General features: G+C 34.3%; 3 protein-coding genes across 3 annotated transcripts; 1 reads left to right on the plus strand and 2 right to left on the minus strand.

Annotated features, from left to right (window-relative positions):
• Window positions 1–14,422: 14,422 nt before the first annotated feature.
• LOTGIDRAFT_228276 (hypothetical protein) lies at window positions 14,423–23,296 on the plus strand (the record flags this gene model as incomplete). Its single annotated transcript, XM_009053281.1, has 9 exons — window positions 14,423–14,682; window positions 16,631–16,743; window positions 17,346–17,399; window positions 18,997–19,064; window positions 20,232–20,380; window positions 21,304–21,481; window positions 22,042–22,100; window positions 22,700–22,858; window positions 23,102–23,296. The coding sequence occupies exons 1-9, from the start codon at window positions 14,608–14,610 to the stop codon at window positions 23,294–23,296; spliced, it is 1,050 nt and encodes a 349-aa protein (XP_009051529.1). The 5' UTR covers window positions 14,423–14,607.
• Window positions 23,297–31,477: 8,181 nt separating this feature from the next.
• On the minus strand, window positions 31,478–38,278 carry LOTGIDRAFT_228277 (hypothetical protein; the record flags this gene model as incomplete). The annotated part of the gene is made up of 10 exons (XM_009053282.1): window positions 31,478–31,725; window positions 32,440–32,540; window positions 35,197–35,281; window positions 35,670–35,702; window positions 36,061–36,135; window positions 36,378–36,465; window positions 36,894–37,045; window positions 37,506–37,607; window positions 37,901–38,191; window positions 38,227–38,278. 10 exons carry the CDS (start codon window positions 38,276–38,278, stop codon window positions 31,520–31,522), a joined length of 1,185 nt encoding a protein of 394 aa, XP_009051530.1. The 3' UTR covers window positions 31,478–31,519.
• A 953-nt stretch (window positions 38,279–39,231) lies between these two features.
• Window positions 39,232–57,137, minus strand: LOTGIDRAFT_228278 (hypothetical protein; the record flags this gene model as incomplete). The annotated part of the gene is made up of 25 exons (XM_009053283.1): window positions 39,232–39,449; window positions 39,698–39,988; window positions 40,241–40,322; window positions 40,756–40,803; window positions 41,125–41,290; window positions 41,529–41,699; window positions 42,032–42,137; window positions 42,773–42,811; window positions 42,921–43,023; window positions 43,368–43,583; window positions 43,933–44,155; window positions 44,445–44,630; window positions 44,798–44,866; window positions 45,400–45,557; window positions 46,024–46,170; window positions 46,670–46,739; window positions 47,448–47,620; window positions 48,028–48,146; window positions 48,422–48,494; window positions 48,728–48,912; window positions 51,774–52,010; window positions 52,404–52,586; window positions 52,881–53,025; window positions 53,379–53,545; window positions 56,801–57,137. 25 exons carry the CDS (start codon window positions 57,135–57,137, stop codon window positions 39,232–39,234), a joined length of 3,912 nt encoding a protein of 1,303 aa, XP_009051531.1.
• Window positions 57,138–72,089: the final 14,952 nt, after the last annotated feature.

The raw sequence follows: 72,089 nt of genomic DNA on the forward strand, positions 1-72,089 counted from the left end.
GTCATTGTAGATATAGATGTAAATATATTTAGATTGTCGTAATTGTAGATATAGATATAAATATATTTACATTGTCGTCATTGTAGATATAGATATAAATATATTTAGATAGTTGTCATTGTAGATATGATATAAATATATTTAGATTGTCGTCATTGTAGATATAGATGTAAATATATTTAGATAGTTGTCATTGTAGATATAGATGTAAATATATTTAGATGGTTGTCATTGTAGATATAGATGTAAATATATTTAGATAGTTGTCATTGTAGATATAGATGTAAATATATTTAGATAGTCGTCATTGTAGATATAGATATAAATATATTTAGATTGTCGTCATTGTAGATATAGATGTAAATATATTTAGATAGTCGTCATTGTAGATATAGATGTAAATATATTTAGATAGTTGTCATTGTAGATATAGATGTAAATATATTTAGATAGTCGTCATTGTAGATATAGATGTAAATATATTTAGATAGTCGTCATTGTAGATATAGATGTAAATATATTTAGACTATTATCTTTGTAGATATATTTATACCTTTGTATATATTTCTGAATAAATATTAATTAATTTAAAGTCTGTGTTACAGTTTTTAACTACAGAGAAGATAATCTGTGAGGCATCACACTATAACAAAATCATGTACCCAGTTTTTTTTTAAAATTTGTCATAAGATAAGCGGCATCTATGAGGAAAAATATCAACCCATCCATCATTACAAATTGCAATGCCAGACCAAACCCTTTCTGCCATTTGTTTCTTTCCATTTCGAGCCACATGATGTCACCATCACAAAATCTATTTGGGCTAAATGGAAAATGTCATATCATCATTTGCCCAATTATCTAATTGTCGAACTGTTCATAGAGCTATTAGTGCCCTGACAATTTAAATATCAGAAACTGGTCTTTGAAAACAAAGTCAATGAAAACAAAACGTCCGCAAGATATGTGTTCAAATTGATAATAATATGTATCATTGGATAACCAAGAGTCACAATATAGTATTAAATTCCGAAGTAGAAAAAGTCTCTAAAATTTAAAGACTATTATATTACTATCACTTAAATACAGGAAATAAAAGAGTCTCGCCTAAGAAAATATAACGGAATTAACCATTCGTTCATTCTTATTCAGCTTTACAGATACTACAGAGGATTACCGAATGAGCATGTATAAAATATATCGGAAGCATGTAATATTATACCCGGAACCAGAAAAATGTATAAAACCGGATACAGGATACATAAAATCATAATAAATGCGGAACTGAAATTCCTACGTGTATGAATTGTAAATATGTTATAAATTGGGGATATGAAGGAGGGCGAATTATTACTGCTCTCCCCCACTTATGCACGTGACCATTACCTACGCGAGTTATCTCATCTTGTCTTCTTGCACGAACCTTTCATGGCAGCTTGACGCTTGCAATCACCGTAAAAAACCAAGCCAACGCCTTGGTAGTATTTCAAACTGTTTATCCATGCCATCAACTTTGTTGTTTCTTTGTTTATGTGTTATGTGTAATTTTAATTAAGGGGGGTCGGAGCTAACTTTTATTATCTATGATAGAGTTATGTGTAGCTTATGTGTAAATGTAATATTTTAGCTTTATTAAAGTCGTTTTCCCATTCAGTAATTGTTATCTGTTTTGCATCCCATGTTATGTGTTTACTAAACATAATAAAAGAATGCCATTTGAAATTAACAAAAGTTTGATAATGTTTATTGATTCAACACTCGATCAGTAGACGGTTTTGCTCAATTACATCCAAGTCATACATATCTACAGTGACTGGTTTCGAGTTAGTTGACATGTACAAGTATTCAAATAAAAACATGTTTGTCAGGAGAATATACGAATCTGAGACTCTGAGAACAAAAAGTGAATAAATGAATTAATACTTTGTAAATACGAAGAAAGTAGGGTAACATGATTGTTTTGCTTGAGAAATGTAAAACTTGTCAACAGAAATTAGCCTTGTATTTATTTAGGATGCATGTTACACGGATGTACGTGCCTACATGCGCAACGGTCAGATTAGAGGGTCAAAAGATGTCCAGTTAGGTCAAGGGAAGAAGGTCAAGAAAGGCAGTTGGTCAGTGGGTTGATATCTGCAATGTGAATTTATGATTGTTGTTTCTCATTTTGACCCGTTTGACCAATCATACCTTAGTCTCAGAAAAGATTTTTTTTAGCTACGGTAATCAGTAATAGTGTCCAAGGCTCACCGTCGACATTTGAACCTCCAAATTCATGTGTGTCTAGAATTATCCGCGTTTGAAAGTTAAAAACGAAGTGTTGAGACTCTATCATAGAAATGGCATCTATAGAAATAGTTTGTGGTATTTTGGAAGGAATTTTTGTGTATTTCTAATACTTCTGAAGACAATTTACATAATTATATTCAAGACCCAAACCAACCACCTTTAACACAACATTATTTAGAAATTAGAATTCACCACATCAAAACGCTGATAGAAAAGCAGTTCGTCGAAATAAAATTTCATTTAATTTCCAGAAACAAAATAATTAATTAATAAAAACGCTACAGACGGTACACAGAATATAAAGCTTTTGTATAAGAAAACTGAACACCATGTAATTTCTAGGGGAAACACTCACTTTAAACAGAAAACCTAATCAGTTTATGCTTGAATTAAGTGAGCACTTGAGATCTCATAGAGTGATTATATTATTCTTTAGCCCATATGAATACGTTCCTTTTCATTAGAGTGTCTCTTGTACAAATAGGGTTATCTACCGTTGTTCTGAAAGAGGTGATTGGGTACTCACTTACCTCTTATCAACTACTTACAAAAGTATATGTACACTGAATAGAATGATTTATTTTCATGCAATTTGTGATTGGGTCAAGTATCCGCACTTACTTGTGAGTTCAGAAAGAAAATAAACACTGGTCATTTAAAGTGGACATTGATGGTGGTCATTTTACACTCATAGCTAGATGGACAATCATTAAAGTCCGAACGTTCAACAATTCACATGATATCTATTGTTATGATACGTAATTATATTTTGCTTTAAATAGTACATATATATTGTTATTGCTAATTCTGGTGCATAATTCATAAAAGTGATTCTGCTCATGTTCAAAATTGTTCTAAAATTGTCGTAAACCTTTTTTTGCCAGTAAGATATGTTGCAACAGTAGGCGATCTAATGGCAACCGTCTATAGGCGAACTCATGGCAAGAATCCAAAGGCGAACGCAATGCAACCATCTATAGGCTGATTCCAACCAGAGCAACTCCGGGTGAGCCCCCCATTTCCAAACCCCATATGTAATGGCCAGTGTTGGGTCATTCGCGAAAAAAAAACACTTCTGGATTTTTTTATCAGAAGATGCCAAGCAGTACAATACAATCGCAATTTGATTGAATAAAAGGGCAATGATTTCACAGTTGACTTCTATAACTATCTCTAGAGAGCTTATTACCCTAACCCCTCTCTACCCTTTCATCCCTGATTATGAATTCTCTTCCAACGCTTAATAGTTCGGCAGTAACCCAATGACCATATGACCTATATTTCAACTTTCTCGACATATTGTTGAGAGTGAATATAAAGATTGTTTCCTTTTATCTGTCATAATATCATCCGGCGTACATCATATTTAATTATTGCCGTAAACCTGTACCAATATGTTGGGTAAATATTAAAGTGGACTGTGGAACACTTGACCGCATTCTTTGGGAACATGCCATCGTCAAGGTGGTTGTTTCAAGTAACCCTTGTCCATAACCACAAGTTTAAAGGTATATATGCGTCTGATATTCGATAAACTGAATATTCTGTTGACGCTCGACGCTCTTTCCGTGTTGGATAACCACCGTCAGTTCATCTATACATGTAGTTCAATGAAAAAATGGATGTGATCTTCAAAAGTGAAGATGGTAAAAGTTTTCTTAGTTATGAAAGGTTCAGATAGTCTGATTTCAATTTGTGGGGTGCTACAAGTAGCGAAAATTGACTTGACCCCAGATGTTTATATGAATGCCCATATATCCATTCAAAATAGTCGTTGTTATATCGTCTATAGTTGCATCATTCCGATTCCTTGTTTGACTGCTGCGGGAACAATAAATCTAGAAAAAAAACGGCTCGATAGTGACATCATAACCTGATTTTGCCGGAACATACAACCTAAGAATGTCCCCGATAGACATACTAAATTAGAAAACCTCTTTTAAATCCCTTAATGCATTTGCAAGAACTATCGATTTGGAAAATGTTCCCTCTGCAATTTGATTGTAGTTTTGAGAATTTGTGAAATAGGAGAAACTAACTAGTGACTAAATTCGCTTCCGTAATCTTTCTTTTTCATTCATTCATTCATTCAAAATACTAAAAAGCGAGATACAATTAGTTCGGCGGCTATCTTCATGTCTAGAGGTTCTAAGTGTACATATGGTCACTATAATGTCCACTCAGTTTGACCACTGGTCAAGTATTGTTTATTTATACTACCAATTGATACAAGGGGGGATATCTTCAAGGAAATAATTAAAATGTGAAATGCGATACATCATATTATTTCTACTGAACTGTTTCGTTGTCCGCAAAAGCCTTGAAGTAAATCGTCCTTTGCGCTTGAATCTTTGATATAACCTTAGATTTTTATGTAGTTATTCTCAAAGAGTTGCACAATATGGGGTCCTGTATTTGAATTTAAGCATTTAACCTTCATGATATTCAATATAGAGGGTTTTCCAGCCTTCTTCTTCGAATCGGGAATACCCATAGCTTTTATTAGGCGTGTACCATTCCCGTTTCCTTCTGACCTCTGTTATTTCACCAATGTATTGAATCATGAATAATTAATACAGATAAAGGCTTTATCTAAAGAAAGGCTTCCGCCCTACCGCCCCTATCGCAACTAAAATAAAAAATGAGACTATTATAATTTTATTCCATAATATTGACGTCAATAATAATTCCGCCAAATTCATTAGTTTCTTTTTGTAGTATGACAATCTGCTATCCTTAACTTTAACAATACTCATTTTAGTGCATTTACGGTAGGTGCGGTAGCTATTTTGAAACCCACCCAATAAAGATGATGAAAGAATTGTATCTTGATGCCAGTATACTTTACTATTCTAGCCCTATGATTAATGAATAAAGGTTAGGAAAATGGGAATTAATTGTCCTGAAAGATAGGGGAAATGGATAATAAACTGTACAGGATTTTTATTTTGAAAGAAATGCGGGTGACCATAATCACTGGTCATTGGTTTCTAAATTACTATGATAATGATATCTTTAAAGGGACGTGTTCGTCTAAATACTCATTTTACCAACTTACTATCAAGGTTTTTGAGCAAATATAGATAGCTTGTCAGGCAAGGTAATATACGCCCACTGGTAGCTTTGATTTTAAGACGTAAAACTCCATTCATTTTTGGTTTTAAATAAAAATATTTGGTAGTATAGTAACAATTACCAGTATGATATATTCAACCTTCAGAAATACACTTCTTTTGAACTTTTTGAGGCGATACTGAATAATATTACCAAGTTTCATCAAAATCTGTCAAGAATTGAGCCTTCTAGAGTGTTACAGACCTAAACTTGAACGTATTTTTAAGAACAAGGGCAATAACTCATACTAAATATTTTTCGATTTTTCTGATTTTCGATAGGATTCATCCTTGGGTGATAACAAACACTCACACCAAATGTCAAAATCCATCAAGAATTGTGTCCCCTATAGTGTTTACGAGCTAAAAATTGAACGCTTTTTAAAGAACAGGGGCAATAACTCATGCTAAATATTTTTCGATTCTTCTGATTTTCAATCGGGTGCATCCATGGGTGATTACGAACACTCACACCAAGTTTTGTCAAACTCCGTCAAGTTTACGAGCAATTGTGGACGGACGGACCGACGGACGGACATGGGTGACGGCAATATACGCCCCCCATTTCATGTGGGCGTATAAAAAGCAATACTTAATGGCGTGGTAAATGCGCTCTTAAATACAAAAGGGTCCTGGGAAACTGTCCAAAATGAATAGTATTTCTGTCCCATAATTTGTTATAATTTTTTTCTAATTTGTCCGGAGAATTTTCTAAATCATTATGCTTTTGTTAACGTTGCTTACCAGAATAACACGAATTGTGACACTAAAAGAGTATACAATAAATTTAGGTTTTTAATTTAAAAGTGAAATATCGTATTCTGTATTCGTCGTGTGGGGTCTAATATTTGAAGGTCAGTAGAAAGGTCATAAGGGAACTCTCTGATTATTGTCTGCAAGATTTATAGTTATGGTGAAATTAAATTGTTACATTGTATGTCAAAATTGGCGGTATGGATATTTTTAATAATTTTCCCTGACTATAATTGATAACGTGTTAAAGTGGCTGAGTGTATCGAGCTGATCAAGTCTGGATTTTGGTTGGCTAAATTAATAAATTGGTTGCGATTTACCATTGTCTCATTCGACTTTTGTCCATCATTGTCGGTAAACATATTGATTGAAGAGGAGGGATTAGTGCCATTTTCCTCCTCAACCACCCCGCCCTGAAACACGCTTGTGAATACCACTTCATCTATGCTATAAAAATCACACGAGGATTTTACTCTTTAATTAATGAGGCATAAAACTTATCTAACATAATTTCAAGTTTTGTAAAAATGCAAAGCGAAAATGATAAAAATTATATTTATTCACTTTAACTATAATCAGGCGTGGCCGAGTGTGTTAATGGAGTGTCTCTGTGAACCGTGAAATTAACACCATTGTGTGTGATGTATCTTCTAATAATTGGTAAAAATTCTGAAAATTGTTAAACAACGGGGCGTGCCAGTTAGATCTTCACTTTAAGATATGTAAAAATATTGCCATCATAAATTAGTTTAATGTAGGTATAGTTTACAATTTCGCAGTGCAAAAAGTTTGTGACTCTATAGATAAAGTCAGTGCAGAGGCGGTGCCAGGTCCGAGAGGGGGCGAGGGGGCGAGATATCTGAGATTGACCGAATCTTAAACCTAGTTATGAGATTTTTGTCCGAAAAACATGCTTTCGGGGCTGCGAGGGGAGGGGGGGTCGGCGGGAGAGGGGAGGGGGGCTGCCCCCTCTACTCCTCTTTGGCTCCGCCACTGAGTCAGTGTTTCCTAATTCCTAATTAAGAACACAGTAAAATTTTACACACTTTCATTTAATTTTGTCCGAAATCCTGAGGGTTCGGGTGTAATTGGAAATTTTAATCCGTATCCAAGTCGAAGAAACCACAATGGAAAAATGAACTGGCAGGCTAGTCCGTGGAACGAGAATATTATTGAGACCTCGTATCATATATATTGGCGTAAGATATCCTCGACATTAAGAATTCAAATAAGAGTGAGCCCTTCATTTCATTTTGGACACTATGTTTCCTATCTTCTTCCAGTTGCAATAAATAAGAACGTAAATCTATTTGTTCCATTGCACTTCACCTTACAGTCAACATAATATACTCCTTATACTTAAGACCCCATACCGAGTCTCTACCTCGAAATTTGCAAGATTACTGGTGAATGTTATAATCCTTCGTTAGTGAGCCTTCAAGATGTCACCCTCTTCACTTCAAGACATGACCCCTGTCGGGAAGTACGACCCTTCTCCCTTTTCTTCATCACCATTCTATATCCACGTGCTAATTGACCTACCCGTTACATTTAGACCTATATAACTATCTTATCACAAAATGACAGTCCTAAGTGGCTAACCTGCAGTGTTTTAGAAAGGATAAACATCAAAAGTATGATCCCTATAAAAGTCTTAAGGAACCGTACTACTCCACTTCACTCAACCTCTTGACCTGCCCATTACATCTTCTTCGATTAATGTATTATGACACTTAGATATATTTCATACAGGGTTTAAGAAAGTGAATGCTTGGGGCATGTGGAAAAATATATATAATACATCTCTATTCTACTCTACAAATATTCCAGGTCCACTGATAATGTTTATTGAGTATATTTATTTCACACCAAATGCCACTCTGCGAATGGGTTTGTTAACTTTGTATCAGAGAATCAGAGAGTTCACACAGTGGCGGAGCCAGCCTTTCGAATCTGGAGGTACAAATCGCGGACAGACTGCCTCAATAAGATATATTGTACTATATACTATGAAATTGGTCGGTCAAATTGCATAAAGCAATGATTATGAAATGGACTAAATAAAATCACGTGAGAAACACAATCAAGCATATTCAATAATAACACTCACGCCTTATACTAAACTAAAGAGAGGGTGCTTTCGCGTATTGCTATTTATGTTTGATGTACCGAGCATTTTAGCTTCATGAAATGTCACTCGAAATTCCAATCCCGGGACCAGACTATGCTATACCAACCAGTAGATCAACTGCCATATGGACTGGTTGAACCAAGTCCACGGCTGCAGAACGTTGGGTTATTTTAATAGGGGGTTCAAGGAAATTTTACGAAATAAATGGCTTAAATCCTACATTTATTTATGTATTTTGAAAGAGTATTCTTTCAATATTAAATTGTATATTAATCATATATTTTTTTTATATAAAAATTGCATTTTGGGGTTTGGCCCTGCCCCCTTTCTGGAGACGCCTCTGTCACCAATTCATCTAAAAACATGTTATAAGACCATGCGTTTGTGTAAATATAAAATTTAACATTAAGATCTTAATATGAATATCATATGACTTTGTTCTCTTTTACTTGATAAGTAGTGGGAATATCATAAGGTCTGATACTCAAAAACAGCTCGACTTTCAAGTTTAGGAAATTCCACTTTTTTCTATAACTACTTTATTGTTACACAAGCTACTATTTGGAAATCCCAATAATTCATTAAAATAAGGTGTTACCAGATCATGTGGTAATACAAAATACAATATAGTAGTATCATTCAGTAATATAGCTCGCGTGCAATTTAAGTTGAGTAAATATACTGCACTGTTACTAAAGGTCGTGATAATTACAATGCCACATTATGTATATTATGTTACTGCACAAAATATGAATGACAGAAATTATTCAATATGTATTATACAATTTTTCAAATTACACCTCAAATGCAGCGATTACTTAAAAATCTATCCTAATTACATCTACAATACCCTGAGGTTTCAATATCGAAATGAAATAGAATGAAGTTTTATTTCAAATTTTTCAGCACCAATTTTAGCCATTTGTTTCAGGATAGCGCTAATGGCTTACCCTTTTTCGATTTCCATTGTGTCATATGAACTCCGATATGATATTAGTATCATAATTTTATACAGCTGCGGATATAAACCTATTTTTAACAATTATGTCAATTTTCTCAAATTAAAAGAATTTCATCAGATGTTCGAATGTTAGTTTATTTCTGATGCTGATTTAATTTCTCAATTGAATGATACATAAAAATAAGGATTTGATAGAAATTAACAAATCGGGAAATCCACTCTGACGGATTGTCTCGTGACAATATTTTAATAAATGCCAAAACTATAAATATAAGACAGCGTTTGGTCCTATTTACTTCAAGAAAAAACACTTAAACGAGTCTTGATTCAACATTGTATTGAAACATTAACAGTAAGTTTTTTTTTCACTGTGTAGCTCTGTATACTGACTTGCCTCACTTTATTTGTGCATATTTTATGTGAAATAGACATAAATTAAATAAGATTAAAGTAAGCATAAGGATGAACATTATGACTGTCTTTTGTGATACTCATCTGAATGAGTGAATGTTAATAAATTTAAGACGACCGTTAATGTAAAGTAATTTGCAGACGAACTCTGCGTCAGATTATCATTTTTAGCAGCGACTTCGATAGCTATAACCTAGTTTAGAGTAAGCATAAGGATGAACATTATGACTATCTTTTGTGATACTCATCTGAATGAGTGAATGTTAATAAATTTAAGACGACCGTTAATGTAAAGTAATTTGCAGACGAACTCTGTGTCAGATTATCATTTTTAGCAGCGACTTCGATAGCTATAACCTAGTTGGTTATGAAATTATTTGAGAATTATATCTCTTTAATCATCTTAAAGATACATGACGATATGGAAGCAACACAAACCAATAAGCCATTTTATCCATTACTCCAATAAACAGATTATTCTTATGGTTTTGATCTTGGCAGATTTGAGCCACCATAAACCATAATCATGACTGATATTGGCCTCCATAGACAATAGAGATGATAAGATGTCCGTGATTTAATGTGGTTGTTCTGCTCGAGAGGATCAAGCAACTCTTTCAACTTATCTGGAAGTAGGATCAGTAGCGAGTAATGACCCCAGCTTATCAAGTGTAGAATTTGACGCGAGTCAAACTTATCAATCAAATTCAATATTGGCTGTAGACTTCCGACTTATTTCCGGTATCATATCAAATAACATTCCACTGATAGTATTGTTTGATTCTCTGTCAGAATGAATTATAATAGTTGTCTCGACACCAGTGTATCAAAGAGACGGAGATAGATAAGATTAAGGCAAGTAGCGTAGAAAACGAAGTAGCCTCGAATCGATGTTGAAAAAAATTCGAACAAAAAAGTGGTATTTTTGGGGTTTTTTTTCGGTTAGATGTTTCTGCCACATTAAAATTTCTACCCTTTGCGCGTAGCGAGGATTTCATTGTCTGGGAAGCATCCGAGCGCCCCAGCTTTCTTTTGCAGATTTTTAGAGGGTGAGCCATGGTGGGGTCCTGGAAAAATTCTAACGTAGGAAGCTGGACGTAAAACTTAATATTGTTAACTGTGAGAAGATTAAAGTTTTCATTTTTAATACTAATATTATATGCAGTCATTCGGTAATAATTCACAATCTCAATTTGAAGACTATGCGACTGAGTACTAATTGTCCTATAATTGGATGAAAGCTGACTAGGAAGAAGCCGTAATTTAGATCTCGATGGAAATATTGTAGGTTTTTTCTAAAGTATTTAGCTTCTTAGTGGTTCAGATCGGAAAGGTAACCGGCAAGTGGACCTATTAAGCTCTGGCTTGTTTGAGAAACCGTTGTGTATTATGTTCGTAATAACAATGTTCTATTGAAAAAAGATGCGAGAAAAAGCGTCAAGTCGTTTGGATGGTTCAACGAATTATGATATCGAAAAATTTCATTTCATTTCATTGTTGCATCAAGATCTAACAAGACAGCTTTGTCTGTTTTTGAATGAATAATATGAAGACAAGGCTATCCTGTTGGTACAAATTACAGATTTAAAAATTTGTCTAGAATCAGTCTAACGCCATTATCCTTTGAGACTATAACAGTGCCATGTTGGTTATGTATTGTAAACATAGGAATAAAATTCAGATGGAAGTCGCCAGGCGTCTGACAAGCTCGTTATCATATTCTACCAAATAAATATTAATAAACACTGAAATAATTACGCATTTCTTTTAATTAATCTTTATTATGAATTATCCCCCTTGTTTATTTACCTTATCAGACGACACTCTGTTGATTTACAATATTTGAATCTGCATTTTAGACCAATCAGCGCCTCTCAACACTCTGTCTGCAGGAGTACTATTATTTTAATCTGGGATTAAAATCCCCTGGGTTTAATCCTCGTTGATTTGAATTAACCTAATGAACTCTGATTTGTTGATAGACTGTGAAAAATAAATAAAATTTTATTGTAAATAAACACGAAAGCTGCGAATGAATTTCAATTCTTCTCATCAGCTAATCCAAATTTCATTGTTCTTTATTCATCCTAAATAATACTCGATTTGAAATTCCTTTTCTCTCGTTCATCATTTTCACGCAGGGATTTCCAACATCACGTGACATAATTCACTAATGTCGTCTGCTCGACTGTACGCCTATATTTCATTAACATGGTGAATTGTCCTTGTAAACAGTCGTGAAGTTAAAGGAGGTCATCTAAGTTATGGTTAGCCTATATAATATCGAACATTAAATGGCGTGTCTTTAAGATACTTCAATTAGTAAACAATCGCAGACGAGACTACAGCTCAACAAATTAGAGGCCAGTTATAGGGGCAAGAAACAGGAGTGGATAATCAACGGTGTACAGATTTGTCCCTTGGATGTTCGTAAATAGTTATCATAGTAATCTCAACGTCCAAGTGTGTTCAGTTGTATACAAAAACTGACTTCAAAATACAAGAACATCCTTTTAAACTTCCGTGTTACCGAGTAAATTTGTTCTAGTAGAAATTCAGAAGAATGGCATCTTCGGAGGAAAATAAATGTTTTTTAAAACCTGTCAAACCTTCTGAAAAGGTGAGTGAATCTTTTCTTAAAATTTAGACCGCATGGGAATTATAAGTCCCTTCATGTATAGTTTAACCACGCACATCGTGTAGAAGTTATAGTAATCATAATCGCTATTAGAATTCGACAAAAAGCTCCAAAGCCAATGTAAGATATGAATCAATTACATTCAAGATGCACTGGTGCAACACACTTGAAACGTATATACTTCAATATGTTCATTTAATTTTTTATGGGAAGAAATGTTTCACCTGTTTTCTCTATGTGTGTTGGCACCATGTAGATTTATACTTAACAAGTGTATCATGCTGCCAAGGTGCAAAAACAATGCTATATTCCGCCTATTGGCCTAGAAGACTAGGTACTTTTCTGCACCAGATTTCCAGCTGATGTCAATAACCAGTAACTATGCAGTATATAATGGTATAAAGACGTGGTATTTTTATCTGCATTTTTCAAAATGATAAACAGAATATGTGGCGGTTATTATCAAATTTCTGTCTGACCCGTTAGATTGTTATCACACTTTTCACACAGTTCTACAATTATCAGAATTATTTAAAGGTGCACATATAATTAAATTTGTAATAGTAATACGGCCATTAACTAAATGATAACGGTAATGGAATCATACCATCCCGAGGGTAACATAATTTTGATGCAAATGTAATTGTTTTGGTTGAAAGTCAATATTTATGAGCAGACAAGTGCTTTTGAAAATACAAATAATAATACAGATAAGAATACAAAATAAAGGGTAAGTCCAATTTTTTCAAGATGGGAAGAAGTTCTGGTGCCAGTTTTTTTGGTCTGCTGTGACACCCTTTCATACAGTGGATACCAAATAACCTGCTTGAAATTAGCTTTCATCTGTGATATGTTTTGTCAATTACATTCAGAGACGATACAAAGATTTCTGTAGCGATGCCCAATATTGTGATATGTTTTGTTCACTCTTTGCCTAGTCTCAAGATTTAAGCTACATGGTACAATGTCTACCAGTTCTTTAAAGGTTGATTTTTTAGAAGTTACTGTTTTAGAAAATAATTTACGAATTTTCGCGGTTGGGCACATACAATCTGAATCGACCAACAACAAGGTAACGATACCAAACAGATACTGTAACACCTTTTAGTTTATCTTTGATGGAATCAAGACGCTTTCTGTCTTTATGATAAGTTACAGGTCTGCTATAGAATCACTTACAGGAACATTTCTGCCTGCAATGATAAGTTACAGTTTACCCATGTAACACGACTTCATATTTCGAAACCTTGAACGTAACAAAAAATTGTGTGGAATATGACATGTGCTAAAAGAAAGGTCTGTGTTCTTTATGCGTGTTCTTTGTCAGTTTCACTCCATTAAATTGCAATTTACCGTTAGTTTTCTTTTAATTTCCATTTGTTCACTTCTTATCCCATAGATTTAAAACATTTGCTAGTCCTGTCTGTATATTCTGTTATCTGGCAATTTCTGTTTACATAATTGAATTTTAAAGGAACATCTCCTATAGCGCTCTCCTAACTTTCCTGTCAAAGTTGGTTAAGGTATTTCATATTGTGGTACAACTTGGAATACTTTTGAATAGAATAAAGCACAGAACCGAGATGCATTTTGATCAGAGCTAAAATATTGGCAGTTTTCGGGTGGGAGGTGCTTGTAATAAAATTTTTGAATATTATAATTAAGTCGTTCTATTCAGGCTATACATGAACAATATTGCATGAAAAAAAAATTCTCAAATAGAAAGGATTTATAGGAGGAAGGGGAATATAACAATCGATCAGGAACCTGAAAGGAGTATAAGAAACGGAAAAGTTAAAAAAAAAAAACCCCGCTCTAAGGATTTGTGAATAAGAATTCGCGCTGATGGCTTTAATAGGCATCTTGGCATCAACTTTAACCTGCATTAGTCCATCTGTACAATACTGTATGTATCTAAAGATCAGCTGATTAAGGCCAGGTTCTAGACAGGAGCCAGATTTCATTGCTTATCTTCTTACAGGTTTCTAGTTGGCTATTATAAGGTGGTTTCTATGAGAGAGAGATAGAAACTTGTGTTTTTATTCACTTTAGTTTATTATTGCTCCTGACTTGATATAAAATAAAGACCACAGACAGTGTCGGGGTTTTATAAACCTGTACGTCGAGATACAGACGTGTTTTTATATCTAACACAGCAGTATTGTTTTGGATTTCTTTGAGTTGAAAAGTTTATGAGTTATTATTCGGATTTTATAGTAAACTCATTAGTTTCGACTTGAATTAAAAGTTGATTGAAGTTTGCAAAACGCCTTGTTAGCATTCTGTTTTATAAGAAATTGTTTATTAGTGCATGTATGTGGTATTCAATCCGTCTGTTGACAATTGGATTTATTTAAAAGCTGTAGTTTTTGTTTGCACAAGAAATGTGAGTATTATAATTATTCTTTTCTCTTTTGAAAGTTCGCCTGTCTTTTCAATCAAGTTAAAAAAAATCTTTCTCGGGTTAATATGTCAAACCCCATTTCATTTTATTTTCCCTGAGTGAATGCACAACTTCATGTATGTTTTATCTGAATATAATTATTGTACTTGTTCTAAAGATTCATTTCAAGTAATAAGTTAACGAAAGTTGCCCAAATCATTTGAGTAATATGGCAGAGAATGACAAAGAATGTTCACCTTGATCCTATAGTAGATAATGGTCTTTCCAGATTCTGAAGTGTGAACTGATCAATTTTGGATAGATTACTTGGAATTTCATGCTATTTAACAACTGAACATGATCTTTTCGTCACGTTCGTCACACCATATTATCACACAATTAGCAGCCTGTCAGGTCCGTCACTTATCTAAAGATGTTTACATAATGTTCAATAAGATATGAACACGACGATTGTCAGTTTTATCATGTAAAAATTATTATTTTTGTACCAAAACTACATCATATGTTCTCTTTAAAGTTTGAAACTTAAGCCAATCTTCAAGGTTATGTTGATCGACTCTTTGCCTGGTTTTAGGATTAAGTTTGACAATTTTTATATGGTGTTAAGCTACAGACATCATATTGTTATTGTGAATTTGTCAATATGAAATTTGATAGGGTTAAAATATTTTGGTTAATGTTTTTAGCCTCTTTCAAATTGTTGAATAGATATTTCAGAAAGATAAACATCAGCTTGTATCAAATGTATGTTATTGGGACACACTATCGAGAGCAGCATATGCTATAATTTTTTTGTCGTTGTGTTTTCCCCCCCAGGGAATTTGGTATTGTATATATTTCAAGGACAGCCTTAGCTGTTTTACATTTCATAATGTGTCCTTGCATTAAAGGACACGGTTCGCAGTTCGGGGATTGAACTGGATCTTGAGTATATGTAAATAATCTTCCGTACTAGAAGTACTAGAACTGCACGAAAATCACATAATCCCTTCAAATATACCTCGAATTTCACTTTCTATTTCTCTGCATTTTCTATATATATCAAGAAAAGATGAGTCGTCATTTTAAATTTCAAACGCAGATAATTTTTAACACACATTGATTCGAAGGCTCAAATTTCGACGGTGAGATGTGAACACTATTACTGTTTCTGTTTCGAAGACTAAGGCGAACTGTCGAACTGATGGTAAATCTGTCCCATTAAAGGGATACAGTTGTCGAGATTCAAATATCAGAGTTCGTTTACCCATTTGCTTAAGATACGGAAAGTGGACCGTAATAAGCCGGAAAAGTGGGCCGTAATAAGCCGATCCAATTCCTACTTGACTGTTAGACTGATAGAAATTTTACCATCATAAGTCCCGTTTAGTTAGTAATATTTCAGCAAACGAATTTATTTACAGAAGTCCGTATTATTGATACACTACTCGAATTCTTCCTCTTACACACTCATGTGACCGCAGACAAATTCCAGTATCAGGTTGTAGGGCAACACGCTCTGGTGGTATTGCATTCCTGACGATCTTTTTTTTAATTCCAATTCCTGCTTCAAGTTACCCCATTATGTTATTTTATGCATTGCTTATATGTTCAAGGATATTCTAATCTCGATTCAAAACCGAAATGGGGATGATTGTGCATACACATGAGCTCCAGAAAAGATCGATCGTATATTTCTATCATGCCCCCGAATTGACCAATTTCATATAAATTATTTCACTTCAAATAACTAGAGGACTCTTCTACAAAACATAACAAAAAAAACTTTTAGAAATATTATATCTTATTGGTCAATAAAACTAGATGTGAAATAGATTTCAGTATTTGACCAATCAGATGACTAGAATACTAGAAATCATTGTAAATTAAGATATTGAGGAACCGATTGTATTTTCGCACTGTTTTTCAGATTATAAATCTTTCATTTCAGAAAGTTAAAACTGAAGAAGAAGATATGGCGGTTTGTTTCTTTTTCCTGAAGAGAAGAATCCATTATCTACCAATTTTAACAGCATTTTTTATAATCGGCTCGCTCTTTATAACGTGAGTATATTGATGAAAATATTCAGGAAATCAAGGGTTTGTATATATAATGAACGATTTTGATTGGTTAGCACAAAGTATGCCTTCGCACTCGAGTTTAAGAAAATTTTCACTGGATCATGATTAGCTTCGAGTCAAGCAACCCACATCACCTATATCAACATTATGATAAGATTGCATTTATCCATTATAATAGTCCTATAGGAATTGTGGCTTTGCTCGACAAACATTGTCTTTGACTATAAGAAGACGCTTTGACCATAATAATCAAATTAATTAGCACTACTGGAAGGTTGAACTAATGATACCCTTTAACACGCCGCAGCAATTTTCAAATCTTCTATTCGATCCTGTCGAAACGATACTTTCTTTACTCCTGCCCCACTCTACACTCTGTTTGGTAATTTGTTAAAAGAGCATATTGCACTTCCTAACCCGAATTTAGTATCCTAAAGAAAAGTGACTTATTTGTATAAAGAAGAGGTTGAAGTGCCATTATATCAGTGTGAGTAGATGGTAAGTGAATTAAATCTTTGTTTATGAAGACTAATATTATATTACATAAGTAATTATTGTTTCATATACTATACTATATATTGTAGATATGGCGTGTCAGTCAGTCAAGGTCATGTGGAGCCAGATTTTCCTTATATCAGGTGAGACTTGTACTTTAATATTACTATTGCCCATATTGTGGCTTTATTTCTGCCATTTTGATCTCACTTCCTCGGCTCGCTTTGCACCTTTTTGCATGTAACTGTGCCAGGTAGGGCTGCTGCAAGAGTTAATCAAGACTGGTGCTGACATCTTTGAGGAAGTATTTCAGACTATTTTCACAATTTTCAGTGGTTTACGAATCCTCTTAAAAGCACGATAGCTTTCTATTGACAATTGCTCAACTCTACTCATCTAAATTATGTCTACAGCCCACATCACGATGATAAACATAAAATGCGTCGTTAGGCATATTAGAATTTCATGTGCTGTTGCCATTCTATCACGTCGTAATTAAAAGAACAGTATCATATTTCGCCGTCATATTTCCTCAAATATGAGATCAAACCACCATACTGTCAATTCGATTTCCTATGCGAAGCACGAGGGATTTCAGATGTCAATTGCAATAAATTTTGCCCAGAATCACCTCTCAACTCTATTGACGTTTACCTACAGTACATCCCGGTGTTCGACATATAATGCATCGTAAGGCATCCTCCAACAAAAATCTGAAGAATCAGCAGTTTTTTAGTTCATGAATTTTTATAACATTTTTATGTTGAACATCAATAGTTCGCAGATTTTTTACAAGCCTCAGGCACATGTTAGGCATAAAATATGGAACATATGAATTCCAGAAGCATATGTTAGATGAATTGAGAGAGTAATTACAGGGAAATATATCATGTTACTTATATATCAATATTGTTATATCTTAACTACATCCTTTTACATAGGTCGTTTACAGTACTCCATCCGTTTATTCGTTCTTTTGTTCTTTTTTTCGTTCATTTTCTAAGTTCATTTACTTCTAATTCATACATTTTCCTTTATTCCAAGTCGTTTCATTCAATGACTCTGTTAATTCATGTTTTGTATTAATCATTTTGTTTCCTTTGGTTTGTCATTTATTTCATGGAATGTAGGTCAACGGGATGTATCTTTTTTACGATCCTGATTTCCATGTTGTAGGATGGAGGGCAGGCACGGAAAGGGTGCAGTCCTTCGGGTGCGATGGAAAAATTATTAAAGGCCCCGCAGACTGTACATTTTAAGGTGCTTTAAAGATGGGTTCCCTTATTTCCATTTATGAAAATGAAAATGCTAATACTTATATGAATAGAAAGTATAGGTGTTCTGGTGACTTGGAAAAATACCAGTTTGTCGCACATGTCCATAATGAATTCATAATTAACTAAATTATAAGAGAATTACCAGCTGAATTCCAATGAGTGACCTATTTGGAAAGGTCAAAAAGTCTTTTTTTCTTTATCCAGACTGTACATAAATTACATACATAATGATATGATAAATGCGTGATCATTCATTAGAAACACCAATTGATCAAATAGTTTGCATGATTTGACACCAAAAATATGAGGAAAACCATCTTTAATAGTTCTAAACCGATGGACTTATGCCGCTGGCTGGACAGAATTTACCTCATTACAGACTGTATTACGTCCCATGTTCACTAGCCATATTAGGCGCCGAATTGTAAAAAAAACTATTTTATTTCAATTCATCTATTTACAGTTATACTGCTATCAAGGTACCAGAAAGATGTATATTTGCTCAGTTGATAAATATTGGTTCTACATTGTGTAAGTATATACATACTACTATTATTGTTGTATAACACTTATTGTGTACACATGACACCATTACTTCCATCCTCTTTTATACAGATACAATGTCAGTGGAATTCAGCTATGAATTTTGAAATTTCCTTCCCAATATATAAAACAGAACCTGAAACATGATGTTATTCAGAGTTTTCTGCCACGCTGTCTTCAGAACAATTTCAGACAACGTCCCTACTAAAGTTTGCTGAATGCTATTAGTTTTTCAATATGCCAATTCAAAAAATCAAAGTATCATAGCAGAATGCAGAATTTCGGACGAGTTCAACTCTCTGTGTTGATCTTTAAACTCGGATCTTACTAACACCTGCTCATAAGAACCGGTTTGTAAAATGAATTGTAATTTTGATAAACAACGCAATAGAAAGTTTACATGTTGTTTTCTGTTATTACAACCTCGTTTGACCCGAACTCCATTTTTTATCCTTAATCATGAATTAAAGTTGAAATGTTTACAGCATGTTTAAATAAATCTAACGAGTTTTTTGGCAGAGAAAATCCGGGTTAGATAAATCTTGAGTAAAAATAGGTTAAAACATTAGAACCCGCTGTGTTATCTAAGAAGAGTCTCAACATAAATTTAATTATTCTTTAAAATGAAACTTTGTCAAGAGATTAATGCTTTAAAATATACATGGTTCTTTGACTGATAAAATGTAATCCTGGAATATTCCCAGAAAAACAGGAACCATTCTAATGCAAAAATTCTTTATATGTACATCATATGCGTGATTGTGTTTTTGGCAATCGGTAAAGTTGCTGTGCAGCATTTCAAACAAATAGGATACTTTAATTTAGCATAAATCTATTTAAGATATGTTGCATTGCCCCCACATAAAATTTAGGATACATAGATTATTTTGTTTTAGAATATAATGGTAATTTGATAAAAGTGTATTTTAAAGAGTACATGGGTATTGTTATATACCCATATGTTGATTAAAGGGTATCTATAGAAAACAAGGGTATTGTGTAAGAGTGTTTTAAAGGATAAATGGATAGTTTATAGTATAAATGAATATGTTGTAATATTCCAGATGTGAATTAGAAGATATTTTAAACATTATCTCTACAGAAAGTATAAGTAAGGAATATAATTATTGATTTTTATTTATTTTATATTTAAAGTGGCATTTAATGTCTACATACGATATCTAACAATGAGGGCAATGCTGACAGCAACCAGGCGATTGACGTCTGATCGGAAATGGAATATCGCAACACTCATAATGGGATTTTTGTCAGCGCTTGGTCTGAGTATGGTGGCCAACTTTCAGGTAAATATTTCGTTGTATATATATATATAAAAATGAATTTACATTTAAAGATGGGTTTCCTTGTTTTTAGAGTAAAATTAGGCAAACTATTAGATTAATAGGTGTTTCTAATTAATTATCAATCATTATGATATCAATATCAATATACTTAATCATATCATTATGTTTTTATTGCATATAATAAGGAGATTTTAAACAATCATAGATGTCCATGTATATACAGTCTGGATAAACTAAAAAAGACTTGATCGGTCACTCACTCGAATTCTGCTGGCAATTCTCTTCTAATTTAGCTAATTATGAATTAATTATGGACATGTGAGGCAAACTGGTATTTTTCCAAGTCATTAGAACACCTCTACTTTCTATTCATATCAGTATTAGCATTTTCATTTTCATAAATGAAAATAAGGGAACCCATCTCTAATTAAGTGACCCTCACAACATAGAGATCACTAGTTGTGTATAGTTGCGAATAGGAATAGTGGTCGTAAGTTTCGAACGCAACTCTTATGAAACTGAGGTGTGAGTTGCTTTTGGAACTCATGGCCGCTTATATTATTCGCAACCATACGCATCTGGTAATTGCTATGGTGTGAGGGCACCTTTACGTTGCGAATTTACGCTGCACCAATTCAATATAGTCACATTTACATATCTTATCTGATACAGGTCACACGAAAAGTTCTTAAATGAAACCATGTTATTAGTATAATGTAGTGTGGCATCTTGTAGTCATAGACAAATACAAAGATACTGGTGGAACGGCAATGGTGGTTAAACCAAACTCTTTTTAAACCCATCTTAAAAACATGGCTATATTAGCTTATAGCTTGCTGAAGCACAGGACACAGTCGAGAATCATATTGCTTTCTGTTTTTTTAAACCTCGGATGCCATGGAATAATATATTTTTATTTACAGACTGTGGATATAAAACCAGCTCATTATGTGGGTGCTGGCCTGGCTTTTATATTGGGCACCTGTTACTGTTGGGTTCAATCTTGGTTGTCATGGAAATTACGACGCCCTTTAAATAATACTCTAGTTGCCAACCTACAGATTGTCAACAGTGTCTTCTTAACGTGCTTCCTAATAATATGTATCCTTTTATAATGTTGCCAGATTTATGCAAATTTAATGTATATTTTAGCAAAGCTGAAAAATACAAAGAAACGTAGCATATTATTTTAGTCTTATGAAATTCAACAAACCGTCATTCAGTTCTGTAGTAGACTTAAGCGAAGGGGAGGTTGAGGTCGTAGGAGTCAACCCCGCAGCCCTCCTGTTACAATCGCTCTAATATATGTACAGGCTTTTTGACATGTCGAGTCCAATAGCTGGCGACCTCTGCTTTGTCTTGCTACGGGCATTTTGAAGTTTTGTCTGTCATATGGGAATATCAGTCCATCAGCAGGCTTCATGTAAGCATGTGAAATTCTCTTGTATTTGTTCGTGACGATATGTAGTCCTCCTTGTCAGCAGATATTTTCGTAATAGAAAGTCTATTTATAGGCTTGGCAATATTTTAATGCAGTGTTTGCAAATTATTGCACGTTTATACATTTTTAAAAAATGACTAGATGGATAAAGAACGCTATTAAACGGTCTCTATTTACTGTAGAATCCATTTCAATCATGAACGACCTTAACTTTGATAAGTTATTATCTCTAAAGCTGTATATAAATTAAGTGAAATACACGGCCTTGGTACAAAACACGTAAGTTAATGTTTACGTTTTATGAAGGTTTGTAACTGCTTTGAACGTGCCAAAGATCATCCCTACAATGGTCAAGATATTACTTCTTCATATTATACCTTGACTGCAATGTCCCTCCCATTCTTCTTTCCCGGAAGTTCGTGAATGCAACAATTTGATTGGATTATACGGTGGCGAATACAGTCAATCGGATCCCTTGACAGAAAGACTGCAAAGTATAATTATGCGTGAAATCGATGGCTATGGTTGGCTGTATTCGCTGGCATACAATCCAATCAAATCGTTGACCAGGAAACAAGAAAGTGGGCCATCTCAGTCAAGGTATAAGATGAAGAAGAAGTCATATCTTGACCATTTTGAAGATGGCCAAACACAGAAAATATAGTAAAGGTGGTGAAACTTCTAAATGACTACTATAGTCCTGTCTATCCTTTTTTTATAAGCTTTGCTAAATATGAGCTTTCACAAATAATTTAAGCGTCGTAATTATTGAGCTTTGAAATGAAAAATGAATAACCCAGGAACCCAGAAGCTTATTTTCTGTTGTACATCAGTGTTTTGTTTTTGGTTTTTATGAATGGTTGGCTATTTTATTTCAGGACACATTAAGGGTACCATATCTAGTATCTACAGCAACAGAATGGTTAACAGCAGGCTCCATAGTGACATTTGTGTTGACCTTTATCCCAGACTTCCGGAAGTCGATTCTGCGCGGTCCTGTTGTTGAGTTACCACAAGAAATCATGTCGAAGATAAACGTAATGATAATTTTCAATATATTTTCTTAAATGGAATTTTCTTCGCAAAATTCAAGCGACAAATGCATTAATACTTCTTAAAGAAATGTATATGGCCACCAAGAAAGTTCCCTAAATGCAACTGTGGCAGTCAACAATGTTCCTGTTCATTAAAAAAGTCTATCTGTACGCTATAGGTTTCTATATTTGTCTGAACAACAATTTTCCGGGTTTCGGTCTGATAGAAAATTTTTCTCTTTTCAGAGCTCGACATCCATAAGTACCGCTTCCACGAGTCCCAGTTTATCTTCTAATATACTAGCCAGACATACATTAACCAACGAATTCAATCACAAAGATCTCAAAGGTTTGTCAGCCGTCACAGAAAATTTATTACCTGCTGTCACAGATGCCTCAAACCCCAGAAGTTTTAGTGGACATGACGATGGTGTGGTTTGAAAGGACAAGTCATGTACCTTTTAAAACCCAAAGATACCAAATGGGCTTTCAGCAACGACAACGAGATGTAATGTTCGGCTGTAAATATATGATTCTAGTTACCAAGCTCGACACTATTCGATTTGATTCGAATCTGAATTGGCTGAGTGTTGTTGACACTTGAAAATTTCATCTCGTGAAGTAAAGGAGAATGGTGGATATAAAATGTTAATCATTTTTTTATGTATATCGGGCCCGACTAGCTACAGAACAAGTAAACTCTTTCATTTCGTACATTGACCATAACAAAACGACGGATTCCTTCATTGCTTAGACGTGCGGTCTGTCGATCGCTAGAATTATATAGCTTTGCTTGTGATAACGTTCATGAGAGCGAATCTGGTCCAAGTGCTACTTAGTCGTTAGTTAACTTTTTGTGAATCTCACCAATTGTATCTACTGTAGCGTAGTTAAAGGGAGATAATAATCAATCTAAAGTCTGAAATGTAATCACTGTAGTTTTTATTTCTTTTTTATCGTCTTTTCACAGTTATAATATATATATTGATTATAGAGAATATTATTATTTTCGTGGATATTTGAAACTTTTCAACTTATATAGTTGAAAATAAAATCATTCTTTAAAAACAGAATCTCTTAAGAATTCGCCAAAACCTTTAATGTCCATTGTTATTTTTGTTAAAGTGATCACCATCAAAACCATCAAAACACCTTGCTTTGTATGAAGGCAAGGTGAAGAATATCTAAATCCGCAAATTTCAGTTGAAATTCATGTCGAATAACTATATAATTGTTTCTTATTGATCAGATACCTATTTTGACAGTTATCGACTGGAGTAGGGTCAGAAAACATGGCTCTGTTTTATGGGGATTTGCGGCATCTCCGAGAATGGGGAATCCGCTGACTTTATTCGCATTTTCTATTGATCTGATGATTTCCCATCGTACCTGACGGAAACGTACAACCGTCTCTTAGCCATTTCAAGCATTATTTTATATCTTTTATTATTGTTTTGTAATATGAATTAGTTATTTATGTTGAATAAATTGTTATTTTTGTTACCAGGCTTAATTTCATCCATTTTCTAAAAGGAATCGTTTAAATACTACAAGGGAAATCCATCTTAAGTCAATAAATGCTGTAGAGTAAAAATCCTGAGTATTACAGGGACTTGGTATATTGCCCCCTGTATTCCATTCTAAACAATGATGTTGACTTTGTATGTTTCCATAATCATTTTGACGTTCTCTCTTACGTAACATTTTCAATTTTCATGGAGACCATAAAATGAAATGGGTCTACAACGTTAAGTTCTCAAGTAGTGGGTCCCATGTTAAAGGAGAAGGACTGTATTACACCATTCCAGCTATTTAATAGATTATATTGCAAAATATTGATAAATAACATTATTGTGTTGTTGTGAGTATAGTTTATTTTACTACCATAAAACAATTCGCCAAGTTCTTAAATCTTTGATGTTAATCTGAAACAAAACAGATCAGTCAGTATGATAATATGAGGTGGTGTTATTCACAACTTTCCTTATGTCTTGTGCTTGAATGAATTTCTCTTTACAGCCACAAAAGTGGAGAGCACTGGGCTCTTTTTCAGTCATCTGACCTTATCAGGTATTTCCAACATTCATCTCTTATAATGTTTAACTAGATTATGAGCTATCTAAAATTGTTCTAGATTTCTACTGCTTTGTATTTTCAAATGCTTTAAAGGCCAAGAAAACATTGTGCTAGCTAGATAGATAGATAGAAATAGTTCTCCAGTACTTTGTACAAATGCAGGTGTAGTAAATATCAACAGCATCATGTAGCGGGGTTAATTTTCATCATGGAACGACGTTTACAATTTCAAATTACGGAATACTAACCTTATTAACCGGTGAATCTGAACATTGGTCCTGAAAAATTAGGAACAAATAAAGTGTATTTCAACCCACATGAGGTTATCTTTGAACTGGCACACAACTTACACTGTTCACAGTCTATAATCTTATTCCATTCGTTTAGCTCTTTTAGACAAATAAGTAGATAGAATTCAATTTTCCATTATAAAATGTTACAACTATATGTACTTTGACATTCAAAATATTCATATTTTAAAGGGATTGTAAAGGGGTTTTCTAAAAATGTTATGTGTATTGGGGACACAGATTGCACCATTCCAATTTTCAATCAGACATCTGTGGTTCCTGCAAACCTTTACAATCCCTTTAACAATGTGACAACTTATATAACAGATTTTAACAGATTATAGTCTTCTATTTAGTAATATTACTGTGAAATTAAATATCTGCACCATTTGTATATTTGGTCTTAACAAATGAAAAGTTTACTTACGATGGTAATTTAGAACTGCAAGAGAATTAGAAATGATTATTTAGATGCGATTAAGTCACTTTACGAGTAGTGTGATACTTCATACATCATGTCCATTAGACAACGAAAACGAAAGTTTATAGATTGTTCATCAAACACTGACCACTTAAATTATTATCATTAAGATATTTATAAGAAAGGCTTGTTGACCACTCCAATGCTGTAGTGAGAAAAGCTGGCTCTCGGTATTATGGGATATCTCTTTCTTTGCTAGCTGTCTTCTATTAAACAGGTACGAATAGACGGTGTCTGGTGACGGTGATTATCGGTACAGTAGAAAATAGAAAATATTCTCTATTCGAGAATTTACGCAAAACGATTTTAATAGAATTAATTTTTCTTATATAGAACGAGTTAAGTTACACCATGAAAGCCACCGAAAAGAAATCAAATTAGCCTATATTCATTTTATAATCTAAATATACTTGCCTCTTTGTGGTCGTCTGTATTGGGGATAATGATTATCATTGTCATAATTATCTGGAGAGTCGACTAATAATAAAATAAGATTTCTATTGGTCAGTTTCGTTATGTATTTAATTTCACAGTACATTGCATTTGTCATAAGGCTCTGGTTCCCAGTCTGAGCATCTCCATAATGTCAAGCCATGACGAATATTACGTCTTATACCTTGACTGCAATAATCACCTTTCTTGTATCACAGACTGTAAATCAGCGATTTGATTGGATTGTACGATTAATTGAACAGTCAATCAGAGCTCTCGACAGAAAGTCTGTCAACAATAAGTCATAATGTTTGAGTCTTTCTGTTGAAGGCTCTGATTGGTTGAATCTGCTGGAGTACAATCCAATCAAATCATTTCATTCCGTGATACAAGAAAGGTGGTTAACTGCAGTTAAGGTATAGGACGAAGTTCGTAGTATCTTTACATTGTGAAGAGGAGACGTATTACTTTACGTCATAAGGTTCTAGTTTCGAACCTGATTCTAGGTGTCAACAATTCTGGTTGAACATTTGTAACGATTGTGGTGTTAAATATACAATGTAATAATCAGCTAAATGGATCACCAACTTATACATTCTTGGGGAACAAGAGGATAGTGAACTTTTTCATACTTTCATTATGTTAAAGACCTATTTTTATAGACTAATAGTTCATATAGCTGCCATACATAATTTGTAAAACTTTTGCGATTGGATAGGTACTATTTGTGATAACTTCCTATGCTATCAGCTAGAATATGTAATGAGGGGGCGATGTCGATGAAACTGAAATGTATGTTCTTTGATTCTACATTAACAAAAAAGAATAAACAACTTACAATCATTGTCGTGAAAGCTATTGTATCTCACACCTACAAAAACCAAATAAAAAGAAAATGCAATGACATACATTAGTTCTATCTTTCTAGTTCTACTTTAGAAGTGAAGTGAAGTGAAGTGAAGTGCTTTTGCTTAGCTATTACAGTGTATATCTAAAACATAACAATCTATAAAGCCGACTAAATATTCTTACGTCCAACCGCAACTTTCTTAATAACTATCGGAATGAAAATCCAGAGTCAATGTACAATTAAATTCTATCACCTATATAATAAAATAATAAATGGTGAACCCTAGCGGGGTAGGGGAGGGGAATGTTAGGTTTGTCAGGCTTTTGAATCCCGATTTTCAAATTTCTTCTTCGAATTTTTTATGGTTGGTATTGTGAGCCCCTTGACAATTGTGTTAACCCCTGAACGACCCTTCAGAGTTATGAACGAAGAAAAAAATCCTTCTCCCCTCCCTTTAAATATTAATTGCAAAGCATACCTCGTCTGAAGTGATTATCGTTATCTAGAAAAGTAATACAAACATATATTATGAAATAATTAAAAATATTCTTGGCAGGTAATTTTACTCGTGAAAGATTTATCTTTAGATAATAATCGAACGGTCATCTCTAAATACCGTTCAAATGTGCCTGTGGAAATCGGGTGTAGCATGTTTAAGGGATTGTAAAGAGGTTTTTTATTTTTTTTATATGTATTGGGGTTACTGGTAGCATCAATTCGCACAAATGACGTCATTAATCGCGAAATGTGCTTTATCACAAAAGGCCCTTTGTGATTAGTGACGTCATCATACACTTGGTTTTAATGGAATTACACTACAGAAACCACTGACATTTGACTGAAAATTGGAATGGTGCAATTTGATGCTATCAATGTCTCTGATACACATAACAAATTCAGAAGACCTCCTTACAATCCCTTTAATGTGGTAACCGTATAAACAGCTTATGCTTGGTTTGGAGCGACAACAATATACAACAAGTTGAGACAAGATACAACAAGATACAGCAATATAAGACAAGACACAAGATAAATTTAGATATAATGATAGTCATTGTAATTTAGCATGTCAAAATTCAAAATACAGGAGCTTATACATAAAAAAAGCCCATCCTTTGAAATTCAATAGACCAATATACTTACCATAACCATTGTCACTAATATCATTCCCTGAAAAACAAGATATTAATTCATTCATTTAAGGGGGCATAATGTTGATAAATATTTACTTGAACAGACCAGATAAAGTAAGTTTTCTGTATCTTGGAATTGATGCCATTTCTTTCGCAAAGGCGAAAAAGACAAAGATAATGTAGCTGACGTAGGATTGCGTTGAGTTTTAGCAAAATCAGATGCATAAAAGTTATAAATCTCATCTCGGATATCAAGTTTTGTTTGCCCCTCTGAATCGTCCCCTTGTAACTTATAGCTATGTTCAATAATAGACAAGCACGATGTCTAGATTTGTAATTTGAATATAGATACGGGTGATTAATAAATACACCTATTTAAATGCAGTTGAATTGAGAAATACGACATAATAGATAGAATAACCATTTTCAAATGTCAATTGATACATTTGAAAAAGTCATTTACTCCGAAATGATTTAGGAATATGGAGAAGAGTCATGTAGGAATTTAAATTAGACCAAACTTGCGTTCCGCTTTTATTTATTAGCTTTTATTCTTAGTGCCTCGTTCGCGACACAAAATCCCAGCGTTTGAGGGTGCAGAAATTTTGATTGCCTTGCGGTGTCATCAAACAGACGAATGTTTAGGAGGGTTGTCCTAAGACCCTGACTGAGGTGGCTAAATGAAAAATAAGTTAACAAAAAACGGAACGCAAGTTTAGTCTAAGCTTCAATTAGCTGAGCAAGAAAATATTAAAATAAATTAAAAGACTGGAGTTTTACGTCCTACTTTTCTGCACCTTGCGGGCTTACGGAGACCAGCAAGAGATCGCAATGAGGGACATTTTACCTGGACAGCGACATTAGCCTGCTCTTCCAATTATCGAGGGATCTTAAACGTGCACAGCCTGTCCCATTCAAACGACTTGACGCTTCTTTACATGCCAGTGTCTCTCACTGACAGTGGGGAAACGAGTAGCAAAATCTCAAGGTATGATCTCGAAATAATCCGGGACTAAACCCTGGACCTTACTTACTGAGCTACCTTGTCTCTCAAGAAAATATCAAAGTCACATTCATAGCAATATTAATATAGAGGAAAAATAAAACGTCTGATTAAAAAAATACTCACATCTGTTATAGTAAGGTTTTTGTCCTAAAACAAACAATAAATCATATATATATATATATATACATATATTAGATAACTAGATAATAGTTTGTACTTTTACATACGAAGAGGATATATATTATTTATTGACCTGGTGATATATTAGATTTGTGACCTATTTATAAGCCTGTATAAGTTGAAAATCTCTGGTTTAGATCATGAAGGTTGATCCTTGGTGTCTCAGCGTGTGGCAGGCAATTTAACACTCAAAACTTGGTTCAAATAACAACCTTTTCTTAAACTGACTAAAATTTAAATGATCAAACCAAAATAAACTTTATTCGAGTCGAGATATTTTTCTGGTCTGTGAAAAGAAAAAAAATCAGCATAGATATAATTAAAAATTCTTACTGTAAAAAGCTGCCGTCACAGTCACCAAAACCAACAAACAGATTAATACTTTCATTCTGAATTTTTAACAGACAAAGAGCTGAAATAGTATAAACCAAGAGAAAATTGATGTCGGTTGACACAATATTGTCATTCCTTACAAATTGCACTTATTGCGTCTAAATAGCCGATAATTCCAAAAAGTTCCTGCAAAACCTCGCCCATCATTCATAACTACACAATAACCTCTAAGGATTCAGAATAGAAATTTATATATTTTCCACATCGACGCTAATTGGGGGGAAATATTTTAATACTTATAAAAATAATCAGCAAAAGGCTATTCAGAAACAACAGTCCATGGTGATAATTACATGTATCAATTAAAAAAAAAATAACAAGGTTCCTTACCTATGATAAACAGGTGTTAAAGTACGATGAACATGTCTATTTTTTATCATTTATACTATAATCATGATGAATAATGATGAATTAGTGAATAATTATCCAATATTCAAAAACAAAGAAATCATTGATATCTATAAAACTCAATTACTTTTGACGTCATAATCAAAATATTTGAAATTAATGATCAAGGAAATCTTTAAGTGCGGTAACTTTAGACTGTAATACTAATACCAATGTTTAAAAAGAGCAAACTTTTAGATTCACTGCCGTATTTCGATCAATCTATGTTATTTTCATTATAAAGGAACAATTTGGCATTGATAGCTTTAGTTACTGTATATAGAACGGACAACATTCCTCTTTAAGCCATGTTTGACGTTTGGTGGTTTTCAGATTGTTTGGTCGGAGATAATCTGTGTAGTAAATGTCAGCATTTACAGGTGACCTCGGGCATTATGTACAGTTTAACCAATATAAATTTTGAGTTTAAACATGTAAGTAAGAGTAATGTGGCGGATCCGTTCCACCCAACCCTTTTTTTGAGAAAACTACGCTCACTAGATGATAGATGTGTACTGGGTTTACGTGACTATAACTTTATTATGACAGTTTTTAATTGATAGAACTTCCTTAAAAGAGATTTCATAGTAGTAAATTTTCTGATTGATTGATTGACTTATCGATTGATGACTTATCGGAAATAAAAAAATTTAATGCGATGAATTATCCTTTTAACAAATGACTTCATTTAGGTGTGACAATTTGGTGTGATACCCTTTTTCAACCAAGTTTCCGTTTGTTAGTGATGCAGGTCGGAGGAACAAACTTGGAAAAAGCGTCTAGTCGTTCGGATGGAACAATAACCCACGGCCCCATGCCATGTGCACTTTAAAGATCCAGTCGGAAATCCCAAAAAAAAAAACGATTTAATGCCCCCGATTGTACACTGTATGGTAATGTGCAGAACAAAACAGGACGTAGATCTCCATTCATTTCATTTTATTTTTATTCAACATACACGATTTCCCGGGTTCGTTCATTTTCATTTATGACCAATATTGCACAAAAATATTGTCTAACTTAAATTCAACCTTCAATAAGTGATGCATTTGTTGGATTACCTGGGCCCTTTTTCAGTAAAAAGCTTATCTAACTCGATACTGAAATTCCAAGAAACACATCTGAATGGTGTTTTGGACGCATAGCTTTAAGTTATGTTTAATATTTCTATTTCTTTATCGCTCTACAATTGTTTTGAACACTATTTTAACAGTGAAAATATTTTATTATTGTAATTGACCAAATATATTATTTTAACCTAAAATTTTGAACATGAAAATCACCGCTTATCAATCTTACCCGATATAGATCAAAAACTAATAGCGTTCACAAGAAAATCTGAACCAACGACGATATAATATATTATGACATTATAATATTATTAAAAACACAACTAAATTCATCATGCTTTTATTTTGACGTTTCAATTTTAATGTCTACGAAGCTACATTAGCTTTACAAACGATATGAGCGTTAGTTTTGGAACACTTTTTGTTTTTCCATTGACCATTGGATAAAAGACGACTGCATTCTCCATTGGATGCTACTGCATCAACACCCTGGCCCTTTGCCCAGTTGGTGTAAGTTACTGCAGAACCATCTGACCAATTAAACTTGTTCTGGCTGCTGTTATATTTCAATCCTAAAATAACAAAATATTTTACTAATATAAATAGTAACAGAAACGTTCTGTCATGCTATAGCACCAAATCTAATGTAATGGTACTAAATATGATAATATTTGATATACACTTCCCGATAACTCTAATGCATCGTTCATACATCGATTGGTATACACATTTTCAGATACAGTTCCTGGTTCCTGGCATATCAGCTCGTTTTCAAGAAATACTAAAACCCCTGACCAATGGCTATTCATCATTCTGGCCACAATCTTTTGTAATCAGATGTTGTTATGTTCAAACAATGAAATGAACTGAGTTGAAGTTTTACGGTTGTTCATTTAAAGACAAATGCTTTGTTGATATCTTTCTGTATATATCCAAGTAATCGAAAATACTAATTAATCCCAACCACACAACTTCGCTATCCGACGAATTCAGAAGTAAAATATTTTGGAAATCTTTTATAACGCTATTACTGACCATACGATCGGTGGAAACTTATTAATTGGCAGAAATGATTAGTGACGTCAATATTAATTGAAAATGAATTCATAATATCTATAACAAGTTTAGAACATGTCTTGTTGCTCTAAGCTGATATTGCTACGGTTACAAAAACTTCCATACCTTGTATGAAAACACATGATTTGTGATATTAGCAATAGCAATTTCGTGCCTTTTAGTGCATTTGGATGGTGACTGTTAAAAACTAATGTAATGTTTAAACTTACCCAGGAAAACTGAAGGTGATTTCGAGCTGACCTCCTTCACCAATGTTAAAACATCAGAGTTCTCTTGCTCCGACTCAATACTAACCAACGATGTGGAATCGCTAAAGAAAAGAAAATGGGTGAGTAGTAGATTCGGTAAATTTCTACGGTAAGCTGTGGACATTATTACTGATTATGAAATGAAGGGCACCATGTGGGCTAATGAAGACAGGCAACGCCGTGCAGGGTGCAATGAGGAATATTTTGCCAGGACAGCGGTCATAGCCTTCTCTTTTTCGATTTACAACTGTCGAGGAATCTTTAACGTGCACAGCCCGTTATTGTCCCATCCGAACGACTAGAAGCTTTTTTCCACGTCAGTCCCTCTTGCCTGCATCACTGACAGGGGGAAACCGGGTTGAAAAATCCGACGGTTTTAACTCGACCATTGCCAGGATTGGACCTTGGATTTTTAGGTTGCGAGCGAGCGTTTTACTCACTAAGCCACCCTATTACTGATTAGATTAACCAAGGTATGATTTACTCCCGAAAATGCCGCACGTGTCCCTTTAAAGAACTAATCGGGTCAATTTTGAGACTAATTAGACTAATATTTTAATAACTAATAAGTTAATAGTCACACCTATATTACCGCCATTTTTCATTATGGATATTCTTGGCAAAATGCCAGTAGACCTACCACTTACTCGAAATAAAAAGATTACGTGACCTTAAAAATAAAAGGGGCGTATAATTGAATGTAGATTGATATAGGTATATTATCACATACAAGGACGGTTTTATCAACGTTTAAGGTAAGATCTTTTCCAGTGAAAATAAGTTTTTTTTTATTGAATACTAATTCTTAAACAACTTTATCAGACAACAGTTGTGTTCTCAAGTACACAAGACAGGTTCATAACAACGAACTTGGAACTTGGGTCATGTATTCATGTAACAGAAAACTGGCAACTCAGTTAGAATTGAAGGTAAAGGGCATGAAATGATTCCAAATCACATAATTTTGATTAAAATTTATAATTTAGTAATCACATGATTGTTTATAATAAGATCTTTTTTGTTACTCGCAAGGACATTTTGTAGAAAGATGTAAAAAGGCTGATCTCAAAATGAAGGCCCTATATAGAAAAAGAGCAAGGAATTTAAGGAAATATGAAAGTTTATATTGCTTTTTAATCGTGCTTATGTAATCTGAAATTTAAGAAATTCGATGTCAGATTAAATATTTGGCAAGGAAATATTAAGTCTAGCAACTCATTTCATAATTTTCATATTAAATAAGCACTCGTTTAAGATCCTCTATTGATAAACTATCTGCTAAAATTGAATCTATTGGTATAGCAATAACTGAGATGACTATATCACTTTTAAACTAGATTGATATCGGACATTATCTGACACTTTTGATGTTTCAGTATGGAGGTTCCATATTGGATAGTGCAGTTGTCACCAATTGTAATATATTTCTGTTTATTTCTCTGTTTTGGAAGTTTGAAGGAATGCATAACAAACAGACGGCGGGAACATAAGCTCTATTTCCCATTCCTAATCTATGCTGCATGTTTCTTGGTTGCCAATTATATACTAGAAGGCTACAAATGGTATTACAGGTTACTATTCTTATGTTTGCCATTTGTCGCAACTTTGACTGTTCCGAAAGAATTGGGTGTTTTGGAAGAAGATTGGCGTGGGATTTTAATATCTATCTTTGTATTTGGAATAATGTCGATATTTGACGAAATAAAATAACCCTTTTTCTAGTAATTTTATGACGGATATATCCTTGTATTGAGATCTTTACAATTTGTCTCCATATACATTGTTTTTCTTTGAGGAGCATAGATTTGTTTGTTTATTACTAGGACTACCATGTAAACCTTACCTGTCCTCTATCATAAATAATGTCACTGGTTATTTTGTCTATATCCTACTTATAGTATTGTTATAATGTATTTACATAATATATTATGTATATATAATAAAAGAGATTTGCATTAGTTAAATATACATGTTAAATAATACATGTATTGAAATTCATAATCAATTGCGATCTAATTAGTTATTGTTTATAATATAATGCCAATAAACCATGCCAAATGTTGTTTAAAGAGTTACTTTTTTTCATGCATTTCGCTCTTTCAAATTCAACCCCATTTTCATATCAGCTGCCCTGGTGAAGTAAGCGACAATTGGTCAACAGGAGATGAGCTCTCTACATATCTACCCACATATTGTTTAATAACGAGCACTGGACAATTGCCCGTCAAGAACCAAGGTACTATCTTACGTATTGTGAGTTTTGATAATGTTACATAAAATGTATGGAGGTCCATGGCTGCCACTTATAAATTTTGCAAATTTATCCAATATACATAGTAAGGTTAAGCTCAACAATGTTGTTTCATTTTAGGACACATCAATAATTACTGTAGCGAATGTCGCTTGCCAGGCAAATTTCAAAACCGCCAAAATACTGCTCCCTGGTAAATTGATTAGAATAGATAAGAAAATAACAAAAATCTACAGGAGAAGAAAAAGGACAGAGGGGATCTGGAAATGGAAGACGCTTTGACTGTCGTAGTTTCTGTGGGCAGGACCATTAAAAGGGCAGGTTCGCCATCCGTTCGACCAATCGTACTCTAGTCTCAGAAACGGGATTTAGTTTAGCTCATCTAATCAGTAACAGTGTTTTCCATCGAAATTCAGCTAAATATTACGCGACTATCTATGTAAGAAGCTTATCTTGAAATGTATTACCTTTTACACAGTGTCTGTGCCTTACTGAAATCTGGTTCAACTACGCCAGTGTAAAGATAACAATGGTCTCCATATCTTCGCCAGCCTGTAAATTATCAACAGTTTATATTTCAGTCTATATGGACAGGCGTTTAAGCTTCTGAACAGCCTGAACTACGTGAGCAAACCATTGCTACGAATTAGACTAAGGTGCGGGGTCCGATCAAATAGTACTATAGGTCTACATATTTTGAAGGTAAAAATAGAGATTTTCTATAGATTACTCTGCTGGAAATGGCGTCTACGATCGACCATTTCTTAACAATTAACAGCCCTTTAGCAAAATCGCCTTCAACTAGAAGGGACTCCAAGCAATTTTTCTAATCAGAACAGTAATTGACAAGAACTTCAATAATTTGAAAGATTCAATTTATAGGATTACGTCCCTTCGTCTGCTGGAGTTAATTCCCGTGGATATTCAATATTCAACTCACCTGTTGTGCATGGTTTTGCAGCACTCAAGGTATCTAAAATTGGAATAAAAAATAAAAGAAGACTGTCCGCTAACGTAAGCAGACATATCATAAATGTAGGAGCCACAACCAACCACTCTTTACTGGATGGAAGGTGACTTTTGTGTCCTTTCGATGCCTTTTGTCCCGCTACTAAAATGTTCTGTCGGTGACTTGAACAACAAACGATAATATAAAAGAAAGTAAAACGGCCACCTTTGATTGAGTTTTCAACTCAGGGGAAATAACCATATTATTCTAAAACTTGTTTAATCCCGTGTTATTTTCATAGCCCAAAACACAATTCAGTCCGAAGATAAGTTGCGAGTATATCCTTGACCTTATACACTAAGAGTATCAAATTTTAGCTCACCTAATAAACACACGACTCCATGTTGTGTATTACTACTAAAGTCTTTCTGGTAAAACATTTGATTGTAAACCAATGCTGAAAAAATCGTTCAACATTAAAAATTTAGCTGAACTAGTGTTGTCCGCGCAGTTAGGACACCTAATTGATAAATAGCTTGTGGCCGTGGTAGACCTCTATAAGACAGTGGCGTTTCTACTAGCAAGATAAAAAAGGCCGGTTTGGCTTTGCTAACAACAACAACGACCATTCCACGCGAGAGCATTTCAACTTGATATTCACTATCTTATTTTTGACTCAAAGCATTCCGAGATCCTTACCATAAATTCTACTTGACCCTTCCTTCTTTTTATTGACCCAATAATCCATCGGACTGCCATATCGTATAATATGTTCGCGGATTTCATTCTGTAAAGATATTATACAAAAGGGCTGTGAACATTCTAACCACAGAAACACTGTCATATACTTGCACCTAGACCGAAACATCTGTCTCTCTACTCTAGTCAACAACACTGTCAAAATATCCATCAGAGGCTGTAAGAGACGCAGATGCTTCGGACTAACTTGTACCATCTGCTAGCCAGTTTCGAAAGATGACAGATATCAAAGAGCTCTGGAGTTCACAGCGCCAATCGTTTCGCGCTTTTTTAAAAGCATTACACCCTGGCCCGCCATACCGACTGGTTTGAACAAGAAGTGACATTTTCGCATATAATTATCATTGACACCAGAAATGTTTTAGCGAGGAAAGAGAAGACAATGTGAATCCCCCATTAAATATTTACAGATGTAATTGTTTCTTTTGTTGTTCCAATATTTTACAACGAGTTTACCTCTGTAGCCGAATCTGGTACAGGTGCTAAAACACCAAACATTCTATAACAGTCATATTCAGCTTCACCAAAGCTTGATTTCTTGTCAAGTATAGCGTAACATTGATCTGAACCGCTCAACACTTTCCCAGCGTTTTTAACACCACATAGCTCTGAAAAATATACGCATGTTATTAGTACCCAAAGCAAGTAGCTACACAGGAATAAGAAGCCTGCAGTTTGACAAATTCCTGGTGAAATATTACAATTTTTCATGTCCTATGTTTGGTTTTTTGATCGAGGAAGATCATGTGAAAGGCAGTCCAAAGGCAACTCTATATGAACAGTCATGGTATTTTCTCTTCTTCTTTTATAATTCAAAAGTAGTGGCGACGCCTTCGAAAAATTTGCATTACAGACCGCTAATATACAAAAATTCATGGACAACGGAAATATAGACCATTATTTTGGCTGTGAAAATACATATATTGAAATAATACAATTATGGATAGATAATGGATCTATAACTTGTGCTTCTAATATGCCACTGAATGGTTATATCAAATATTGTTTTGTCGATTACTGCTTTATATGGAAGAAAGGTAAAAAGTATCATTTGAAATATGTACCCACCTTCTGTACGAGGCGATGCCGACTGACTAACTTGACAGAGGTAAGGTAGCAAGTTAGTTCCAGACAATTCGCTCCATCTGTAATATTGCTGCGGTAATAAAGCTGAAAAGGATAAGCAGTTATGACGGATGTGCCAGGTAGGGTATATTTACTCTTCTAGACACCTGATATCACTTTTCATAATGAAATACTTACTCACTTATGATTGTTATACCTCTTCATGTGAAAATTTCATAAGCTGCTACCTGTGTTTTGCCAATATGTTGTTTCGGATTTAGGGTTTCGTTTTGTGGTTCCGACCGTTAGTACTTTGTTTAGTTACATTCATTGCCTCCTAAGAACAGTTCGCATATTGGGAAGTTCGCAAAAATAGTCTTCTCTAAAAAAAAACTCACCAAAGAAATCCTCGGATGCTGATAATCCTGCATCTGCAGCAAAGTATCTGAAATGTCCCTGGCTGGTACCGTCAGCATTCATGTAAGTACCCTCAATCTTAGCATCATTTAAACCAAACCATACAGTAGTATTGTAAGATTTTACATATGCTTCAACATTTTCCTGATTTAACCGAGAAAGATGAATAGATTGAATTCGGGTATCATTTTTAAATGAAGCCACGAAAATTAATTCAATGATCATCGGAAAAGCATTTATCAATCGTAAGGTTTGGATATTAGACGTATTATCTACAATAATACACTAAAGGCGTGTGACAACATACGCGTTTTCAAGATAGTTTTGAATTCAATGTCACTGTCTGATTCGTCCGCCATGTTGTCTTCCTCTCTTTAAAGTGTGTCTCAGCCTACATTCATGTGGACATATTACAACTCGGCATATTACGCTATGTCATTTTCAAGTGTAATATGACGCGTTTTACTCAGCGTTAAAAGGTTCATGATAACACAAGCCGTTAAAGATGGTTTTCCTAATATATTGGTGTCAAATTAAGCAAACAAATTGGTGATTCTAATGAAATATCATGTATTTTTATTCATATCATTATGTTCTTATTGCGTATAATTAAGAGTTTTAATCAATATTCCAGTAATCAATGATAAATGTCCATGTATGTACAATCTGAATAAACAAAAAGACTTTTTGACCTTTCTCGATCGGTTGCTCATCGAATTCTGCTGGTAATTCTCTTCTAATTTACCTAATTATGGACATGTGAGCGTCGGCACCACGTGGCGTTTTTTACAACACGTTTATTTGAACAAGGACCTATTGAAGTGCTCTGTAGGGTTTCTCGGCGTGATACGCGGCGTGAAAACAAACATAAAGACGTTTATGTGGACACATGCCTTTGGGTGATGACTTATTGCCATATTTCAATGATTCTTATATTATCTTTGTAACGATTATTGGTTTACTTTAAGCATGACACATTCGTATCCAATAGCATATATGGACTCGGTCCAGTAAACGAATGTAGTCCGTGCTATTTTTAGAAATCCCTACCTTTAGGGGTTTTTGCATGCCTAATCTGACTAATTTTTGATTTGGAATTTGATGTCTGAAATTGCATTTTCGTTCAGATTTTGTGGAAGATTTATAGGATTTATAGGCATTCAAAGCTATCACAATGCAAAAGTTAAGCAATTTATTAATTTGATCCAACTTCCTTAAAGTGATTACACTACTTTAGATCACTTGCAAAAATATTAAAAAGTTTTAATTGATGTATATGATTGCACAAACCTCGTATGATGAAAATAGAATTTCACAAGACGAACCTTAACGTGAGAAATGACCTGGGTGAAAATGGATGCCTCACCTGAACACTTGAATTTGGTATGGAAGCCAAGTTTCCACCTAATAGCCTACACTGTTTTTCGGCTTCTACATAGGTTACTGCATCCGCTTTATAGATATAACATTTGCCTTCGATTAAAACACCTTCATTACCAGAACCACAGCTAGTCGAGATACTTATAGAACCTAGAATGATATGCGTATTACAATCACTTGTCTCCGATTTCAATTTGTTAAATCTTTTTGGCGGGTGTGACGCCTGGCACGGTGTTCTTACTCTTCACACCTGATACCACTTTTCATTAGGAAATACTTCCTCTATGAATTGTTCACTAACTGCTACCAATGTATTGTCGATTTGAAAATGACAAATCGACATTTTTGCTGGTTATTTTCTGCCAGAATCTCACCGAGCATACGTCGAAAATACTTACCAGCTCCCGTTTCATATACTCCATAAGCTGAATTTCCACCACAAATCTCTTCTTGATTGCCTGTACAAGCTTTTCCACAAAACTTGGATGGTTGACCCTGGATATTGAAATCATTGCTGCATCTACAGGTACTGCCCAATGCAACTGTAGCATACTTGTTAGCCATATTAAAACATCGCGTTACACATAGATCAATGGTCATTGACTCCGTTAAAACTTGAGTTCGGCCAGCTGTAAGGTAAGCTGGGGATGTGGTGGCATAACATCCTCTGTATTCACGTGTTGGTTTCTCTGAAGCATAAAATTTATAGAGTCATGGTATGCCCATACTTTCAGAATACATTATTCTGCAGCCACGTATGTGTTCTTTTACAAAGTCACTGCTTTTTTACATTCCGCCTTTCTTCACCTTACTAGCCTTGGATATTAAATGACCCATTATAGAAGTTACGTAAAAAATTTCATGGATGGTGTAGATCTATAGCAGAAAAACAAACACGAATTGGAACATCCAGATTTGAATTTTATCATATTGGAGCTTACCGTGGGCAGGTAATGCCGGACAGGATGTGGGAAATTTTGGTACGGTTATAGACAGTTCTGATGGTGATGTTGCTCCATATCCCTACAATGAAATTGAATGTCGTCTCGATTCAATAAAGGAAAGCAAATAATATTGAGGGATTGTTTTTGCCTCTAGTTTCGGAGACTCGTGAAGGAGAAAAACAGATCCTTCGAATATTGACATTGGGTGTAGATAGATAAAGTAGCGTTTTTAGGAATCATTAGATGAGGGGGCAAAGTAAAAAGGGAGGGATATTTATTTACCTATGTTAAATCAACCTCTCCCTCGAAACGCCACTGTATAGATTGTTAAATAGTTACTGCTATTAAGAAACTTCTGAATGACGCTAAGATTTAATGCTATCAAAAACAAATTTTCCCGAAGACTTCAAAATATTTCCTCTAAAGCAACAGTCTTTATTTCAATTGATGAAACATTCTGTAGAGGTAACATTGAAAGTCATCTTGGTGATTCCATATAATGAGGTACTCACCACAGTAGAGGCTCTAACACAAGGTGTGTTCGGTGGAACAATCGGTTCCTGAAAATGAACAGAATCACGTTTAAGAGCCTTCGATTACAATTAGGGTGGTTGACAAGAAACCAGTTACTATTGACAAACAACTAATCACTATTCAACAGAAGGTACTGGCACAGGGTAAGTCTTCGATAGAGTAATTAGAGTAGTTATCCACAGAATACTTGAGAATGTCATAATATTGATGTTTTATTACTGGAGACCTTCTTATGTTCATTTTCTTGTAAATTTTTAAAAGGTTGTGGTGTCGAACAAATAACTGGGGTTGTTCAGATAGATTGGTCTTTTGTGCAATGAGCATTGGTCGAACTTCTAGACTCTTACCCTTGTTGATTTGGATTTTTTATAAGCACCATAAGCGTCACTTGTGCAGTCAGTTACAGCTGATCCTCCATCGTTTCTAGTTATTCTATACTCCGGACACTTATATCCTGGACATTCCTCATACCCCGTTCTTTGTAATCGCCCAACGAAACGAACAAAAAATAACCTATAAAATACAAATGTACATGTAATTGGAAAGTACCCAAACTGCATTGGTTCCACACCTTGGATCGAATGGTTCGGATTATGGTTCGGTTGAATTAGTGTCTCTCTTCTTTGCTCGAAATATTTCCCCCTCTTATCATTTTGGAGAATGGAAGCTAATTATACACAAATCTGACGTCAGATCAACATTTCGAATTATTTCATATATTCTTAAATTAGTTTGTATAGGCAATGTATACCCAGTTTTCTTGTCCCAGAAATAAGCTCGGCCAGTTTCATCTTCTTCCAAAGCTTCTATTGACGATACACTTATTGGCGGATTTTTGTCGTCAATTTCTGGATAGGTAGCTCTAATTGTAAATGAGGTAGTTGATTTGGGGAAACATATACCAACTCTGATCCAGTTTCCACTGAAGAGACAAGATCCCACTATTCAATATTAGACATATCTTTGTTAATTATAATCAGCCGATGACGATTTTACATAGCGACAGAATTGCTTTTTGACACAAACCGCTTTGTACAGCAGAATTTTGGCGTATTTCATTTGAGCAGTACTTGTAACATGGCCAAATTTACAAAAATAGAAATCTATAGGAATAGCTGATCACTGGATGAGCCATAAATGTTGAAGCGGACTGTTGCTGCTTGACGTTATCAGTGAGGAACATCACAGACATAAACATGACGGGAAGCAAATTTTGAGCAAAACTTGTCAATGAATTCTACGAATAAAACTTACTATTGTATGTTATTGGATCTAATTTTAATACTAGTTGGATTGGTTCCATTAAAAACAGCTATATATGATTTATTCTGCATAGTCAAATACGTCAACCCTTTATCACCTATACCACAATGGAAACAGAATTAATGCTTTTCAAATGTACATTTCTCCCTCGAATTGAATCTGGCTCTACCTACTCCTCCCACGTGATATATGGTTGGATATCGGAACATTTATAGGACCAGACATATATGAGTTTTTTATCATTTGTTTTTAAGCCAGCATTTTAAAAGCCAAGTTGACATAACTTCCGGTATCTATACAAAACTGAACCATTAGTGAGTTCATGAAGACATTATCGGATATTCTGTGATATTCATTGTAGAATATCCGGTTAAGTCTCGATGGACTCATTCCGCTTTTTATTATTACCAAACGTTGTGCCAAAAAAGAAAAAATGAAATGTTTAAAAATAGCGATCCAAGAAATGGATCAGAGTAATAGAAAGTGAAACTCTATGTCCGACCTAAACGTGCGATATCCAATCCAATTATCACGTCCGAGGTATGGTTAATGAAATTGGTTCATCATATTTGGGCTCGGTATTTAAAGCTGTTAACTCATGAAAACTTTGCAATAAATATTATTCCTTAAACCATATTTTTGCTGATCTTAATCACTATTAATGTAAAAGCAGGAATTTACTGGATATGAGAAATCGCTACAGCGCTATTAGCCCGACAAATCGGGCCTTACCCTTTCCTTGGACATGATATTCGGATGTGATATCAGCACCTACAAAAATATGGAATGAAAAAGTGTTCTATACACCCGATTTCAAAATAAAGAAGAAATAAATGTTAGTTCACAAAGTCAGTATATAAAAAAGTGTGGGCAAATCTACCTTTCAGAGCAAATGGGTTTTCAGGATCATCATCTCTCACCATGAACATAGGGTAGTCATCTTTCTTGTCTTTAAATACACCATCTGATCCTCTCAAATGAGTCTAAAACAATCCATAGTTCTCGAATATCAAGCAAATTTTGAATGAGACTTTTTTTTAAATCCAGTAAAGATCAATACCAACAGGTTTGACCAAGGACCAACTGGTAGAAAAGATCTTCGTAAACCTAAGTGTTGTCTTAACATGTTGTTTCTTTCTGTACACATCATGATTACCGAAAGTGGCAGTCATTGTGAGTGCACAACAATTTTAATTTGTAATCCAGGGTAGAAACATTACGCGGCCGGCCAGTATATAGTTAAATGTTTTTGGGGGTGGGGTAGGGGGGGGGGGGGGGGTGGAGCTTGACTACGTGTCTGTTATGCGGCATTAATAATCACACATACCTTAGAATACCAATGGGGACAAACCGACATTTGATACACCTGATCATAATAACAATCAGTGTCCATAAAGAATGGTGTATTTCTAACCAACTGAACATCAGGTATACCCGTCACAGACCCTGTTATATCTCTTATTGTCGCTTGTCTATCTCCATCTTTAGGGTCAGCATAAGCCAGTAGAGATGTATCACCAGCAAATACACTCAGACCATCTACCTATCAAAAAATGTTTTACCTAATTAATAAGTAATCGTTATTGACATCCGCTACAGCACGCAGGTGTGTTTTGGCTTTTTTTTTTTAAAGGGTGGGGGGATTTATTTTTGTTTTTTTTTGCCAGTATTTTGAATCTTTTCATCTTATCTGTCAATAGTCACAAGAAATTCAATACAATATCCCCCAAACCGAAATTTGATTTTTTCTTCAATTAATATTGATTTCTGTTATGTTACGTCTGGCAGAGTAAAAAGTATATTTGTTGTTTTAGATTGAGTATATTCACACACTCTACAATCAATATCGCAATATACCAGATTCAAATAGCTCTTAAATTCTGGAAAATTACCTTATCACAGAATCCAAATCTAACGTTACGAGGACCACTATGAGGAAACGATGGGTAGGGAAAATTCTTTCTGAACCCCATAGCAGTACCAGGTCGCATGGCTTTAACACCATATTGTTTTTCCCATGTTGGATCCCATACTTGGTGATAAAACTTATCAAAAATGGAATCTGTTACGAGGACTGGTCCATTGAAGAATTCTATTCCTACCATGGGGTTGAATCTGAAAGACAGAAACAATTTTTTTTGTGCCAATGCGGTAAGAGCTGTCGCATTTTGAATTCAGCCTCGACAGTTGTCCCCTCATTTGCCCCTCTCGTTAGACTGGCGCAGCCATTGCAAGGCATCTATTTATTCTGGGTTTTAGCATAGAGGATGGTCAACAACAATATATTTTGCATTACGAGTTATTGAATTTAATAGAAGTACACCCTTCTCTTTATGAAAGGGTACTGTTCAATGAAGTTCTAAGAATACCCCCCCCCCCCCCCCCCCCCCGGGTAAAAACTTACGGATTAGACTCTTTTGGTAGCTCTCGTTCAAAGTAATGTGAAGGTTTCGCTGGTATTTTACCATAAGTAAATTTGAATCCAAGTCCTTTATTATCACTATTGCCAATAATTACACTCCGTCTTACGTCTTGTACGGTATCTAAAACACTCCTGGTTAACGAAATACTCGTTTCACCATCAGCGAAACTGAAATGGTAATTCATTGAATGGATAAAGATGTTTCGTGGTCTTTTAAGTGCTTTGGGAATACTTGACGGCCATTTGTATCATTTCAAATTCCATAAATTTATGTAATTCCATCATAATAAAACCGGATATTACGTTTGGTGGGATAAAGTATTCACCATGCCTACCTAGAATTATGAATGATCAGATTTCCACCTCGAGTCCAGATATTGTTCAAATTCTTGTAGGAAGTGAACCTGAAAAAAGTCGCATAATCGGATAATGTTTCAATGTTACAATTGAATAATTCAGATAATATGAGTCCAATTTAATGCAACCCGATCTGACATGATTACAATAGAAATGCCAAGTTGGATGTACGAACAAGGATGTGTATTACAGAACTCTTGGAATTTACATGTACGGTAGTTAATAGCTAATAGCTACAAACACGTAGGTATTCCGAAAACAGGCTATGACAGATAATACGGCTTCAGGGTTTCAGAGAGAAAGCAGTATCTTCGTGAAATACAGATCACACTGATTTCGGGGATGGTGAGAAGAGTTACTTGGACTGGTTGATAATGTACGGTGGTCTGATTCAGGACGCAGGTACTGTTGATGAATGTCGTGTTAATCTGATGGTTTAGTTTGTAAACGTTCGAGTTTGCAACTTGGTTTGGATAACGTGAAATATTGCAAGTTCATATGTTTTGTAACACCCCAACAAAACCCCCAAGAGAGGTGAGTTAGTTGAGCAGAAAACGCGGTTAAAGATCTGCGGACATACCGTCTTATATGATTAGTTGCCCTGGGTGAGTTTCTTACTGAAGGATCTTCTCGAGGATCATACCCACTAGAACCAAGTAATCCATTCTCTGGTACAAACTCATTCGTCAGGAGGTCGATTTGGCCCATAGATATCAGATTATCCATCATTAGACCAAACTAACAAATATTTTCTTGGGATGATTATATATTTATATATGTAAATAATCTTCAAAATTATTAAAAATGTACGAAAATAGCATAATTCCTTCAAAAATACCTCAAGCTAGGAATTTCTTTTTCCTTTTCTATATAAGCTTTCTTATATATGGCAGAGTTTCAAGAAAACAGGAGTCGTCCTTTAACTGTCTAATGCGGATCTGTTCCTTTAACATTTGACTGTTTCTGAATGTTGTCCAATTTGATTTTGGAAACAAACCTCGAAGAACCTTAAATGTGTGCTATTCAAATAACAAATGGATTTAATCGCATATGACGATACTGTTATAATAATTCCGCATTGATTCTATCATTTAAACATTAAGTCAAGAGCAGAAGAAGAATGATATTGGTTGTATCGGGAAAGTGAGCATGACTTTTTCAAAGTTGATATCAACTACATGTTCGAGTAATAAGGCATACTTACTCCTAAATTAGAGTGGGCCACGTTATCATCGAACTGCCCTAATTTAGATCTTCTAGCATGCATACGGAACACTTTCTTTCGGATTTCTTGACGAGCTTTTGATGATGTCAATGGTTCATATGCATAAACGATGTGGAATCCATTTTTCTACAAAGGAACACGCGACTTTTAATGAACAGATGCAAACTTTTGATCCGAAATTGTTTTTCCAAAGTTTATCCCAACATTTAACATGATATCATTCATATCAACCATTCTTAGTTCTCACATTATCTTCTTTACCGCCACCACACAATGATGAGCTACTTTTTCAATCCAATGGTTTGAGACCATTGATTTCAGAATCAAGAAATGTAAATCTCTTTTTGACTGTAGTTAACGTCTCAAAGCAATAGAAATACAAAATTAAGCTCTAAAGACAACTGATAAGAGCTCATCGTAAGCTACCGACACATGTTTCAGATATTAACTCTCATCAGGACAGTTGATGTGTAAAAGTTTCAGCTTCCTAATATACAATCTTGAGAAGTATTTAGTGTGCATAAACATGGACCAAACAAAATCAGTACATTAACCTTTCAAAATATATATAACTTAATAAGCCTTTTGACATTAAGCTCTGTTAGCTATATCGTTATGTTCTTACCTCTGATCCAGCAGCAACGTTATTTCTAAAATAATTCATTGGATGAGTTATCCAAAATGTAGCTGGGTGTCTGCAAAAAAATTGGTTACATTTTTCAGAATGAAACAAAAGTTGATAAATGAAAAAATGATCTTCCTTCTATTCCTTTTCAAATCCCAATAAATTATAATCGTATAATCGTATTGAATAAACTCCAACTGAAAAGTCTGACCAGACCAGAAAGATTATTCTCAATCTAGAATCAGTACAGTTCGCAGTACAGTTGTTTCGACAAGATTTCACTGATCTTTATCAAATGTAGCAAAATTAACAAACGAAGTTCAGTGGAGGCAAGGTATAATATTTACAATCATGGGGGTTCAACTGTCGGGTTTAGAATAGAAATGCGGAAGCACCATAACGAGTTGTATTTCAATTGTCTATATAACGCTGACATCGACTTTAACCTCCAAATCATCTTCACAAGCTGTGTTGTGTCCTGTGTCACAGAGGTTTGTAAATGTATTGATTTGATTGGATCGTACGTTAGCAGATACAGCCAATCAGAGTCCTCGACAGAATGTCTGCTAACAATAAGCCATAATTTTAACTGTCTGTTTGCCCAAACCCATGATTGGCTGTATTCGCTGTCGTACAATCCAATCAATGCATTCCATGATGCAAGAAAGGTGTCTATTGCACAAAGCGAAGTTCTTAATAGCTTGGGGTTGTAGAGATGGCAAAGAAGCTGTCAATAAATAGAATTTTAGGAAATCTTCCCGCCTGCTTTTATACTTACCCACAAGATTTCTTTTGAACACTGCCACACCAGTCAGATCGTTTGTCGGTCAGTAGTTGGGTTCCGAATCGTGTTCCAACACCTAAATTGCCATCCAATACATTTCTGATCTCAGCACTATCCTCCAGAAAATACCCATGTCCAATATGATCAAAACATACATTGTCCTTGATCTAATAAGAAAAGTGATTCACCTATGAAATACTAGAACTTACTCTGGTCAACTCTTCATATATACATGTAACTCCCTTATAAAGTTTGGGTTTTCTTAATGTCATCTAGTTTTTCTTGGGACTAACAGACTAGTACACGATGTTTGATAAATATGATTATGAGATATGGTGATTGGCCAAATTTACAATGAGACAATAAAATTGACATAAAGTTGATGGCGATTAACGGTTCAATTGTTTGTTGTTAATGCCCATGATTTGCCATTTTCAGGAGTTGCTTTGCGATCGAAACCCAAAACGGTCAACCATTTATGATTTATGAATATGCAATTGGTGCAAATTCAGCATTAACTTTAAAATTATGCTAATACATTGTTTTTTTTTCATATTAGATTCTGATGACGTACCTCAGCTCCATCAGAACCATGAATAGTAACACATCTATTATTAGTATTATGAATACTGTTTTGACGAACCCAACTATCGTCCACATCATCACACATGTGAAAATGAAGTGGATATGTACCTTTAAAAATGGAAAAATGCAATATTCAGATTCAGGAAAACACAAAGTCCGAAACTAATAGCTATAAACTACTTTCAAAATCTAATAGCTTGACGAGCTAGGTGTCCAAAGAAGATGGAATGTCACGTCTTCTGAGATCCCATGACCATTATTTTCTAGGCCATTATAAATCTTTGCAGTATGGGAAAAAGGAAGCTTTTTTGGAATGTCGGTCCTCGTTTGAGGATTCTTAAATTTAGGTTTACCATTAGTTTTGTTAAGTATGAATATCTCACCTATAATTAGTTGCTGGCCCATGTGATATAGCTCTACACCTTCAATGTGAACCGCTTTAAACCCTCGCAAAAACTAAAAAGATTTGATTCATATTAGAGTCTGAATATGTAAATTGCTATGGTTCGATTAGAGCACAAATCGAATTGTCATGACCATAACCACTTCAAATCGCGGTTAGGTAAGCTAATGGTGACTGAATCGAAATAATATTTCAGATGGTTTCTTCGACATCAGTTGCTTTACTACAAAAACTTGCGGCTTATATAATCTCAAACAATTATTCATTCGCTTGAAAAGTATCATACCTTAACATGACCACCAAATGTGTCTCTTTGAAATTTTTGACACAAATCAGCTTCAGCATCAGTGGTATGATAACATTGCTCTTGTAGGCCTCCTTCTATCAGTATGTTTCTTGTTAAGAGAGCTACTTCCGCTCGTTCATCCACACCGTGAGTTATTTCCCCAAAATGTGGATACTGGAAATCGCCTGAAACGCAAAGTATTTATTTTAATACATAATGAAATATACATTCTTATCCTAAAAACTTAAAACTTACAATCTTAACATAACCAAATATGATAAAACTCAGGATAAAAATATAACAAACTAAATTTAAAATATACCAAATATTTTTCATAAAACATAAAAACTATCATAAAAACATAACAAAACTATCATAAAAACATAACAAAACTATCATAAAAACATAATCAAACATCAAAACAACAAAAACTTTCATTAAGACAAACAAAAGATCTGTTGTTCTGTTTCTAACTTTTCCGATGATTGTATGATCACAAGTTTAAAAGGGAAATATAGGTGTTGAAAACAATAAACATAATATTTTAACAAACAGTATTATGTGTTGTTTTCGGTGTTTTTAACCGGTTTTTGTATGTGTCCCCAAATCAAATATATTCCCAGATATCGAAAGTGAAATTAGAAATGGATATCCAAAATTCCCATGACAATTCCCTGTGGTTGAAAACCTACATCTAAAAGAACCAAAGCTCTTTAGCTTAATATTTCAGTGTCTGACCACCATTGCTAAAAAGTAAGTTTCTAGAAATGTTTTGTACAAAAAAAAAAGTAAACCGACTAATGATGTATCAAGGGAAAACTTATTATTTATTATTACATTCATAGATAAAACCGAGTTTTTAAACTTATCCTTTGTAGTACATCGTTGGAGTCAAGATTAAGAAAAATATTGTACTGGAGTTACATCCCTTAGTTCATAAACGCTTGTGAAAAGTTAGGACATGGTCTAAATCATCTTATTCAAGTTATTATTATACTTCGTATGATGGAAGTATGTAAATAAAGTGATTTCATTGGATTGTACGCTAGCGAATACAGCCAATCAGGACCTAAACAGAAAATAATGTCAACACAAAGCGTCGCCGAATTCCGTGATACAAGAAACTCAAGGTATTAGTACGAAGTTCGTAATAGCTGGACGTTGTCTAAATATAAATTAAGTCGGATGATTAACAATACAAAGTCATTGTTTGATTATGTAGAAGATAAGGCCTGATTGGAACCAAAATGGAATTCTATGGCTGCACTTTCCATTTTTACTGTTAAGTTTCTACAAGACGTTTTGGATAATCTTCATCTTGACATTTAGTTATTGACAATTTTCACGATGTTTTATATAAAAAGGCTCATTAGCACTTACGCAAGCTGGCAAACATCCTCAGGTGTGATTAATCTCGCCATACATTTTAAAGGATGTACCGCCTACCCATATCCGAGGGTGAATATAAAAGTTCAGAAGTACTCGAAATGTACGAAAATCGCATAATTCCTTAAAAAAAACATCTCAAACTAGGAATTTCTCTTCTTATTTCAACAGATGTATTTTCTATATAAGACAAGACGATTCGTCTTTTTAACTTTTAAACGCGGATATTTCTGAACAAACATGGATTTTGACGGCGAGCTGTGAATACTATTACTGATTGGTTTAGTTAAAAAAACTTTTCTGAGACTAAGGTACGATTGGTAAAAAAAGGGGCACACTTGTCCCTTTACACCAAAGTATGCTATATGTGAGGGTGGAAACACTGTTACCAACACATACAAAATAAATGAATATGAAAACGATACATTACTGTTTAGTTTGATCTGTTTGCTTGTACATTCTGAACATTCCAACAGAGTAAATTTCTCTACTTGTTTCCAATCAAAACTGGTAGATGTAATAATGATCTTGTCACCTTCAATACAATAAATTTTTCATGATAAAAGTAGGACGAGCATGGCTTAAAACCGTTTTTTCCCTCACACGAAAACCGATCATTTGTTTAAATGGTTAGTATGTTAAATTTTCCAACATCAACCAAGAAACACCGCGACTTGGTTAACGTACACTAATTTAATAGATTTGGCGTTCTAAAAATTAAAGTAGTTTAGTTAAAACTTTCATGTAAGGTAAGGTACATCAGTATATTTTGGCCCCAAGTTCTCGTCAATTCGAGCATCTACATTTCCCAGCCCACTAATACAGTTCTGCAGTTAAATAGTCCAGTTGAAAATAAGAAAACTTGATTTGATTATAAATCATTATGAAAAAAGATGATAATGGATAGATGAGGATGAAATGATGTAGATTTTTCGTCATTGGCGAATGAGACTTGTTCAATCTAGATTATTAAGGCTGTGAGATATTGATGTTATCGGATACAGAATTAACATATACGATCTCCTCTTTGGAACATTTACTGTTTCAAATTAGTCCAATTTATCCTTTTACAGGTTTACAGGATTTATACCAGCCCAAAACTTGACTTGGCAGTTTTGCACCAATGCAATTTCTTGTTTGACATCATTACTAAATTTAATGACTAGCTTGGCCCAAGGAGGCAACTGATCTATTTCTCTCAAAATATTTCCTTGGAAATCAAAGTCCAACAGACAATAGAAAACCTTGACCGTAAGGTTGACAATTTGTTAATACTTTTTCGTCTTTGAATGATCAAAAATAACTGAATTCACTATTCCACTGGGGTGGATATTTTAATACTAGACTATAGATCTTAAAATGGTAACATTCTAACGTAACATTACGTAAGATATTGGCATTTTTTCTCCAATCAAATCTTCTTTTATTTTGCTTTGTAAGCCTTGACTTGTTATTCTCATATTTAAATTCGGCCTGACAAATTTGCCAGTGGTGTAGTTACAGTCTTGTATAGTCAATTTGAAGTCTCCGTGACTAAAACTTAGCCTTACATTTTAATCTAGCAAAGTACAAAGGAAGCGATTTTCTTATAGAATGCTCTTTTTTCCAGATCAGATCGTATTGTACATTCATTCATTCATTATCTACGAAACATACATACCTACATTCCAAGACGACACATCATCTCGAACAGTTATAATAGGTTGGGAAAATGTAGTTGATACCACATCAAAGTCGACCTGATTCTCTATCTTAGTTTTAGTGACAGCTTTGACAATGCTTCTACTTCTGAATTCCAATCCCCGAGCAATACTGCTATACTTTTGTTTAGACGTTGCAGTAGACTCTTGGAGGTATAATGATTTTGCTCTTTCCTCTTTCGTCGAGGAACCTTCTCCTGTAATGAGGTACACTGTTGTATGAGGACAGAACTTGGACAACCAGGATTACACATACGATTTAACTAGATATTGGGGCGTTGAGATCAAGGCTAGTTTTTAACATTAAAATAGAGCGAAATAATATCGAACAGAGCAGTAGTATTTAATCCCTAAGGACAAGGCAAAATATATTGTGTTACATTGACTTAAAATAACCGGATTGATGAGACACGGTGTCATCTGCGATGTACGGTGTACAGAAGAAACCTTGTCTTCTGCTAGTTTGATAATACAATTCACCACGTCCATTTGCACAAAAAGGCTAAACTATGTTTGAACGACAAAATTTTAGAACAAAATTTTAATTAATAATAATAATCATTAGTAATAATAAGTAATTTGTTCTTAACCTGTTTTAGTAATGAACGCATAAGCATCTTTGGACTGAACATTGCGGATTTCACTTGAACCGGAAGTTAATCCACCAAGTTTTTCAACACTAGAATAAACAAGTTCCCAATTTCTATTTGGGATCAAATTGACACCGATGTCACCATAAACAGCTACACCTACTATCAAACCATCATCAACACCTGAATAAAAATAGAGTTGTAAGCCCTTCTTTCTGCTCCTAGTTATGCAAATAGATAATGCCACAAGAGTGTATAAGAAAATTTGTCAGCAGCCTTATCCTGCTCATTTTTTAATTTAATGTGTCTGTAGCACGCGGGGTCTCAATTTATTGTCTCATCGGAACAACCAGACCTGCATTGCTGAGATTAACCAGTTGAAAATTGAGAAGAGAACACTATATCGAACTATCCCAGGATGCGTAATAAGTTGGTGAGATAAATGCACTGACATTTAGCAGAAATAACAGAACTCACCATCCACAAAATCTTTAAAATCCTGTTCAGGATTGATTACAGATGAATCACCCAGTGGATAAACATTGAAATCATATAGAGAACCATCATCTCTCCATATAGTTACATGGAGACCAAATCTATCTTCTTCGGAAAATGAACTATTCTGCAAAAAAAAAAGAAGAAAAATTGCGAACGTAAGGGTTTGAGAGGATTTGAATCTCTGTAGTAACTACTGCTTGAGAAAATACATTCGTGATCAACGTCTTTTGGGGCATCAACCCTATACAAAGGACACTAAATTTTACCATTGGGTATTAACCGGTTTGTCTGCTGAGTCGAGTGGAATAATGACTAAGGCCAATAGACATTCTTATTGCCAATTGCTTTTCCTGACGAGGTTTCAATCCGTTCCCGTTCTAATCTAACATTGTTCTCTTACTTATAGGCAAATTTCCGAAACCCAAACGTGTTGGTAGTGAGGGGCAATTACAGTAAGATGTTTCTTTTTTCACATACCCTATGAGTATAAAGAACACCACATGTCAAGGTTTCAGCAGATATTGTTTGCATCAATTTGGTAAATGGTAGTTTATCAGCACCATGTATTTCCAGGGTACCTCCTTCAGGAACACCAATAAATTTACTACCAAATCCAGACACGGTGTTTGTTGTATTGGGGAAACCTGTAATATTAATAATTACGTATATACTTAGGATGACTACACCAAATTTCTGATATGAGAACCCCCGAGGGGCTAATTTCTGGGGTAATGAGGCGTTTTGTAGTCTAGTATAAAATATTTTGAGAATGGAGAATGGAGTAATGCAATCCAACAAGGATCCTGAAAGGGGTAATAGTAAGACAAAGGTTGAAAATCCCTCAAAAAGACATTGAATCAAGCAAATTCTCTGTTTAATTCCTATGGGTTATTCATTGTTAACTTTCATAGTTAGCTTTCAAAAGCTAAGAATGAACCATGATAAATTATAACACATAGGAGCCAAACCTTGACTCAAAATGGAGAAAACATTATGACAATGCAGCCAAAATAATTTTTAAAAATACAATCTGCAGGGATTGTTTTTACTTGTTGTATTTTATTCTTGCATATATTTGGCGCAAATTAATTGTTTCAAGGCCTAAAGCATGTTCAAGCAATATCATGTATAATGAAAACATTTTCGAAGTCATACGTAAGCCCAATATTATTAAAACTACAATTACGTATCTTTTGTTTTCTGATAAAATATCAGAAAGCAAAAAATATTTAAAAATATAATCTGCTTATAGGCCTTAATAGATTGACGTTAACCATAATCAAAATCCGGTTCAGCTTAAAAAGTTAATGAACGATAAATCAAGCTGTTTAGATATCCAGAAAGTATATCAAAGCGTGTGTCTTCACAGGTGGAAAATATTTTGATAGGTCAAATGGCCAAATGAATTTGTTCTTATGTAAATGTGCAGAATTTCCTAATAATCAGAAAAATATGAATTTCATTTATTTCATATAGTTTTTAATTATCGTGGCTTGAATAAAAATTTTAAGCTTGTATATTACAAGCTCGCATTGCTTTGGCTTGCCTGAGTTCAATACAGCAAAGCGTTGCATAGCGTTGATGATCATACTTCAACTGAATGGAAAACAAAACGTTTTAATAAAAAATAAGGAAAATATCGCAGGGTTAAAAGGCGTCAAGCGGCAATATTTAAAAAAATAATCCTATACGTACTGATTATTGAATAAACCTTAGTATACTTGACTTTAATCTTTATGGTTGGTTTCCAAATTACAGAATCTAACTAGACCATGACTAGACATATTTTGACTTGTCCGAAATTGGATGACGAAAAACCTTTTATCTGCTCCGTTTGAACGTTCTTTTTTTTTTTTTATCTCGCTGACATTACTAAGCATCTAGTCTTAAACAACTAGTCTTATCCGAACCTTTTCTCAGCACTCAAAACTTTTTGACTCTACCATGGTCTCGGATTATTCCGGAACATACTGGCTGTAACTAGAATTCAGACCAAACTTTGTTCAGACTGGTCCAAAACTTGAATCTATCATGGTCCCAGAGTAGTTCAAACTTATTGACTTTATCATGATCCCAGAGTAGTTCAAGATTATTGACTTTATCATGGTCCCAGAGTAGTTCAAGATTATTGACTTTATCATGGTCCCAGAGTAGTTCAAGATTATTGACTTTATCATGGTCCCAGAGTGGTTCAAACTTACTGACTTTATCATAGTTCAGAGTAGTTCAAGATTATTGACTTTATCATGGTCCCAGAGTACTTCAAACTTACTGACTTTATCATGCATGGTCCCAGAGAAGTTCAAACGTATTGACTTTATAATGGTCCCAAAGTAGTTCAAACTTACTGACTTTATCATGGTTTCAGAGTAGTTCAAACTTATTGACTTTATCATGGTCCCAAAGTAGTTCAAACTTACTGACTTTATCATGGTTTCAGAGTAGTTCAAACTTACTGACTTTATCATGGTCCCAGAGTAGTTTAAACGTATTGTCTTTTATCATGGTCCCAGGCTAGTCCAAAAATTGTTGACTCTACCATGGCCTCAGATTAATCCAAAAATTCTATCACAGGGTACTCAAATTTCTGGCGTTTCATGAAATGAAAGCTCCAATATTGTATTTTCATATTTTTGTTCGGAGAGCACATTAAAGAATAACGAGTTCGTGATTCATTCAACAACAATTCATTCATTCAATAATGCTTGTAAAACATTTTAATTCATTTTACTGCTATTATAATAATTTTACCTTTTCAAGACAAATAGGCACGCGGATAGGCAGGCTATGCCGGTCCTTTGAAAACACGTGTGTGCCGCGTTGGCAATTGCAAATATCAAAAGTAGCTGCCAAATTTACTTGAGAAATACTTTCAGAGGTATTCTTAAATTGTTGACTCTCTCATAGTATCAAGGTAATCAATAATCTCAAATACGCTTAGAAATAACGACTCACTTTCGGAGTGTAAGCACTCTTTGTAGGATATTGCAACAGAAAAGGACAACTATAGTATTGATTAAATTCAGTCATGCAAATTTTTATAAAGGACTGTGATGTTACCGTATATTTATCGATTTGTCACTTTTTTTTTCATTTATTTATTGCCATTTGTCGCTAAAATGTATATAATCAATCTGACTAAATTGTCACCTGTATATAACTTTTCAACATATTATTTGCAATGGAGTTCGATACAGATTATTGGATCTTGAGACCTCAATGTGGGGCGTATCTAGAAATTCCTGGGGTGGGGCCGAAAAAGATAGGTGTTCTCCCAATTGCCGCTCCGAAACCTCTTGAAGTCGTTGGTCTGGGGGCTGCCACAGGCCTCCAAGGACCAACGTTTTCAGATGGTCTGAGATGAAATTTTAGCATTAAGAGGACTAAATTGTCATATATATAGACACAGCTTTATGGAACAACAATCATTGGTTAAAGTTTTATGCAACGTTTCGATGTGTTTCTCAGTGATTGTTGTTCCATAAAGCTGTGTCTATATATCGTACGCACAATTGCTAAATGCCATTCAAAGACTTTATTCGACTTAATTGTCATTGAAAAATAAGATCTTTCACATGCCCAATGGCCCACCATCTTAATACACTACTGATTCTAAACATCAGACAACAGTCATTAAATCTTACTTTTACATTCAAGTTAATCAATTTCTGGTCCGGTTATAATATTTTATGAAATCTGCATGAAAGTAAATCAAATTTAGAGAAGCGATAACTGGTTTGCTTGTTGAAGAGTTGCTCGTCGAAAGTGACTCGTTAACCTTCAGTCACACGATATTGTATTAACCAAAAACTGTCAAATATATAATATACTTTTCTGTGCCTGTTCGGGCTAATGAGGACGAGCAACTCAATGCGCAATGATGTGAAATAAAAATATACCTGTCAATAGGATATGTGCCTTATTGGTGAATCGACATTGTTCAGCACCGATATGGAATTCACCCTTGACCAGTATATGATCCACTACCAGTTTTATACCATCAACATTACCCCACACTAAAACACCACCAGTCTCGACAGTAATAGACTTGAGGGCAGGTGGACTAATATCTAACAAAACCTTCTTTCCCGATATAACTACTGCTTCGTCTTCTACTGGTACTGATCCACCCCATGTAGACACGCTACTCCATGCTACCAGCTTAGTATCGTCCCACGGACACGACGCTTTGACCGTAATCAGAAATAGAAGTGTTAGCACACCTGTCAGATTCATTTTTACGGTTTGCTATGAAATTTAAAATGTTTCCTTTATTTATACAGTTTTAGGCTATCACGTGATAAGTTGATTATCGAATTCTTCCAAATAAATGCGAGCGGCAAATATGATAATTTATTATCATCGCTATTTGATATACTCTGATGATCAATTGCAGACCATTACCATATGATTATAAAATCACATATTTACCTAAAACATTCCGGATTTTGTGGTAAAGAGTATTATGTCCAAATCTCATCTCCACCTATTCAACAAAAAGTCAGAAATTGGGCTGCGACCTTGTGGAACGAGCAAATGACACATTGGTTCCGATTGTACCCGCTCCTCTTGTTTGGTCTGTCGGTTGTATTTTTTTGGAAACATATTCAGGAGCCTTTGAGCAACATTGAACACTATACATACCTTCTTGGGCACATCTGGTGCAATCGGCCTTGGGTTCATGCTCGTGCTAGCTACGGTCCTACCAGGTTTGGGGACTGATAAATGACCACAAACTATTTCATAACATCAAAGGAACACAAACCTCGACCTCGGAACCAATAGTGAAGTTGTCATCAATAGTAACAGAGATAAAAATGAATAATAATGAAGCCATAATATGTAATTGATCATTGTATTTACATACAAATAACATAATCACTAGACTAGAAACAATATGATTGTGATTATGAAAAGGACATGTAAGTAGTTTGTCGCATATTCTTCCTTCACAACAATCATTTTCAGATCACCTTTAGTGTTTATAGAGTTTTGGAAAATTAGAAAAGACTTTTATAAAAAAGCAAATTTGATGCCCCGTTAGTGTTTGTTGGATTTTGGACTCTCGATATACAAGTAAAAGATGTAACCAGTGATTAAGCATCAGGTTTATTCAGCAACCGCGGTTAGACATTGGATTTCTGAGAAGGGAGGGTTTGATTCTCCCAAATGCATAGAATGGAAAAAATACATAAGAAAATGGAATATGCGGTTTGGAATTACTGGGTTTTCTTTTGTTTTGGTCTGAAATTAGTTAAAGGAGCACCTTCACTATCCGTTCTACCAATCATACCTTATTTTTAGAAACAGGAATCTTTTTAGCTTACATAATCAGTAATAGTGTCTGATCTGTGAGCCGTAAAACGAGTTCGTAAATTATTTTAACCTTTCTTTCACTTCAATTTTCAAAATGGGAGAGAGAAATGACAATTTTATACGGTAATGACTATTTACCACGTTATCGTAACATGTTCTTTATTGGGCTGATGTTATTTGCATGTTTAGAAAATGTAAGAAAATATAAAAATTGTTAAACGCAGTACAGCGGCATGGGCCAACTCTTTATTTGATTTTCTATATAGAAGATCTTTAAGTACTGATCGTTGCAATTATTGTATTGAATACTAAATATTAAGAAGATAAGCATTTCCGAATCAATATGACACGGAAGACAATTAATACCATGATAAAACCTCATTTCCTTTGTTATCGGGTTTTCTATGAATATTATACATCCTTGTGTTGATAAAAAATACTTAATAAACGTTTCGTTAATAAGGGTATTTTATAACGCTGTAACTTGTCGATTCTGAGTATTAATATGAGGATGTTAACCCACATTTATATTTTGTCGAAGAGTATATTTTTTGCAGGTGAAGTGAGAATGGAATTTTAAATAAGGGTAAACTTATTAATTAGCACACATATGTACATTCTTTTGATGGTCTATTCTGTCTACTCCAGTGTCGGTTATATTAATCGTTCTGTGGAAGGAGGGAGGGGGTGGAGGTGGTCAAAGATGTTTCAAAGACCAACTGGACGAGTTTAGGTCATCTGATTTAAGACAGTTTCCTTTTAAAACCTAAAAATAGAATTAATATATTTGCTCGACTGATCTATTTTAGTCGAGTAAGGACGATTTAAAGGACGGTTTTAAAGGTGATATCTCGGCCTAAAGCCCCGATCTCACATAGGAGAATTCAAGGCCGTATGATGCAAGGTAAGTGTTACGTATGGCAAGTATGCTTCTACGGCATTTCATTTATCTACGTCTGACGTTTATCCTGGAAGAAATGACGGATGTTTTAAACATGTTTGAAATTTCCGCCAAAATCTACGTATCAGTACAGATCAAATGCGTATCCCACGTGTGTCGAGGGACGTTGTGGGGATTCTCTCGGATACAAAACGGATCGTCTCATTTGGACATCTGCTCTTCATACGGCCTTGAATACGCCTATGTGAGATCGGGGCTATAGACCGAGATGAAATTTAAATTGTGCTCCTTTTATAGTTGCACAAAACACCCACAGGACACCCTTTCCTTTACGTTGCTTCCTACCCAGTAAATCCCTCAATACCATGCACAACTCGCCAATTTGTACCTCATTACCGTAGCTGCTTTGTATTTTACCTGCTCCATACGTATTGCATACCTCGCAGCCTCTGAGTCAACCTTCATTACCGTGGAGCTTCCCAGACCCATCCGTTGCGCAGCCTTGTGAGATCCTGCGTATGTACTAGGTACTGTGTGGCTAAGCCATCGGACGTCCGTAATTAATACCCCGCCCTCGGCCACCCATCTGTCAACATGCATTTCACCCAATTTTGTACCATTTCTCCGTGTCCAATCCATCAAATTCTAGTTGGCGTATAATCCGTCGCTATCCGCCTATGTGGGATCGGGGCTTAAGCTAAGAGCGAACCCTGAACCTTCAGATTAACGAACAAATGTTGTCACCGCGACAAAAATCGATTGCATGTCGGATCTTTTGACCTGCATCAATGAAAGTATTGAAAGTTTAATCCGAGAGTAAGATTCATTCGTAATGAAGGAATATATACCTTCGAGTCAAGTAATACTCCGATACATATTCCAATACCTTGAGAAATTCCTGTAGCTTTGTAAATAGATAGTTGTTTTCTCAGAGGACAATCCAGTGTTCAATAACTCCTTCGCATTTGAACTTTTAACATTCCATAATGAAAGAAATAAGAAATAAATAATTTAATCCTAAATGTTTAATACTCCAAAATTTCACCTCCGTGGGGTAGATGGCGCAATAAAAGCTAATATTGCAATGACAGATAAGAACGGTTTGTCATCAAACTACACAAAATAGTAAAATTCACGTGTCACGTAACGTGGCTCGTACAGTTGTAGACTATCTTCACGCTGAATAATAAATCCACATGATAACATTCTCAATGACGGTGTGTCAGCATCTACCATTCACGAGAAGGTGAGAGGTTATTTCTACAATCATTCTCGTATTAACCTCATATTAACGTTTTTACTATAAAATGTCAGCAATATTTGGATATTTCATCATCAAATATCTGAGAACTAAGTCACGTCCCTGGATTTCTACTTCCCACAATGTTGTAAAATGATAACATTGTGTTATTCTCAAGATCTCCCGCCTGTATAGAATATATATTGTTCATGTACAATATGCTAAGGAAGATCGTAGTATCAACTGGATTCTGGAAGCCTACTACTTATCCACCCATTGGAATTTGCTTTTTGTGCAATTTCAGGAATTGATCAAGAATCATTTGATGAGCTTCTAGAGATCGTTATCCCTGTCCACCTCTGCGCTCAGATACAGTGATGCATACTGCCATATCAACTCAAATATCGAGGAGATATCATTCACGCAGGAAATATAATTGAAAACAGCTTCCATTATATTGCCATCATTTTTTTAGATGTCTATCGTTGAATTAATTTTGTAATTATTCAAAAGCCACACTGGAAACAGTATTGGCGAGGTAAAACAAAGTCCATGACAAAAAAAAAACTTCACAGTGGTCAAGGTATTACGTCTTCATCTAATACCTTGCCTAATTTCTTGTTGCACGATCAGCGGTTTTTTTGGATTGTCCGCCAGTGAATACAGCCAATTAGAGCCTTCGATTACATACATAATTGTTTTTTTTTAGGAAGTCTCGTACTGTATTCACTAGAGTACAATCAAATCAAGTTGCTGTATTCACAAACATCCATGAAACAAGAAAGTGGGCCATTGCAGTCAAAGGAATAAGATGAAGATAACTTGACAATTGTAAAGATGCAAATGTATCAGTTAGACCAAATCTTCCCTTCAGATAATGATAATGACTGATGCCCGCTGCTTGCCTTCCTGCAGGAAATCATTTTATTGGCTTCATTATGATGAAAATACAAACTAAAATACGTGCAATACGTTTTGTTTTGTTATATTTTAGTAAATTTGAGTTTTTTAAAGATAATTTCACTCAAGATAGCCAACATATCTAGAGCTGTATTTTATAGAGAGTTTAAAGGTTTGTGTTTTGATTATGATTGTTGGAATAACCACACCTTGCAGATTGAAGATGATAAGTTCAGATGTACCCACTTTCACTCGTTTGTTTGTGCCGGCAGTTAGAATTTGGAGGGCGAGGAAAGAGCAGGGACCGGCAATGCATGATTTGGCAACCCTAAAAAAGTATGGTGTGACAATTTCCATCTGACATCCATTTGAATTTTAATATTGATTATTAAGTCTGGTTTCGTTACAGTGAACATCATAATAGTCTTCAAAATGTAGTACTAATATGAGTTTCAAAAAGGAATTTTCATTGACTTAGACTATATTCTCTTAATCTCAAAACTGCTGTCCATTGATATTGATTTTTTTAAGGATTTCGATATCAAAAATTTTGGCCATTTATAATAGTCTTACATTTAAATAATACTATTCAACTCTAAAGTTCATGGGGACTAATTTTATTTTATCACTTACTATCAGTTTATTTTAGATTTATATGGTTTCAGATTGCGTTTCAATCATTTTCATTCACATCAGATCTTCGCTCTATTTACAACAATGGAGCAGTTATTGTGACGTGGTTTAAACAATTGTTTTGACTAGTTCTAAATTTATTTTGATCATACATTTTTATTCAGCAAGCTTACCATGTCCCAGGGTAACGTTATGTCGCTAGAGTCGTTAATCGCAGCTACTATGTACAGGGATGCACCAGCTCACTCATTCAAGGGTCCCGCACACTTAGACGTATCACTTTTTTCAGAGTTCCGCGCTATTCTTAATTTATGAGGTACAATTTCGTGTGGCAGTGACTATTTACCACTGGCGCGGTAAACGTGGTAAATAGTCATAAGTACCCTTACAGCTATATAGCACGGCGTGGTAACTTGTTAAATTAGGTCAATGTCACCATGTTAGTCTATGGAGAAAAACGTGGTATTTAAATTTTACCACGTTTTTTTTATTTGGTGGATTTCATCCAATTTGTTTTAAAATTAGAAAAAAAAATCTCACTTTTAGGTTTCAAAAATATAAATATTGTGCACATTTCACATTGTTAGCACACTAAAATAGGCATTTTAATATCCCTAGCGGTTTTCGTGCAGTTTGGACGCTAAATTTCACAGTCCAAAACATTTCTACAATCGCTATAATGTGAACCAGCGTCAGCAATTCGTTTATATATACATTTTAAAGCTATATTTTTGACAGACTTTTATTGAATTTTTAAATTCCAAGCTATAATACTGTATATTCCTGGTTCCCAGCGTGGATGTCTTTTCATCCCCTGAGGTGTAAGGTGTGACTAACTATTGTAGGAGAAGAATTATCAACACGACGAACCCAAGCGAACTTCGACTCTTTAGTCATCAAAACTAAAGCTAGAAATAGACTCAAAGCGGTGGATGATATGCGTAGGATTTGTCGACACTGTTCCTATATTTGGACTATTGAGCATTGCTTATTTGATTAGTATATTATCATATGAGTGATCATTATGAATGAAAAATCATAAGATTTACAATGTTTTGATTGTTATGAGGCATTGTCTTTCGAAATGCGTTCAGTCTGTAGCTTGTAAATACTCGAGAAGGCACAATTCTTAACGATTTGGACGAAACTTGGTGAAATTGTGTACTATTTCAAGCTTTAACAACACTCTTACAGATCGTGGCAGATTTGGACGCAATTATTAATTTTCATGAAGTTTAACGTCCTCCTTTTCTGCCTCACTTAAAGGAGAGCCGTATATAAAACCAAAAAAACGCTTGAAAGAAGTGTATGGTTAAGGGTTGAATATAATGAATCTCTTCTACAAACTACTGTCAAACACTATCAATATCTATGTCACAATATCAATGTTATTTTCCTCTACTACAAACTACAGTCAAACATTCAATATCTGTATCATTACTGATCTCTACTACATACTACAGTCGAACACTAACAATATCATTACTGACCTCGACTACATAGTACAGTCAAACTCTATCAATATCGGTATTAGTACTGACCTCGACTGCATACTACAGTCAAACACTATCAATATCTGTATCCTTACTGACCGTGGCAACATACTACGGTTAAACACTATCAACATCTGCATCATTACTGACCTAGACAACATACAACAGTCAAATACTATCAATGTATGTATCATTACCGGCCTCTACTACATACTACAATCAAAAAGTATCAATATATGTATCATTACTAAAATCTACTATATACTACAGTCAAACAGTATCAATATCTGTATCATTACTAACCTTTACTACATACTACAGTCAAACACTATCAATATCTGCATCATTACTGACCTCTACTACATACTGCAGTCAAACACTATCAATATCTGTATCATTACTGACCTCTACTACAAACTACAGTCAAACACTGTCAATATCTGTATCATTACTGACCTCTACTACAAACTACAGTTTCAAACACGGATAATTCTGGACACACGTGAGTTTGAAGGCTCAAATTTTGACGGTGAGCTGTGAACACTATTACCGATTGGCTTAGACTAAAGTATGATTGGTTAAAAAATTGGCGTAACTGTCCCTTTAAAGAAAATATTTGCCCTAGGTGCAATAATATTTTTCAATGCTGCATGAATCGAGCTGAAAAGTGAGCCATGCTTCCACTTTCTTGAGAATTTTAAGGATTTTTTGTGGTTTTTATACGCCTCATTATAATGTGGACGTACATTGTCGTCACCCATGTCCGTCCGTCGGTCCGTCTGTCCACAATTGTCTTGTGAACGCGATATAGAGACTACAGTTTTCATCTGATTCGAATGAAATTTGATGTGATCATTTATATTAAAGTCTTTGAATGACCTTAACAGAGATGAAGGTGTTCGTTTATCGCATGCAAATGATAAACTTATCAACTTGTAATTTTTCATATTCATAAATGTATTTAATGAAATAAATTTCCAACTTTAAGCATAGTTAGTTATTTGAACAATGTAATTTCTATTAATAAAAGACTCCAATACCAGCAATAGTTGTTTATTTAATCTTCAATTAATCTTTTTAATTCATTGACTTTATTTCAATTATTTTACTTAATCAGCCTGTATGTTATTTTAAGAATTATGTACCTCTTATTGTACCTGTTAAAATTTAATGTAATGTATCAATAAACCATTTATCTCTTGTGTGTTCTTAATAATAAGCATTAATGTATATATAGTTTGCCCATCACTTCTTCTCATTATGTGCCTGAGGACGACGGGGGAAATACGTCGAAACGTTGCATAAAACTTTAACCAGTGATTGTTGTTCCATAAAGCTGTGTCTATATATCATTTATATTGATGAGGTCTTGGACAAGTTCGATATTCACGATTTTTCGATGAACGGTTTTTGAGTTATTGCCCTTGACTTAGCCAAAACGCGTCAAAATTGGCTTGTGAACGCGATAGAGACTAGTTTTCATCCAATTTAAATTAAATTTGGTGTGAATATTTATAATGAAGAGATTTTGGTCAAGTCTGAAGTTGACTATATTTCGATTAACGGTTTTTGAGTTATTGCCAATGATTTATGAAAAACACGTCAGAATTTGTTTGTGAACACATTAGAGAGTGCAGTTTTCGTCCGATTTAAATGAAATTTGGTATGATCATTTATAATGATGAGATCTTAGTCAAGACTGAATTTGACAATTTTTAAATCAACAATATCTTGCACAATTTAGATTTTTGGTGTGATTTGCCACAGATAGGTGACTGCCCTTGATATACTGAAAATGTATGAGGAAGTGGGCGTATCTTGCTAGGCAACCACTTGTTACATAATTTAGTTCTTTGTTTCGAAGTTCATGTTAATCCTGGACACTTTAACGAATATAGAATCGTTTGGAGAAACAACATGTGTTAGTGAAGGCAAGTTTCTGTTCGACAAATTGGAAAAGGTTTGAATGAAAGACTAACAAGTTAATATTTTTTGTCACATGATAGCTTTTTTAATTCACAAGTGACAAATTTCGACAATATAACACATATTTCAACATTTTGTTCAAACCTTGCGAATTATGGTTGTGTCACAAAATATTGTGGAGCGAACGGTCCCAGTGCGAATGAACTCGGGCGACCATGAAAAAGGCCGAAAATGTACAGGGGTGAACGCGTTTAATAGCACTGAGATATATATAAAATTCTAACTTCATTACTTAGGCCTACACTTTTATGGGATTTTTTCTCAAATCACCCTAACACCGATAGGACCCAAAATTACAATTTTTGTGGAAATATACATTACTTACTCAGTGGCGTAGCCAAGATTTCATTGACGGGGGTGAGGGGCACCTTTGCCCCCTTTTTTTCTTTTAGAGGGTACTATCCTCTAAATATACCACCTTAGTTACTTGAAAAAAGGTAGTAATATTAGAAGACAAATTGCATAAAATGCAGGAATTTATATTCAAAAATTATTCTCAAGCAAAATAACCTTACGATCATTTGGGGAGGATTATTCCTGAATTGATTTTGAATAGATATACTTGTAATAAACCTACTTTCCAATTCATTTACAAGGTTAAAAGTAAATTTTGACTAATTTGTAATTAAGATCTTTTGCCGAAAGAACAAATGAATGTACACAAAATTTAATACTACGCGGAACTTTTGAAATGATAGGTATTCAGCCTTGAACCGTGAACTCTTCAAAGTCGACCTTGACATTTATTTGTAAACAAACACGACATTTTTATCGTTATTTTGAATATTTATGTAGTTTTAAGCAATTTTTGCCGACAGGAATATCAAGACTAACCGGGTGTGGTAAATAGCCACTGCCGTGTAGTTGCCAAATTCCGTTCATAGAATTTGAAATTTATAATTGTCGTGTTCTAAATGCTTGGTTAATAGGAAAACCTTGACCTAGTCAATGTGAAATTGGATGCAATTGTTCCAGTTTTTCGATTATATCATCCGACGGAATACATGACTTTCAAATATATGACGTAATATAAAAAAAACGTACTCCTACATTATTTGAAAAAAATAGAAAATTAACAAAAACTCAGACATTTCATCTTAAATCAAACCAATTGAAGTGAAATATTCCGATGCAAATTAGTCAAATATACCATTTGTTTCGCAATGTCATCACTCATTTTTAAAAAGTTTTTGCCGAATGCTTTTGATATAGTATAATAAGCTTTTGATACTGTATTGTTTTTAGATAAAAATATAGTAAACTCTTTATTTCTTTATTTTTATAAGAATCTGCTACTATATTTTACTTTAACGAAGCAAATGGTTTAATTCTTGCAAGCAATTGTCTAACTGTTTTTGCTAGCATTTGTCATTCTTCGTGCAAACACATTTTATTCTAAGTTGTGATAAGTTTTCGTTTAAATCTACCTTCATTTCGAAAGAATGTTTTGGAGAAGTCAGCAATATATTATCAATTGCGAAGGTCTCGATTAAATCTTTGAATCGCAAGTCGATAACCTTTATGAAAGTAGTATTCCTACTTTGTGCAAGCATTTGTATCACTTTGTAAGCGACGTTGGTTTGTCTGAAGTTGTTACAGAACCGCTTACATACATAAAGTGAAAGAAATTGTCTTACTTTAGTCAAGTACATTTTTAAGTTCTCGAAAAGAATTGGGTTTGTCTAACAAACATACCGTGTTTTACAACAAACTGTGGAATAATCCTTCTTAAACTAAATGAAGCCTGACTGAATGAACCTGTCGATATCAATTAACTCTGTAATTAGTTATTACTCATTAATGCTGACAGTTATCTGGTATGTCACACACTCAACGGAAATGGACGATATATAAGCAATCAAATGTGTGTCGTTATATAATGATGTCATTGTTACCTCTGAGGTGAAGGAAATTAAAATTTATGAATGGAGTATTAGGTCCTACTTTGCTGCACCATGTGGGCTAATGAAGACGAAGCAAATTAAAAGGGTATAGTCGTCTAAATATTTCTTAAAAATAAATATTTCGGAAACGGAAAAAAATATCTTAATGATCATGTTTCTCGTTTGAACTTTGATAATGGCCATTTGTACTTTCGATAGCAGAATCCTCAGCCTTTTTTCCTGCTCTCGCTTTTATGATAAACTTCAACTGCTGTATATATATGCATTTACATTAAATATAGCTGATTTTAATCCCAACAAACTGAAATTTACAGTGTTTTCGAATTACAAAAAATCATAGAAATTGCATTTAAAGAATGTAGACGGATAACCAAACTTGCATCCATTGTCTGATGGAAATAATTAGTTTTCAGTGTGTTTGCAGACGGTAGTTAGACATTGGACAAACTACAACCCTACCAGATCGTCGATGGAATCACAGAGTATTGTCTCCCGCTCAGGCGCTTTAAAAACTAACACATTTTTCGAGATAATTATAATTATAGTTGTTTTATTCAGTCAGGCTATACTCCGACATGAAAAAGACTGAAGAAAAACCCATGAGAAACTCGCGAAATAGCAATGATTTATAAATTAGTAATAGTAATGGTAAAAGTAAGGATTCAAAGGAGTAATGCATTCGATGAAGGATCCTGAGAGGCGTAAAAGAAAGAAGAAAACTACTGTTAGTAAGATTTCTAAGAAAGTAACGACTGGAAAATTTAGAAATAAGATTAGGTACGGTGGGATTGTTTTGCCGCATTGCCCAACGTGCCCAACTGCACAAAAAACGACTTGTAAAACGAAACTAAAGGTCCAAATTATAAATAAAAAAAATCGATGCAGGACAACCGATTAAAATATTTCGTTTCATGTGAAACAAATGGCCACTCAGGAGTTTATCAGAAACCTTTAGTTTCGTTTACAAGTTTTTGTGCAGTTGGGCACGATGCGTCAAGTTGGGCAATGCGGCAAAACAAACCCACCGGAATCTAGGTAACGTAGATCATTCACATGGATGTATATAATGCAGTAATTATTATAGGCTTTTGTTATGCTGAGGTCAACTACTGGTTTATTGTCACGTGAATTATGCATGAGACAATGTCTCATGTTGGAGGAAAAGTGCTAAACTTGACAAAAAATTTGACTACAAATTTCAACAGATTTGAAGACTTTACAGTTACCGCCCTTGACTCTACTAACAAGTCAGCAGACATTGCAAATGGATTGATACAGTTAACATTATGACTGTTGTTAAGGTCAATAAAACATGCTACAGGTCTGGCAAACTATATTGTTCTTGCACAAGCTGTTACATTAAGTCATATTTTAGACACAGATGAAAGCTGTAAGCACCAAAAGAAAAAAAGCAGAACATTCAAAGATACATATTTTTAGCCCCACATTGTGTGGTAAGCCGAAAAGCGAGTTTGTGAACGTGTTTCTAGAATTAGAATGGAGAATACTAGAATATTCAATGCGATGGTAAGACAGGCCCAAAAGAACAAAATCCGTTAGAAATCGATCTAGATGTTAAGGCATAATAATATATTCAAAAAATTCTCATAAAGGACAATGGCCATTACTAGGACATCGACCTAGACTTAAGTACTCTTGGAATCAGGGACAAGACTAGTGGACTGTATATTATCGTCACTGATATTGTGGAATCTTTTCTTTGAACCCTCCACGTGTGTTTTATATTGTAAGTAAGTTAAAAGATTTGATTTTTGAATTGTAAATTATTTTTTTTCTTAAGATATAAATATCGTTTCTTTCATATGTTAATAAAATAAACTTATTTCATCTTCGTTTTAATCTATCAAGTTTTCTACAGCAGTGTCGTTCGAAGGACGTTTTTTTAACCGATCAAAGCATGACATGTAGAACGCGAATTGTCGAATAGCGAATTCCATAGAAGCTGTCATTTTGATATACTTTGGGTTTACATGACACGCGTTAATTGGTTAAAAATAACTGGGCTGTAGAAAACTTGTTAGATTTAATTGCAGACGAAAGCATCTGAGAAAAATAACGAAATTGCAATTCCTTCAAGTTCCTGCAAGTGTGAAATGACGTCACCAATCGAAAAGGGGCTGTGAAAACGTGATTGGAATGGTGCAATTGATAATAACAACAGTATCTCCGATACACATAACTTTCTCGGATGTCTTTACTGACATAAATAAGCATCATCAATATATATAGTACATCCTTGTGTCCTTTTGTTTGCCTTTCAGTTAATGGGAATACCTTTCATTTTTATCTTTGTGTACCCCAAACTATTATTGTTATTTCAACAATTAGGTACAGGGCATTATTATCAGTGCTACCCAATTCTTGATAATGAACAATATTATCATTATTGAGCTATTGTTTGATTAAATTGATATTTCAATATTTTGCCAGTTTCAGAATGTAATTTATCATTTATGGTGAAATGTGGGTCTCGTCATAAATTTCAATCAAAAATTGAAAGTGTTGTTATATTGACAGAAATTGACTTCACTAAAAAATTCTAACATTATAAATTATTAATTTCCAACAAAAGGTCTAGACTCAACAACATAACACATAATTCAGGGTTTATAAAATAAGCTAATAGCAAAAACTTTATTTAAATAAATGATCGTTAAGAAAAAAAAACAAGAGAGTTTATATTTATAAAACATTTAATATATAGACCTTATATCATTTTAGTTGGAACTCTATAAAATTGCAAAAAATATAATGACAATTCCGTAATCTCATGGAACATATCGGTTATTTTGACCGGAACTCGCAGAACAAATTCATCAACTTGATTTAACAAGAGTTGTAGAGCCCAATCATCACTAATTCAACATTCCCATTCTCGTCACAAAATTTAACAGATTCATTACCTAACCCATTTGGCTCATTGGAACACAATATTGTGATAATGTCAATATACATAGGACGCTATATATAAGTTTTATCTTGTACTCCAAGTTAGTATCACTAATTTATCAAATGGAATAATGGTTTATATTTTGGTAGCGCACTATGTGTTTGTGACGGTGTGAGTGGTTGTGCATGTGTTGCGTCAATCTTACTAAAATACTTTTGTTTCCGTTATAATGACACTATTTTAATAACATAAAAAATTGCTTAACAAATTGAGGGATAGCTAAAACTCCAAAGAAGCTGTAATGTTCCTCTGTGACATTTGCTATGCCACAATTCGTCATTGTCATCATGAAACTGGTCCTTCAAGACACACTTTGATTCGTTAAAAAGACGAAAAATATCACAATACATGTACAATAAAACACCAAATTTCATTTTAATTATAATCGTGTCGCATTTGTGTATTTTCCTGTGGTAGATGTTGTATTTTGTATATTTCTTACTAGATGTGTTATCTTTATATCTTTACATCCTTTCTAGACATGTTATTTTGTACATGCCTTTACTAGATGTGGTATTTTGTAAGTGCCTTAGTGGAAGTGTTATTTGTAATACCTTTACCAGATGTGTTATGAGTTAATTTGTAGCCTACACTCCTTTACTAAATGTGTTATTTTGTACACCTTTTTACTAGATGAGTTATTTTGTACATCCCTTACTAGATGTACCTCCTTTACGAGATGTAACATTTTGTACATCCCTTATTTGATGTGTCATTTTGTACCTCTTTTACTAAATGTGTTAATTTGTCTATGTCTTACTAAATGTATTATTTTGTGCCTCCTTTCTTAATGTGTTATTTTGTATCTCATTTTACTAGAAAAGAAGTACAAAATAATACATCTAGAAAGGAGGTACAAAATAACACATCTATTAATTAGAAAAGGTTTTGTATGACACATCGTTCAAGAAACGTCCAATACCATCTAAGGGCATATCTTCACATCGAATTTGATCCCTTTATGTAGCATTATATAACTCATAGTCGAAATATTAGCTAGCATTTTGCTTAGAGGTTGTCTGGCCTTTTTATGTGTATCAGGGACACCTTTTGCCTTACTGGGTGTGTCATTGTGTAGATGTATTATTTTGTATCTCCTTTTACTAGATGTGTTATTTTGAATCTCCCTTACTAGATGCATTATTTTGTATCTACTTTCTAGATGTGTTAGTTTGTATCCTCTTTTACTAGGTATGTTATTTTGTATCTCCTTTCTAGATCTGTTATTTATTACCTCGTTTACTACTCGAGTTATTTTTTATATCCCTTAACTAGATCTGTTATTTTGTACCCCTTTTACTACTTGAGTTATTTTTTATATCCCTTAACTAGATCTGTTATTTTGTACCTCCTTTACTACTTGAGTTATTTTTTATATACCTTAACTAGATCTGTTATTTTGTACCTACTTTACTACTTGAGTTATTTTTTATATCCCTTAACTAGATCTGTTATTTTGTACCTCCATTACTACTTGAGTTATTTTTTATATCCCTGAACTAGATCTGTTATTTTGTACCTCCTTTAGTACTTGGGTCATTTTTTATATCCCTTAACTAGATCTGTTATTTTGTACCCCCTTTGCTACTTGAGTTATTTTTTATATCCCCTAACTAGATCTGTTATTTTGTACCTCCTTTACTACTTGAGTTATTTTTTATATCCCTTAACTGGATCTGTTATTTTGTACCTCCTTTAGTACTTGAGTTATGTTTTATATCCCTTAACTAGATCTGTTATTTTCTACCTCCTTTACTACTTGAGTTATTTTTTATATCCCTTAACTAGATCTGTTATTTTGTACCTCCTTTACTACTTGAGTTATTTTTTTATATCCCTTAACT

This window comes from Lottia gigantea, assembly GCF_000327385.1.
Source record: "Lottia gigantea unplaced genomic scaffold LOTGIsca_2, whole genome shotgun sequence".
NCBI lineage: Eukaryota > Metazoa > Mollusca > Gastropoda > Lottiidae > Lottia > Lottia gigantea.